The 72,089-nt window shown below is 33.9% G+C and overlaps 1 protein-coding gene across 1 annotated transcript; it reads left to right on the top strand.

Moving 5' to 3' along the window:
• Positions 1-1,933: 1,933 nt before the first annotated feature.
• On the top strand, positions 1,934-57,975 carry ACTR3 (actin related protein 3). The gene is made up of 12 exons (XM_016156298.2): positions 1,934-2,292; positions 24,285-24,340; positions 25,567-25,691; positions 30,693-30,803; positions 36,562-36,657; positions 38,070-38,177; positions 42,482-42,625; positions 44,219-44,392; positions 52,020-52,112; positions 52,307-52,432; positions 55,579-55,662; positions 56,756-57,975. Exons 1-12 carry the CDS (start codon positions 2,249-2,251, stop codon positions 56,849-56,851), a joined length of 1,257 nt encoding a protein of 418 aa, XP_016011784.1. The 5' UTR covers positions 1,934-2,248; the 3' UTR covers positions 56,852-57,975.
• The last annotated feature ends 14,114 nt before the right edge of the window (positions 57,976-72,089 follow it).

The raw sequence follows: 72,089 nt of genomic DNA on the forward strand, positions 1-72,089 counted from the left end.
GAAAAAAAACACAAACATTCATCTGAAAAAAAGAACCACTTCTGTTTGACTTCTTGGAAGATAATCTCTGAGGAAAGCCACCCACCAGGATTATTTATTTGCTTATTTATTTATTTTCTGTGAGTAGATGTGGGTGTGCTGGGTACTAATTGATGATGATGATTCCCTTAAGTGAATCTCCTCTGCACATAGCCGATCCCGTTTGGATGCTTCTCCTCACATATTTCTATACCTGAACTACAGCATATAATTTAAGCAGAAGATGCACTTCACTCTACTTTAGGAGATCCATTCCCTACAAAGCAGCAACAATGTTTCTTTGCTTAAATCTTTTCAATGGCTTCCAAGTTGCTTTTAGGCCAAACTTTAAGATGGTTAGACAAGTTTACAAATCCTTGTATTGTTTACTTCTTTCTTCTGACTTCACCTTCCTTTACATCTCTCCTGGCTCATTTCACTTTGACCTCTTGTGGAAGAAGCCAAGCTCTTTCCCATCTCAGGGACTTGATGTTCGCTGTTCCCCCTTTCCAGAGAGCTCCCCTTTTTCCTTATCCTTTCTTTATCCTTCCAGCCTTCAGCTTTTAAATGTCATTTTGTGGGAGAAGCCTTCCAAATCTCTCACTTTCCTGCCATTCTCTCACCCATCATACCCATTTCTCATCCCCTGCTCTCTAATATTTTTAACAGTTTGTACGTTTCTCCACTAAACTGTGAACTCTGTGAGAGACCTTACCATTTTGTGCAAACTGAATACTCAGGGTCAGCATAGTCTCATCCATGAAAGTAGATGAGCAATACTTCTTTATCAAATGAATGGAAACCCACATTCCAGCCCCAGGCCAGTCTAATACCACACTATGTGTGTGATCTTCTGGAGTGAATTAGACATCCCTTTTTAGGGGAAAAAAAAATTAATTTCAGTCTCACATAAGCAAATTCACGGTTTATCAATTTAAGATAAGCCTAGTGGAGAGGAAAGCTATTAACCTAGTTTCCTAAGGTGGGGGGGTCCCAGACTATCACTTGGGAACGTGGTAAAAATGCACGTTACCAGGCCCTGAGCAGAGAACTCTGGTGGTGTGGCCCCACAATCTGTGTTTTAACAAGCCTTCCAGTTAATTCTGATAAATGTTTGAAAAACTCCGTTCTAGCTTTCCAGTTTTTAACCCTTTAAAAAAATTCTGGGGGGTCCTAAATCTTTGGTATAACCCTGCTAGTAGAATAGCATAATCTTAAACTATTCCAGAGGGACATCTTTGCCATCCGAAAGCTTTGAATAAAGGCCTATTTGTGTAGAGCATATTATGTAGAATATGTTCGCATCTTCCCGGAAGGTTTGCTTTCCTTGTGGGTGCAGGCCCGCTCTCGGGGAGGGCGGGGGAGGAAGGGGGACGCTACAATTTAAACGTTATAACTACTATAATGTGAAATGTGGTTACAATGCACAAGAGTAGATGATTAAAACCTCGGCACAAAGGCAAAAGAGTAATGGTGCAAACCTTTGTTCATCCGACCCCCGACTGCTCACCACCGGTCTGATATCGCTTTCTACCCAGAAAAGCAGCCGCTCAAGTTATAAGAATGGTTGTGTGTGCTGCTGACGTTTTCAATTGGGCCATTTTGCCCCGGGCACGGGAGAAGACATTCCTGGCTGCGGGATGCGGTTCCACCTTTCCTTAACCTAGCCTAGAAGTAATTGAAACTAAAAGCCCCCTTCAGTTTCAGAGGAATTGGAGGCTCGGGCTGATGACTTCTCCGCCCCTACGGTCTAGGAAAACCCGAACTGGATTCCCTTAACGTTGGGACGGGAGCGGCCGCCGGCGACCGCATCTTATTGCGCATGCCTCCTCGCCCCTCCCACTCGGAGCCGGAAGGGGGAGCGCTCGCCGCCGGGGCCCGGCCTGGCCAGGGCGTCGGCACTGGCGGCCATCTTGACTTCCCCGGGAAAGGCGGTGTGAGGGGAAGAAGTTGTAGGGTGGGGGCAGGAGCGAGGAGGAGGGGAGAAAGAGGGGGAGGAGGCCGCGGCGGGGCAGGGCGGGGACTGCCTGCCCGCCTGGGTTGCGGAAGTGGTAGTCGCTGACCGAGCCTACTGCTTTCTCGCTACTGCTTCGGCTTCCCGGCTCCCCCCCGGACGGAGAGGGCGGCTCGGCTGTGGATGGTCAGATAGTTCCTATCCCCTGCCGCCAATCCCTGGCCACGACCAGTACGGAGCAGACGGCGGCAGCGGCAGGAGCAGGCAAGGAGGAAGATGGCGGGACGGCTGCCGGCCTGTGTGGTGGACTGTGGCACCGGGTAAGGGGGCTGACGGGCGGGGGTGGGGAAACTGAGGCTGAGGTAGGAAAATGGCGGGGGAGGGAGGAGGTTGGGAGATGAATGGTGCGGCAAGGTGCTGCCGGCAGCAGTGTCATTCTAGCCCCTCTAGGTTGCGAGGGGTGGGGCCCGGAGAGGCAGGCCCTCCCTTGTACCCTGGTTTCACCCTCTGGGACCCAGGCGGAGGCCCGGGACCGAGAAGCCGCCGTGGAGTGGGTTTCTCCGTGCTACTCCTCGCGGCCCTTCCCCCACCGCTGTGGGCAGCGCCGCCCAAGGAGATGCGGGGACGGTGGGGGTGGTCGCCGAGCCCTGGGCACCGGGCTCTCCTTTCCCTCCGCACTCCTTCCTGCCGGTGGGTTTGAGAATCGAGCGCGGGCACTCGCCCGGCAGAAGAGCGAGAAAAGAGAAGCGCCCCGTGTAGGTTTTGCAAGATTGGTGTGACAACACTGCCCGGGGTGTGGGTGGGGGAATGGGAAGACTCGGACTCTGAAAATGGGAACCTAAATCGGGGCTTTCATTTAACCACCCACCTCCTCTTCCTTTTTTAACTCCCGGTTTTTTCCATCTACCACTGCGTTTTTAAACCGGTGAACCAAGTCACATTTTAATTTGAGAGAGAAAGATGTCATGTGTTACTTCTCTTGCCTCAAAAAAGTCCCCCAGTGAGCAAGCGCGCTGCAACTTCCTTAGTTTTGTCAAAGCCGCTTCCTGCTTTCAGCCTTTTATACCCTTATAAGGTAGTTTTTCGTTTCCAACCTGAACACATCTTATTAGAACTTTCAAAATTAAGCCCATTTCAAATAGACTGAGTTACTGGTGCTAGGTATCGGTTTATGTGAACTTAAAAATATATATTTGTGTTCTACGGGGAGGGAAGGAAAGGAAGCACCTGGGAAAATAATTTGTAAATTGTACGCATTCATTCTGTGATGGTATCTTAAAGTGAGACGGAAGGTATACAGTTATAAAGGGATGTGCTTGCTTTTCAAGCAGTTATTTATTATAGATCTGTAGTGTAGTCATTAAAATCGGATGGCGTTAAAGTGGTATCTCCTTTTGTATTAGACATTTTAGTTATACTACACTTTGTACTTTAGGGTCCCCAACTCAGCACAGCCCTCATTCACAGTATGGGATTGAACATATAAAATGTGAAGAATACTCTGGAACGATGCATTAATTAAAAGTCGGGCACGTTTTCCCTTTAAGAAAAGTACTGCAGATTAGGAAGTGGCTTAGTGGGCAATAATCGTAGAGGAAATACTGTCTATATTTTAATGTAGAATGACTGCTTTATGGTACAGTATTGGAAGTGTTTTTTATGGATGTGTTCTGAACTTATTTGTTATTACATCTCTTAATTCTCAAAATACTCTTAATTTTATCTGTGTGTGTGTGTGGGGTGGGGGGAGATTGTGAGGGGTGGGTTGCCAGCCTTCTTTATCCCGGTTTTATTATAAAGCAAACTATTCTTCCTGAAAGGATAGTGTATTCCACACTTACTTACGCCTTGTAAAATTTCTCTCAACTTTATGCTAGTGTGCATTTTCTAAAATCCTAGTCATGCCTAGGGTAACAGCCGATTTATTAATATTTTCCCTTGGGAAGCTTTAACCTAGTTTAGCCTTGGAACCTCTATTTAATTTTTTGGTGACCATCTTATCAAAGTAATTTTTTTCTTAATCCATTCTCACTTCCCTGAACCAGTATTTTTTTTTCTCTTAGTCTAATTGGTGAGTAGTTTTATGTTTAGAGTCAGTTTTAAAATTAGATTTGGCCTGATTGAGAAAGAATTTTCAAGTGTGTTTTAAAGTGAAAAATACTGCTACATAATTAATCTTTTATACTTTAGAAATGATTGAGTTGTCAGTAAAATTAATGTAGGTAATTGTCACCCTAACAAATAACAGGATAACATCTTTAGTAGAATGTCACTATTTCTTCTTTTTTCCCTTTGGAAATACAGTTTTGGTTATTTTCGAATTAATATACTAGGTATTTCATTGAAGTTAACTGTCCTTAAGTGACCTTCTGATAGGGCAGCCTAAATTTAAGACACCTGCTGAATGACCAGGAAGCTTGGGAAGAGGGGTTCAATATATAGGATATTTTTGTTTTAATATTTCAGTTACTGCATTTTACATTATTACATTAGTTTTACCTCCCAAGGAGAGGTTGTTAACTGGACACTCATCGCGAATTGAACGGAACTGATTGGGATTCCTCATTGCCCATCACTTTCTTTCACCATCCAGTACAATCTGAAATTCCATCTTTAGAGATCATTTATTTCGGTCTTCAGAAGACTTTTTGGTCTTTCAGTTGCTTATTAATGCTGCTCCTGGAATGTTACACCTTTACCTTTATTAGCACATACAGGATAGCTCATTGAGTTTGGGCCTGGGATAAGCATTTTTAAGTAAGGCCTTAGTGTAGGGAATTTTATGTTCCAGAATACTGTGGTCCCCAGATGCAAATTGTGCACCTATGATTTGTGTGTTCTTTGTGCTTTAGAGAATGCATTCATGTATTTGGTCTCTAAATGCAATTACCACTTAACGTTAAGTGAAAAATTACCTTAATCAGGCTGCTCATTCTGTCTATATAAGTTAGGCAAAAGATGACTGAAAAAATTACCGCCATCTGTGAAACTTTGGTGGTCTTAGATAAGAGATTTGTGAGAGTTAGGAACATGAAGCTTAATCCCGGAATTTAAAAATCTTCCAGCAGAGATCTTTTATCTCAACATAAGATGAAGAACTGCCTAAGCTCAGAGCATAGAAGAAAATAGCATCTTTTAAAAAGAATTTAGAGTGTTTTCATCAATACCCTGTCTATATACTTTTTTGGTCTGTATTACAAAACTGTGGAATAAAATTTGGCCTCAGATTCTCATCGATAGAGCTGGTTGTTTAAGAACTAAATTACAGAACTCAAATCTGCTAGTGGTGAGGAAAACTTTTTAGAAAAAGCATTTTTAAATACACTGTAACACTTGCAAAGTTAAGATTATCTTGTTATTTTTTGCATGTTTTCACTCAAATTTCTTCAACATTCAAACCAAATAGAGGAATTTCTTATGTACTTTATTATGTTGTAGCGTGGCTGCAGAACTTTGCATTATAAAATTTCTTTTTCCTCTTTATGGCTTTATTTTTTTCCTGATAAAATGGTAAACTATTTCCACTGAAATAGTTTAGCAGAGGTTAATATATTCTTATTGTAGTACTCTTGGATATATTGAGATAAAGAATATGTCTAATTTAAACTTCTTAGCTATCTAAAATGTAAGCATAAATATTTTGTTGGTGTCAGTGGATGAGGAACTTATTTTATTCATCCTGTGGCTGCGTTTTAGCAATAAATGTAGATAGGATGATCTTGTTTGAGAGGAGGGACTGAGTGTGTGGGTGAAAACATAGTAGGTGGAAAGTTCATGCTTTTCTCATGAGTTCTATACGTAATATTTAATAGTACTATTTCTCCAGCCATCTCCAAGAGCAGAAATACAATATCGTTACCAAAATAAAATTTCATTAAAATTCTTATTCCTTCATGGGTTATGTTTTGCATGATGTTTTAAGTAAATGTAAGACATGTTCCTGCGGAGAAGTTACAGCCTTAGTTAGACTTTCTAAATCTCTTTCTCCCTTCCTTTTCTGCCTGACACTTTTGTGTTGAAACACTGATTTTTAATTGCATATGTTTCTAATGAACTTTCCAGCTTTATTGTAAAACACAATTCAGAAATCTTATTTTTAAGCATAGAGAAAGATCCAGCAGTGGAGGACCTGCTAGCCAGATATTTTTATTTACCTTATCTTATTCAATCTTGTGACAGCTATTTTTACTTCATTTTACAAGTGAGAAAACAGGATTAGAAAATTTGGATTACTTTTTTAATGTTATGTAGTTAGCAGGTAGTGAGAGTTGCTGTTTGGACTTAATTTTTTCTATATTTAAGCCCTGTGTTCTTTATTGTACACCATGGGGACTCCTGAGCCCCTTTTCAGAACTATGTACTTTGTTTTATTTTTCTTAGTAAGGTTAACTCTATTTATTTTTGTTTAAAATAATCTTATTACGAAACCCCAGCCTTGTGCATTTGATTTAATTAGAAAAAACATTTCAGTTCAGGTCTTTTCTGAATTAGATTTTCTTTCTGGATTTGTGAATTTATTGACTTATTTCCTTCTAGTTTTGCTTAAATTTTAATCTCTAGAAAAAATTTGCTTTCATATAAAAGAGAGAAAAACATTTAAAGGTTTTGTTTATCAGGAAATGCTAACAGCTAACATATATCAAGAATTATGTGTCAAGCCCTGTGGTAAGTAATTTACCTCATTTACTTTTCACAGCAACCAGAGAAGTATTATCTCTTTATAGACAGGAAAATTTAGGTTTAGATAAATTACTTGCCCAAGATATTGTAGCAAATAAGTGTGATAGAGCCATTACACTAGATTAATAGTCTCCTTACATAGAGGATGAGCCTTTGACAATTTCGAATCATTTAGATATTCTTGAGAGAACTCATATGTGATGTTATAAAGGTAGAAAGCAGTGTTAATTACTTAACGAGTACTTGCACAGGTGGAAAAGTGGTATTGTCAAATCAAGGCTTATTGTATAATTAGCAGTAGGCCAGGCACTCTTGGAATTATAATGAAAATATATAATACAGTCTGTCCTCAAGAATCTTAATGAGACAAGAGCTATAAATTATTTAACAAATTACGGTATGGTGGAGGACTGCATTAAATTAAATGTCAAGATATGTACTTTTCTGACAGTCTTAGCTATTCTGTAGGTTGTAAGGAAAGAAATATTGTCGTCATGAAGAGTCAAGGAATGTTTATTGGAGGTAGGATATGAGCTCTCCTTTTAAGGATTTAGAAGGATGCAGAGGGAAGGAAAAGCATATAGCATAAAGCAGAAAGGGAAGAGTAGCTGCTTCTTGTCTTTAGCCCTCTTAGCATATGTTACACCAGTCCCTTACTTTATGAATTGAGTACATAATATAATTCATAGCAGATTATGTAATGTGAAAAGGTACTACTAACATTGAGCACTTAACTGTGTACTAGTTGTTCATTATACACCAGCAAAGCTGTGATTCAAAATAATTTTACTTTATAGGGAATAAAAATCTAGTAGAGGAGTGAAATGTTGACAATAGGGCTTTTAGAATATTTGCAGGGTAGAACGCTGGAGGATCAGATGTAAAAGAAGTATTTGGGAAGCAGTTATGGGAGTTGGCCCAGAGTAGGAACTCAGTTCTTTGTTGAATGAACGATTGAATGAACAAACAAGAATTAGGGGTATGGTTTAAAAAAAAATGCATCAGAAACACCCATACCCAGTAACTTGGGATCTTAAGGATTGGACCTAGGGATATTTACTTAAATGGTCTTCCTAGTTGTTTTTTTATTATTACAAATTAAGTTTATTAGAGTAACATTGGTTAATAAATTATATAATTTTTAGGTGAACATTATAATTTGATATCTGTATATTCTACCTAAAGTCCAGTTTCCTTCAGCTACTATATATTTGATTGCCTTTACCCACTTCACCCTCCCCATACCCCCTTATATTTAAGCAGCCTTCTGTCAGCACTAGCCTCTGGAGCAGAGGAGAGAAATAATGGGAAAGGTTGCATCTTTCGTTGATACCTTTCCTCTGGCAAGTATATTGCTTGGTATTGTTTATAGTTAGGGGCTTTGTAGTCATAGCTGTTTTTTGAGTTTAAGCTCTACTATTTACTAGCTGTTTGACCTGAAGCAATGCACTTCAAATTCTGCAGGTCTTATTTTTAAAGTCTGTTATTTGGAGATTATAGTATCTATTTTTTTTTTTTTTAAACATAAGAGTGGTTTATCATGTTTGGCACATAGTAGGAGCTCAACATTGTTATTATTACAATTATCAGTTAGCTCCTTTTTTTTTTTTAATTGAATTGATTTTAAGGAAAGGAACACAATGTCATGTTTGTTTTCTTACCTCCTGCAGTGCTTTGCCTACTACAGTTCTTTGCACAGTCAAAACAAAATGTTTTTGCTTATTTGAGAGATGAAGATATAACTAGGACTTGGCAGTTGATTCTAGTGGATTATATAAATAGGCATCAGTGAAGATTACAAGATTGAGTTTGGGTGGGACAATAAGGGAGTTGGTTTTAAGAAGCTGAGTGAAATTGGAATTTGTTACTGAAGTTGAAATGATGATTCATAATTGGAAATGTTCTAGAGGAAGTTAAAAATACAGGAACTTAAGGAATGAAGTGCAGATTTTAGCATTTATAATTATAATTTATACATTGAAGCTAATAAAGTTACATTTTAAAGAGAAAAAGATTGAGTATTAATGTTTCTTCTTTAAAAAATCTTGGATATGTGATTTGGCTTCTTGATTATCACAAAGAGAAGAATGAGCACATGTAGCTTGGAGTGGTGAGTGATCAGTCAGTCTCCTACCTCATCCCATTTTTTTTCCTCCTTAAAATGAGAGTTTGCCCAAAATAGAGCTAAATTTCCCTTCTTGGTGTTCCTCCTTGTCCAGTATGCTTCCCCTCCTCCTACGTGTAGAAACAGATAAATGCTTGGATTAGGGGCAGAAGTGTTGTAATGGTTAAATGTAGCTCCAAGCAGTGTTTTCCGAAACAAAATTCCTCTATAAAAAGGCATTCGAATGCTCACCTGTAATTCTATTGGAACCTGTAGCCTCTTTTATGACATTACTGATCTGTTATAGCCACTGGCATAAAGAGGCAAGAGCAGAGCAGTTAAGTAATAACACTACATTAACATGCTTTATAGCTTACCAAAGCACTTATAAATACATGCATTATTAAGTAACAGTGCAAGATAAGGTGATCATAGTGGATTAATGTTTTAAGTTTGGTTCTTCAGAGTAGGATGGTGATTAACATAACTCGGTGTATTGTTTGTTTTACATCTTTATGTGGGCCTTTATATCAAAATATATAAAAGGTATCTACATAGTTGATTAATACCAGAGCTAAAAGACAAATGTGATATCCTAATTTTTCCAAAGGACCATTTCGTAGAATTTTAATAATTTTCTTTCAACATTTTTTTTCAGAACCTTTCCAAACTATGGATTTAAACTCAAGTCATTTTTACCATACCCCTTGTAACCAGGAAAGGAATAACCTTGAATTTGTGTAGTCAGATAATATTCTTTTCCCTTCTATTCCTTCTCCCTAACACATACTTCAAAATAATATTTTATTCATTTCCTGTTGCTGAACATTCCATTTCATCTTTAAAAATTCTCTCCTTTAAAAGCTTCTTGCCCTTTGTGGAGGGTGTCTTTAAGACGTTTTCAGTTGCAGTATTTAGTGTGAATGAGAGTTGCCATAAGGAAGATAACATCTTACAAGGGGAATTGGGGTGCAAAAATACAGTTTAGGGTTGGTTTTTGAAATGGTGTACAAATACATAGTATTGGTTTATGATAAAACACGTGTGCTTAAAGTTTCAGAGCTTAGTCTAGTTACATTGTTCTGCTATATAAGCATTTTTAAAATGCAGTTATTTGAGGCTACAAAAATAGCATTTAACATGTATTTGTGACACTTTCACGAATTAAGGGAAGTGTCTAATGACTCACATAGACTTAGGGAACTGAAAAAGACTTTGAGAAATAATTTAAACCACTCTTTACAAATGAGACAGAGGTCCAGAGTTGATGAATGTCTTTCAGAAGTGTTCCTAATTTATTAATTGATAGTATTATTGAATTCTCTTAAAATTTTTTCAGAGTTCCCATCTAGTTGAAATTTCTTGTTAGAAGTTGAAATAACATAATGTATGTTATATATAGTTGAGGTAGTTTTAGTTGAGACCTGGTGCAACACATGTGTTTTAGTGTTTTTGTTGCAATACAAATTATCTGACAAATAAAAAACTAATTTTATGTTCAACAGCATTTTAAACCAAGCTTTAAAATAATTTTATTTTTAAATTATTTTAGGCATATAAATCTTAGATATATTTATTTTAGTTTTTGGATTTTGGATTTCAGTTATTTATAGACATTACATGGAATGTGTACAAATGAGACATTTCAAGAACCTTTAAAAATTTTGTTTTTGAGAGAATTGTTTTTAAGCTTTTCAGAAACCCTATGAAGTAAGTACTTTTATATAATTGCCATTTTAAAGATGAGAACTAAGGTATAGAGAGCTTAAGTAACTTGCTAAAGTAAATAGTGGATACAATTAAGTACTCTATCAAGAATTTGAGCCCTGAGGCAGTCTGATTCCAGAGCCCACTGCTATATCGCCCCTAGGTGGGATATGTTCAACAAGTGTGATTAAAATGTTAACCCAGTTTTTGAAGAGTGTTTACATTTAAACACACACATAAAATATCTCCTTTTTTTTAGAACTGCTAATTTTTAGTACAAATATGAAAAATATAGAGAGATCTTAGTGACTAATTTATTGATTTGATTAACCTGAAACACTTGCAAATTAAATGATAGACTTATTAGCTTTGAATATTGCAAGGATATATATCATATCTAACATGATAAAACTGACAATTGCTGGTTAATTCAGAATAGTTCAATTAATGAAATGTTTAATTACAAATAACTTTAAAAATTAAAGTATGCATATAGCTGCAATTTGAAAATGAATAATTGATACATGTAAAAAGTCATTCCTTTCTCATTAATGACTGCATAAAACAGAAATGAAATAGTTAAGCTTTAAGAATAAGAACTTAATATAGAACTGTAAAAAAATTTTTTTGTTAAGCTCAGAAGACTTAGTATTTGACATTTGACTCTGAAAATAATGACTATATACACTAAAGGAAGCACATGGGTTGCCAGGATTCTATTTTTTTTTCTTAAAATAGAATTAAAAAGATTATTATTTCTACAGTAAAAGATGAATTTAGATGTATTTCATATACAAAGCACACAATTTTAGTAGAAGATTGTATGTTTTCTGTTTGAAAGTATTTATTTTAAAATTTTGCTGTAAATAAGATAGTGGTAACAGCAAAGGAGAAACATCTTTTTTTTTTTCTGCTTTTTGGTTAACTTGTTACTTGCATAAAAGATAAATTGAGAATTTTATTGCTTCTAAAGTGCCTTTCAAAGGGACCTGTCTTGCTTGCTTCACATCGCAGAAAGTTATTTTAAAAACAAAACAAAACTTTGATTTTTTTTTTAATGAACAGGATTTAAAATTGTTACAAAGACTCAGAAGTAGAAGAGAAAGGTAACTTGTGTCTATATGAGAAACATTGGATGTAACAACAAAAAAGCTCTAGCCGATGCAAACAAACAAACAAAGAATTAGTTGAAAGGGTATGGTGTAGATCACAAAACCAATGGGAAGACTGGGGATATCAGGTTCAGAAAAGCAGAGTAAAAGAGAATCCAGCTAACAACAACCTTCCACCAAAGTCATGCTGTGGGAGGACTGCAGGATGCTACAACTGGACACTAACGATATGAATTCTAAACCATCTTTTCATCTTGTAGTATATTCAATCGAGATTCAAAATTTTGACCTTAAGCTCAGATTGGCAAGACATAGATCATTTGATATATAGATCAGCATTGGGATGGGTCAATATTAGTTCCCTCCTTCTGTAATGGATGTGGAGTTTTGCCTCCTGCTAAGACCTAATCATTGATGAGTCCCTTAGAATAGGAATGGGTATTTGATTCTGGCTGGAAAAAATGAGTGTCTATTGTAGGAAAAGATGAGGATAGGGAAATATGTTGCCAGTTTTTCTTTGTTGTCTTAATTTCCTTAATTTTATTTTAATAACTACTCGATCCAGTACTAACTAGCGATTTGAATTAACACATTCTTTTCCAAAAGTGCAAAATTGTGAATTTCAGTGTTCAATCTAAATAATATGAAAGAGCAGTTTTTTAAAACAGAATAGTTGATGGTGTAAATAATATGGGATTTTTTTTTTTTCATTAGGACAGAGGTATAACAGTCTAGTAATTTTTCGATTATGGAATATTTGGAAAGGAGCACCTACTTGGTAATATGAGAGGCTATGTGTTTTTTAATAGTGAACCAGAATTATAATTTAAAAAATTTGAACCAAACATTTTTTTCCCAGAAGATAATAGGGTATGCGTATTAGAAAGGGAGGAAATAGCTTATGCATCTGGTTTGTAGTTGGAAAACTTGGTTTCAGTAATAAGCATCATCTATGCAAATAGATACTTTTGCAATACTTTTGTTGTGGAGACTATATAGTTAAACAGAAAATGGTGCCTGTCCTTAGGAAGCCCAGATGTGTACAGATAATTATGACAATGTGATAAATGTTTTGGCAGGTATTAATGAAACTTTTTAGAATTGAAGGTGAAGGAAAATTTATATTTTCTAAGGAAGATGAAAAAAGGCTATCTGGTAGATGTAATAACTGAAGTAGGCCTTTAAGATGAGTGAAGTATTGATTGGCAGATATAAGATTAGTGTTACCTGGTGAGAGAACAGTGGGAGGAAATAAAGTGATGTGGGAAAAGTAAAGGTTGAATTTTGGATATGTTAGGTTTGATATGGTACAGGAAAGATGTGAAAGAGTCTGATATATGGTAGATGCTCAATAAGTGTTTCCGGAGTTGAATTAAATTGAAAAAGATATGTTGGAGCTGCATTATGGAAGTCTGGGAGTTCTTGAATTCTCACTTCGGTTATTATTATGTGGGTAGTATGAAGCCATAATGTATCATAAACCAGGTTTATGAGAGTAGGAAGTATATTTGATGACTTTATTATGGTGAATTATGATAAAAATAATAGCCAACAGTTATATATTGCATACTGTGTGCTGGGACTGTTCCGATTGCTTTGCATATATTAATTCATTTGATACCTAACCCTATAAGTTAGATACTAAAACTTTTTTTACAGACGAAACTGTGACAGTATAGATAACTTGCCAAGGTGACTTAGCTAGTGTGATAAACTGTATTGTTAGTTCTTCCTCTGGTTGTGTTTTGGTTGTAACTACTCATACTTAAAGGATTCAATACAAAAGAGCACTGACTTTGGTGGCTTTTTTGAGCTGCAGTTTCTCAATGTGTAAACAGAGATAAAACATTTATTCTACAGATTTATGATAAAGATTAGAGATAATATAAAGTGCATAGCAAAATAGTTGACATATAAGGTAGCTATAGTTATAAGTATTATATACAGGTATTGAAAGTAATTACTTATTTCACTATTAAAATGTTCTCAGTTCTGTGCTGAATACTGATATATGCAGGAAGCTATAGTATGCTTTTTTACTTGAGGTTACAGTTTAGTTCCAAAGATGAAACTAAAGTATGTGAAATAATTAAGGATGGTATATTAGTCTTTAATTGTTTGAGATTAATAAGGGCTGTAGTAGTTGGAAGATGATTTATAGAGGAGCTGAACTTGACCAAATCCTTGGAAAAGTATAAAAAGGGTATGATATATAGAAGGGAAGGAAGACTTTGTCATTGTGAAATATGTAAGCTGAATTGAAAACTCTGTGATGGCAGCATGTCTCTTTTGTTCACTCTCTTCAAGTTCACTCACACTCATCATGCATGGTATTTAATTATTCCTAGTAAATATTTAATTGATGAAGGAAAGTCAGGAAGGAATTTCATAATATTTGAAGGAGGGGGCAATTAGAAGATTGCCATTCCTGGAAATGAAGTATTCCTATTGGAAGCTGTGGGACAGCAAGTAGTTTATCTTATTTCTTTATATTCTCCCTTATTTTAGAAAGATTTAAGATGAGGCGCTATGGTTTGGAATTGATTTGATAGGGAGTAGATTGTGTGGATTATGAAGCAGAAGATTGGTAGTATTTTATTCTATTTTAAACAGTTCTGTTGACATGATTCACATAGCGTAACATGTACCCTTTAAAAGTGTATATGGAGTGATTTTTAGTACATTACAAGGTTGTGCAACCATTTTCACAATCAATTTTAGAACATTTCATCACCCCCAAAAGAAACCTCACACCCATTAGCCATCAACTGTCCATTCTCCCTGCCCTCAGCCCTTGGCAACCACTAATTTACTTCCTGTCTTTAGATGGATTTACTATTCTGGTATGTCGCCATTTATGACTGGCCTCTTTCATGAAACAGATATAGATAGTTATTACAAATTATTGACTATATTCTCTATTTTTAAATTTATATCCCCATGACTTTTGTAACAACCAATTTGTACTTCTTAATCCCTTCACCTTTTTACCTAGGACCCAAACCCACCCCTCCCATCTGGTAATCAGTTTGTTCTTTACTATATTCCCTTCTTTAAGCAGTTTTCAAGTCCTTTCCCCCCTTGCTAGCCAAAATCAGCTTTGTAGATTTTTTTGATTGCTGCTATAATCCAGGGAGATTTTCTGTATAATTTAACTTGCTTTCCTGGACCACAAAGAGTCCAGTTTTAGTTTTTCAAACTATTATATTGACCTGGGTTTCATAAACTTAGGTTAGGGTAGCTTTGCTTTTTTCATGTTATGGTCTCTTTTTAAAAATCCATTTAGAAAACGACACTTCTTTAAGTATAGGAAAATATAAAGAAGTAAAGTGGATTCGTAATTTGACTGCTCAGATAACCTAATGACTTGTTTTAAGTTAAGGTAGTGTGTGTGTGTTTGTGTGTGTGTGTGTATTATGTGTATAGTGTGTGTAGTGTATATACACACTTACACGCGTCTGCATGAGTTATCTCTGGGGCCAGACCATAGCATGGTCTTTAAACCAGTGAAATTTGTTGAGTTGTTCTAAAAGGCAGAGGCTTGATTTTTCTATTGTTAAACCAAATTTGTATTACTGGGTTAAGCTCTACCTAGTTATGGTGTATTATCTTTTTTGCATATTGTATTTGTTTGTTAAGGATTTTTTTTGCTTCACAGTTGACACTTGAACAGTATGGGCATGAACTGTGCGGGTCCAGTTATATTTGGATTTTTTTTTTTTTCCAGTACTGTAAATGCATTTTCCTTATGATTTTCTTAATAACATTTTCTTTAATCTAGCTGACTTTATTGTAGGAATACAGTATATAACATATAAAATATGTGTTAATTGACTATGTTATCAGCAAGGCTCCTGGTCAACAGTAGGTTATTAGAAGTTAAGTTTTTAGGGAGTAGGAAGTTATATGTAGATTTTTGTTCAGGGGGATTGGCATCCCTAATCCCCACCACATTCATGGGTCAACAGTAATTTCATGGATATTGGTCTGTCATTTTCTTTATTTGGAATGTTTTTATCTGTTTTTGATATTAGAATTATGCTGTCCTCATTAAAGGATTTTCTTCTCTGTTTTCTAAAAGTGCTTATATAAGTGTTATTTCTTTCTTAAATGTGAGATAGAATTTACCAGTGAAAGCATCTGGACCTGGAATTTGCTTTTTGGAAAGGTTACTGATTATTAATAGCTGTGGGATTATTCAAATAGATTTTGTTTCATTTTATGTTGATTTTGGTAACTTACTAAATTATGTTTTTAAAGGAATTTGTCCATTACATTTGAGTGTTTAATGGTATGGTCGTTTTGTAAGATTCTTATCCATTTGATGTATGATCAATAGTGTTAACCATTTTTTCATTTTTCATGTTGGCTATTTCTGTACTACTTTTCTTGATCAACCTAGCTGATCTTTTCAAGGAACCAACTTTAAAGCTTGTTAATTTTCTCTATTTATTTTCTATTAACTTGATTTCTGCTCTTCCGTTTACTATTTACTTTTTCCCATTCACTTTGGATTTGCTTTGCTTTCCTTTTTATAACTTTTTAAGGCGGAATGGGAATCTTAGGTCATTGATTTTAGACCTTTATATTTTTTCTAACCTATGCACTTCAAGTTGTAAATTTCCCTTGAAGCATTGCTTTAAGCTGCATCCCACAAATGTTGATATTTTTATTTTCACTATTAATACTGTGAAATATTTTCTAATTTCCTTTGCGATATCTTCTTTGATTCATTGATCGTGGTTAAAAGTGGGTTTAATTTCCAAATCATTGGGAGTTTCCTAGATATTGCTATTTCTAATTTAATTCCTTTATAGTCAGAGAACATTAGTATTTATAATTTAAATCTTTTACATTTATTGAGACTTGTTTTATGATTTCACATATGGTCTATGTCAGGGATTGGCACACTTTTTTCTGTAGAGGATCAGATAGTAAATATTTTAGGCTTCGTGAGTCATTTATGGACTCTCTCTGCTGCTTCTTTCTTCCCTCCCCAACTCTCCATTCTACCTCCCTTTTCCTTCAGAAATGTAAATACCATTTTAAACTCACCAGTGACACCAAAATAGAGCACAGATCGGATTTGGCTTTTGCGCCATACTTTGCTGATCTGTGGTCCACATCAGTATACCACGTGTACTTAGCAAGAATTCATGTTCTGTAGTTTTTGAGTATATGTTCTCTAAATATCGGTTAGATCAAAATAGTTATTAGCGTTCATCTTCTCTGTCTTTACTGATTTTTTTTGGGGGGGGGGTGGGGAACTGATTACTAAGAGACTAGATGACAAAATTTCCTCCTGTGTTGAATTATTGCAGCACTTAATTCAGACACATTTCAAGTATGTTGAAACTGTTAATAGGCACATACACATTTAAGACTGTTAGGTCTTTTTGATGAATTTACCCTTTTATTATTATTATAAATTTTCTCTTTATCTCTGGTGTTAACTCATTTTCTAAGGAGTTTTATTTGATATCGGTATAGCCACTTCAGCCTTCTTATTCTTACTATTTGCTTTCCATCCATCTTTTCTTCTCTATTTTTAAAGTGCATAGCATGCAGGCAAGATACAATTGGGGTTTGCCTTTTTTAAAAAAATACATCTATCTCTTTTAATTGGAGAGTTTAGTCTGTAAATTTAATGTCATAATGGACATGGTTGGATTATATATAATTTATTTTTAAAATTTTGTTCTCTCTGTTCTCTTATTTCTTGCTTTCTTTTGCATCATTTGAATATTTTTTAGAATTCCATTTTAAGTTACCTTTTGGCTTTTTAACTATATCTCTGCATTTTTTAAAAAAATTATTGCTATCTAGATAACAATAGACATTTTTAAGAAAAGTTACTACTTACCATTTACTTAGAGTTAACACTTTAAAGCAAGAATAGAAACCTTGCATCTCTGTAGGTCTGTTAACTCTTTCCCATTCCCCACCCCACTATTCTTTTATGCTATAGTAGGCATAGGTATTATGTCTATGCATATTATGATGCATAATATTATAGTATCATATTATAACATGATACTATCATTTCTGCTTTGAATAGTTTTAAGCATGTTAAAAAATAATGTTTTGAGGGGGATAGTCTTTTATATTTACTTAGCTGTTTACTGCTTCTGATGTTACTCGTTCATTAACACTTCAGTTTTTCTCTAATGTCATTTCTTCTTAGTCTGAAGAACTTTCTTTAACAGCACAAGTTTAATGGCAATGGGTTTTCTTTTATCTGAAAAATGTTTTTATTTCACTTTCATTGTCGAAGGATATTTTTGCTTCTATACATTTCGTGGTTGACTGTTTACACCACCCACTTCAGACTTAAAAAATATTATTCCACTGTCTTCTAGTCTTTCAGAAGAAGGTGGTAGTGATTTGCATTTTTGTTTTCTGTTAATGGGCCATTTTTCTTTGGCTGCTTTCAAGATTTATTTTCTCTCTTTGATATGTAGTAGTTTGATTATGCTATTTCCTAGGTATGGTTTTCTTTGTATGCATTTCGCTTGGGTTTCCTTGAGCCTTTTAAATCCGTATTTTTATGTCTTTCACTAAATTGAGAATTTTCAGCCATTATTCCTTCATAAAAGGTTTTACTACCCTCTCTTCTCCTTTAGGACTTCAGTATGTCACCTTTTTCCTATTGTCCTCCAAGTTTCTGAATCTTTATTCTTTTCTCTGTGTCTTTTTTAGGCTTTTTTTTTTCTTTTTCCAGATTAGAAAATTTCTACTCAGCTGTATTCAAGTTCACTGATTATTTTGTCATTTCTATTCTGTTTAGTTCATACAGTGACAGTTTAAAATCTGATTCAGCATTTTTTCAGTCCTAGAATTTCCATTTGTTCTCTTTATAGTTTGAGTTTCTGGTGATATTTACTATGTGATTAGTTAGTACACTGTGTTTTTCTTTACTTCATTGTGATAACCATAATCGCTTTCAAGTCATTATCCAATAATTCTAATATTTGGGTCATTTTATCTTCTGTGGAGTAATTTTGGTTTGTATGACTATACCACTCCTGTTTATTCTCGTCAGTGAACCATATGTTTTTCTTCTAGTTTTGGGCCATTATGAATAAAGCTGTTGTGAACACATGTGGACATGTTTTAATTTTTCTTGGTTTATGTACTTAGTAGAATTAGTGGGCTATATGGTAAGTGAATGCTTCAGTAGTTTTTAAAGTGGCTGTATCATTTATCATTCCAGCTAGGAAAGATAATTCCCTCAGTGTACTTTTAATGTGTACTTTTTTACCACATGGAGTTGAACATCTTTTCATTTATAGACATTCTATTTATTTTTCTCTAAATGAGTAATATCTTTTGCTTTTCCTTTCTTTTTTTCCTTTCTTATTTCCCTCCCTTGTCATTACCTTCTAGGTTGGGATCCTTTATATATTAAGGAAATTAAATCTTTGTCTCTGAGTATAGATAATTTTTCTTGGTCACTTTTGGCATATTTTTGTGATGTTTTTAATTTTTAATATATAGGAGGGTTTTTTTCTGGACCGTATTCTTTTCTTTCCATTACTCTGTATTTGTCACTGCCATTCTGTTTTGGTTATTGTAGCTTTGTGGTAAGTTTTTAAATCAAAAAGTCTGAGACCTCCAACTTTGTTCTTTTTCAGGATTATTTTGGCATGGTCACTTAAGATTCCATATGAATTTTAGGATAGATTTTTCTCTTTTGGCAAAAAAAAAATTGTTGGGGATTTTGATAAGGACTGCATGAGTCTATATAGAGTGATTTGAGTAAATTGCTTGCAAATGTGAAAGTTTGTCCCAAGCCTGAATCCTACACTAAGGGAGGTTATTTTGTTGGCAAATTTAAGAAAAATCCAGGCTACTTAATCTCATGTTTAAAACAATAGGAGACTGTGTTATCAAAGTGCAGCTAGCTTTCTGAAGGAAGAATTTTTTTTCAAATAATTTTTTTTGTTTCTCAGTTATAGTTGACATCCAATATTATATTAGTTTCAGATGCCAAAGGAACAGTTTTTGCTGAAGGCAACTTTGGAAGATTTTGGTGTGTGTGTGAATGCTTTTTTGTGGAGGCATTGTATAATTTTGTTAGCATTGTCTTCTGAAGTTGTGTAATGATATAACTGACGTTTTTTGAACACACAAAGAATTATAAGGGCTGTGGAAAAATAAAGTACACTGTTAGAATTTATGAATTCAAAGCAAAACTCACTTTGGAAAAGTAAGATTAAAATAAAATGGTTCACTATGATGTTTGGTCAGTATTATTTTTAATTTTAAAGAACATTGTTATAGTTAGGATAACATATTTGTATGCTTAGATAAATTCTTAATGAAAATGCTTGATTTGAAATCTATTTGCATTATTACAAAAAATTTGAACTTTGTATGGGTCAATGAAAACAAGAGCTTTTAGTTTAAATAATCACATGCTTAAGTTATAATTTAAAGAGTTCAGGTTATCAGATGCTAATTGTGAGAAAGGAGTTTCTTTTAGTCAGAAAAAGTGAGAGAAACTTCTGTCTACTTGCATAGTTTCTTTTCTGTGGTGTCTATCAAGAATTTTGAGAGTTTACTGTGCAGATGTCTTAATCAAATTAGCCATTTCAAGTATAAAAACTGATAGAATTAGGTTTGGTTAATGGAAACTTACATTTGAAAAGCTTTTATTTGACATTTGTAAATGTAGTGTTTCATATCTTTCCTAATAACTATATAATAAGAAAATTTAAAGTTTTAAAGCAAATCTCTTACAGCTATATCCAAATCCCATTTTTGAATATACTCTTCAAATAAAACCATATCTTGTATGCATTTACGTAAAGAGTTGGAAATTTACTTTTTCAGCTGATCATTGTAGACTTGGCTTTTAGTCTCAGTTCCTTTAAATCTTCCTTGGCTCTTTCATCTCTCCTCTTTTCCCTACTTTAGTGCTTCTATTCTCTGGTCATATGTGAGCACTAAAATGATCTGAGCATTGAAATATCTTTTTCAAGTCAGAGTTCTGTTAGACCTATTCTGACTATTTTTTAACTTGTGACATATTTTCTAAATGCTTTCTGAACTTTTGTGAATTTTTTTGAGTATTTTCAAAGCTCAGCTTTTAAAGTTAAGTGAACTAGGACATTTCCCCTTATATTTCTTAATAATTGGTGAAAATATTATCCTCCATAATAATCATTAAATTCTATAACTTAGTGATTTATACCCAGTGTATCCAGAATTTACATGATTTTGTTATTTTGGAATATTTTTCAAATTTTAAATTAAAGGCAATAGAACATTAGTAAACACATTTTGCTCTTGGCCCCCCAAATTTAGAAAATTATTTTGCTATGGTGTTTTAAATAGAGTAGAAATGATTAGATGTTTTGGTATATCCGTACAGTTGATATACTATATGTAGTTTTTTTTGTGTTTTTGGAGAAGAGCATACCTATTTTGATTATGCATTGACTGTTTTCTTTAGTAAGTTCATTGAATTCTTCTTTTGGTGTTTGTTTTGAAGGTAATTTATTGCTCAATGTGCTCAATTTATGGAGTTTGATTTTGACCAGGAATGGAGTATTGATTAATCTGGTGAATTTGTTAAATGGAGGTTTCATAGAGAGTTTCTAATGTAATATGGTTTCTACCTAAAATACCTTAATATCATATTTGGTAGATGGTATTTTATACAGATAAAAATAAAGTCAGTGGTCGAGACAGTTTATTGAAGGAAAGGATGCCTCATAGTTAAAATGGTTAAGAGTCCTAAGTTTTGGTGAGAACTTTTTGAGACGGTGCATTGTAAGCACATAATATGTGAAGGGATGTGTGCAAGTCACGTAGGGGGAAATGAGTGTGCTATGAACTGGGTTTATGGAAACAACTTATGAGAGACTTTATACAGTTAAATTGGGACTTATGGAGAACCTTAATGTTTATCTGAAGGAATCAGAATCATGTAATTTTTTATCTGAAAGAGACTTTAGGAACTGTTTATAATTAATCATTTTTTAGAAATGTGAACGAAGTTTGTACTTAATCTTGTAGGTAGTAGATCCTCATTTGAAGATAATTTTGAGTTAGACAGTGATTTTTGGAGGGCAATGGTTCTGTTCTCTCTGCAGGTGTCATAGAATTGGAAGCAAGACATTCTGTTTTGTCTGTTAGTGTATCGTGTATAATGACTTAAACTGCTGTGGTGACAAGTGGAGGGATTAGTCAAAGGAATGATTGGGTTATTAATCCTTCCATTAAGTGTTGGTCGGACAGTCTAGTGTTTTAGGGTGTTATGGTTCAGTTTTAGGCTCTCCTGTTTTATAAAGAAGTCTTTATTTTGATAAGGCTCAGTTCTGTTTGTGTACTGGAGGGGCTAACTATACTTTTGGCCCTCCTCTCGGGCACCACTGTAGCCTCCACTTTTTCAGGTACTGTATTAACTAATTCTGCACTCTTATTTCAGCTTGGTTACAGTTGGTTTTCAGTGAATTCAGTGGGAACAGATTATTCATATCAGTCGATGCTGGTTTTGTTCATTTGAGTACTTCTAATTTTTCTGTCCCTAGACCAGGGGAGCGTGAGTTGTTCAATTATGCTGATATCCATCTATTACAGGAATTCTGTTCTACACTCACAGATCTTACATTAATGAGAGACTGATTTGGAAGAAGAATAAAAAAGTTTGGCAGTAGAAGGGTGGGTAAAAATATATCAGATATGAACTATAATCTGAAAATCTACAGACTGACTTTAGTTTATGAATAAAGGGATAATTTGTATTATAACTATAAGCATTTAAAAGTTCAGGTATCTGCATGGCCTTTATCTGATTATTGGAGGAATGGAAACTTTAGAGAGAATGGATAAAAAGAGTAATTACATCTGTAGCCATGCCATCTTGCACAAGCCCGATCCCGTCTGATCTCGGAAGCTAAGCAGGGTCAGGCCTGGTTAGTACTTGGATGAGAGACCACTGATGGAGAACAGGTGCTGTAGGCATAAAAAATAAAAGATAGGGGATTATAAACTGACAAGGTCTTTACAATCTGCGAGGTCAACCAAGGATTGCCTCACCTTAAAAACAAAAAAAGAGTAATTACAATTAGAGTTGACATGTATTGAATGTATACTCTGTGCTTGGTGCTGTGCTTAATGTTTTTTCTCTTTCTCTTATTTAGTACTCTGAACAATCTCGAGTTATTTCTTATTTTATAGTTGAGAGAATCTGTACTTAGGAATTATTAAATAATACTTATACTCACAAAGGTAGCAGTAATCAGCTCTGGGAAGTTATTAAAGTTTTCACGTAGAGGCAGAGATACTTAAGCTGAATTTTGAAGGATGAGTAAGAGCAGACATTGCAATCAGCGTTGAAAGGAGCTCATCTGTAGTTAGAGCAGTGTTAATGGTGGCTCTGTGGCATGAAATGAGTTGGTCTGCTCTGAAACTGTCAGCAGTTTTTTGGGTAGGAAGTCTGGTGTGGTGACAAGGCTGCTGGAAGAGGTGGTTAGAAGCCAGATTAAAGGGGCTTTGGTATGCTTTGTAAAGAAATTTTGTTTATTTATTATTTAAAACACACTGAAAAGTGGAGAATCTTTGAAGCAGTTTAGTGAGCAAAATCACATTTGAACAGTTTATGTTTTCTCCTTATTTTTAATGATTTAGTTTATTTGATACCAGGTTTCTTTAATGTAGTTTTGGGGATAAAATACCCGCAAAAGAGAGATTTCCCCCTTTATGTCAGAAAAAATTTCCTATAGCTAGTAGAATACAAGAATGTCATAGCAATTTACCTGCCTACTATTTAATTAGGTTTGGATATGGACTCATAATAATCAAATATTGTCACTTTCTCTGTAAAGGCTGCTCATAGTTAATAGGTTTTCCTATATAGCCCAGAAGTGTCCAGCTATCTCCTAAGAAGCCTCTCCGCCCTGCCCCATGTGCTGCTAATCAAATCTCAGCTTTTATAATTTCTTATCATCTTTGTTGTATGAATATAGGCTGAATCCACTAGGGCAGAACATTTAAAAAATTATAGTTAATTTTGAATAGTAATGCATGCAAATGGTATGAAACAACACGCAGTAAAAATCTTCTTATCTCCCCTGTCCATCGCCTACCCAGTTCCATTTCCTAAAATTTCTGATTTTTTTAATACTCTTCCAGGGGTATTCTATGCCTACACAGTCAACTATATTTTATATCTTCTTACCCCATCTGTTGACTTAAAACATTGTGCTGTACCTTGCTTTGTTTAGTTAACAATATATTGGAGTTTGTTCCATATCAGGACATTAAAGAGCTTTAATTTCTTTTTAATAGTTACCTATATTTCATAGTATAAATTTAACTTATTTAACAACTTTCTCATTTCATAATTATTTAGGTTATTTCCAGTCTTTTGCTGTTTGTTATAAGCAAGATTGTAGAAAAAGAAAATACAGTATTTACATCTATATACATGTTTATGTAGAATAACATTGCCTTGTTATATGATATTTCACACGTGTGAATATCTCTGCAGGCTCAGTTTCTAGAAGTGGAATTTTAGGTTAAAAGCTATGGATATAATAATTTTGAAACTAGAGATGTTTAAATGAATTGAAGCTATGGAATTTTATGTATTATTTACCCACAGTGTAATCGCACTTCATAATAAATGAAAACCTAAGAGTTAAATTTAAAATTGCTAAGATATTAGTGATATCCTTATAAAATTCTTTTTGTTTTGCAGATATACAAAACTAGGATATGCTGGAAATACAGAACCACAGTTTATTATACCTTCCTGTAAGTATTTTAAGCCACAAACTGATTTAAAGAACTTTTTCTTAATAATTAAAGTAAAAGGGAAACATTTCTGAGCACTGTAATATTTAATAATTTAAAAAACATGGTTTGCCAAGATTTAAGTGTAGCCTCATTTCTGCACCTCTGACCATTCATTTCACTTCTTTGTTGCAGATCTCTGTTGAGTTCTTCATTTACCAAGTCTCCCAAATTTCTCTTTTTAAAGACAAAAATGAATGGATTAAAAAAATCTTTTATATATTTTTTCACTCTTTGAAAACAAAACTATTTGACTTTGCGTTTCTGTTATACTTCTGATATACTTTTAGGAGATTTTATTATATACGAAATTAAACTACTACCTAAGTCTAATTCTTTAATACTTAGAACCGATTTTCAATGCCACTGATGAAATAGCTCAGAATTTCTTTCCTTCAGTATTTTCTATTCACTTTATTAAAGATAAATTGTTATTAAATGAAAATGTAACAGTTGAATGTCATATCATTTAAATGTATGTAGATAATTCTTATATATTTATATTGTAGATAGATATATATAGACATAGGTAATTATTATAATGAAGGACTGACTGCTTAACTTGAATTCAGAAATTTATGACTTAATTAAGAAATGTGTAACAAGTTTTAGGTCTGGAAGTGTATGCTGAATTTCTGAACTTAAAGAGATTTTTGTGGGTTTTACCTAAAAGGTTTGAAATTTCCTTTTGTACATGTGATTAAAGTTTGAGAGAGCCATATGTCAGTGCTAGATTTAAATAATCCAAAATAAATGGGATAGAAATATGAAGAAAGCTTATTTTTTAAAATATTTTTCTTGCAATTTTTCTATTTTCATTTGTTAGTATTTTTCAGTTTTTAATTTCTGATTGTGTCTCAAGCATATTTTGACTTAGGTTATAATTTTACTTAAATCAAAATAGATTTTAGCATGGTATTTAAAAATACAGCCGAAACATCCTACAGCAGCACTTCTTTTTTGACTTTTTACAGTTGAGGCCTTATCTCTGGGTGGAAGTTGAGATTTCATTGTGTTAAGTGAATTTTTTCATTGGTTTCTTATGACCTTTGTGCTTTAGTTTGACAATTTAAATATACTAGGGCATGTTTTGTTTAATAACACTATAATGGAAAAGGTATAAATTACAAAGTTATTTCACTTGAAAATAATAAAATTTTGACATGTAAATAACTTTTATTTTAAAGGTATTGCTATTAAGGAGTCAGCAAAAGTGGGTGATCAAGCTCAGAGGAGGGTAATGAAAGGTGTTGATGACCTAGATTTCTTCATTGGTGATGAAGCAATAGAAAAACCTACATATGCAACAAAGGTATATTTTTATGATTTGTAAAAATAAATAAATACATTTGTAAAAGAAAATAAAGAAAATAAATTCTTTCAAAAACTAGTTTATTCAGTGATTGTACCATTTGAAATTTCACTCAATTATAGGTCTAATACTCTCAACTTCTTTATAATAGAAATTTCTTCTTCCCTTTGGCCCATCCCAACTTCACTTTAACTTTATTTTTTCTTTCCCTAAGAGGAAAATTTTAGCCTGTTCAAGTAAACAGTAGTTACTTTTCCATACTCTGTAGATCTCAGAACCATCAGTGTGATCGACTTTCTCTTCCCCACATTGCAACATTTCCCTCTCGTTGATATTCAGACCCATACGATTTCTTTCCTTTTTGAAGTGTATGCCATCTGGAAGTGCCAGTCCCTTCCTTTTCTCGTTCCCTGTCCGTCCCTTTCCTTTTTTTATTGAGATATAATTTATATATAGTAAAATATGTAAGTCTTAATTATACAGTTAAAAATTATTTACGACTAATCAAAGTTCAGGATATAGTGTAAATCTAGTAATCCAGATGCTTTTCTTGTACCTTCTTCCCCAATTACCACCCCTACTCCCATCAAAAGGTAAATACTGCCCTGATCTTTATTATCTTATTTTTGGATATTAGCTTTCCCTAATTTCAAATTTCCTCCTTTGTATCTAATTTCTTCTGTTCTCATTATTTATTAAAGAACAACTACCATGTGTAGAAAGCTTGGGTAAGTGCTGAAAATACAGTGGTAAATAAGAAAATAGCTTCCCTAATGTCAAGGCTATTTAATGTAGGAAAATGTTGAAGAAATAATACCAAGCGGCGAGGCTGTTAGAAAAAGGAAAGTATGGGATGCTCTTGGAGTATATATCAGGAGTAGCTTACCTAGTTTGTGGACTCAGAAAAGTCTGTGAGGAGTAAATCTTTTTAAGTTGAGGCTTGAAGAATAAGTTAGCTGGGTGAATTGTGTAGGCAAGGTGGTTCTAGGCAGAGACTCCAGTATTTAGGAAGAATAAATTATGAAGGACCTGGAACCATGAATGACCAATGTGCCTGAAACATAGAGAATGAGGTAGAAATAAGTAAGGAGGTTGGATAGGTAGGCCAGGATAAAATTGTTGAAAGTGTTGCGAGGCCATGTTAAAGAATTAAATTGTCCTTTGGGCCACATTAATGCATTTAAGTAGAGGAATAGTGTTATTGATTAAAAGCACAAATATTGAAGTATGTCTGCTTGGACCAGAATTCTGGGTGTGCTACTTAACTAGCTGTGTGATATCATTCACTAATATAACCTTGCTGAATTCCCGTTTCTTCCTCTGTAAAATGGAGATATTAGTAGTTTAGGATTGTTGGGAGGTTTAATGAGATAATGATATAAAACAGTTGTTATGGTGCTTTGAACATTATGAATACTCAATATATATTGGCTGTTTTTATTATTTGGAGACCCAGCATCATTTTGGGAAGACCAGACTATTGTTATAGCTAAGGCAAGGAATATTAGTAACTTAGATTGCAATGATGGCAGTGGGAGTAGAAAGAATAAGAAATTGTGTGTGCACACAAACATTTAACTTTTATCATGGAAAACTTGATATATGAAAGTAGAGAAAAGAATATCATGAACCTCCAGATACTCATCTCAGAGCTTTGGTAGTTAATCAACCTATGGCCAACCTTTTTTTTTTATCTGTACCCCTCCCCCCAGTAGCTTATTTTAAAGTAAATTCTAGATATTATTTTACCTACAAATACTTACCTCTTAAAGATAAGGGCTTTTTAAAATAATAAATATCACACCTAAATGCAGCGTGCAGTTTTTTAATATTTAAAAGCTAGTCAGTGCTCAAATTATCCTGATTATTGATTAAAAGTTCTACGAATTGAATTTGGTTGATAAGTTTATAGGTTCTGTGTATGTGTGTCTGCGCATGCACGTGTGCATGCTTTCCTTTATGGAAAAAAATAGATATTTGTCTTGTTAAATGTCTCATTCTGAATTCTGATGATTATATCCTTCTTGTGTCATTTAATATGATCCTCTACTTTCTATGTATTTTTGTCGTAAAATGATAGTTTAGAAGTCTAATAAGATGTGCATAAAAATTTAAAAATTTTTGGCTAAGAATAAAAAAAAAATGGGTATTTAAGGAGTAACAGGGAATGATTTACTAGATATTGGTGGTAATCTGTACATAGTAATGGATGATAATTCCCAGCTCCTGAATAGTTTCCCTGCCTCTTATTTCTTGAAACTGAGAATACTTGCTGAACACTTTGGTCTGTGGCATAGGGAGGAAAGGACAAGTTTAGTTTTTAACAAGTTATGTTTCAGGTATCTGGGAGACATCTGATATATTGTTAGACAAATATTTGGCTTTTGGAGCTCAAATAAGACAGAGCTGGAGATATATATTTGGAAAGTATCAGTTATTTTAGAAGGGATGAGATTACCTAGGGGAGTATATATTGGAGAAAAGGCCCAGGAAAGAGCCTGCTCAATTGCAGCATTTAGGTTTGGATAGAGGGGGGAAAACTTACAAAGGAGACTGAAAAGGCATGGTTGAGAGAAGGGGTAAATAGGAAAGAGGAATAAAGAGCATGGAATGCTGCTAAGATAGCAAATCAGCTAGATCCCATACATTATTTGCTGTCTCTAGCACAAGGATGTCATTTCCAACTTTAATAAGAATAGTTTTAAAATAGTGAGGCCGACTACAGTAGGTTGGATTGTGAATGGTAGGCCAGGAAACAATGATGATAGTATTCCATGAGGTCTGGCTGTGATTGGGAGGGAGTTAATAGATGAAGAGACAAGTTATGGAGTTAAGACAGAAGAGATGTTTAAATGCTACTGTGAAAGAGCTATTAGATAAAAAAGATTAAAGTAACAATGATAAGAGTATAGTTTACCTCTCTGAGAAAGCTTAGAAGGGACAAGATCCAGAGCACAGATGATCTAATTAATATGTGGAACATCTCATATTATAAAAAAGTGAAAGAGAAAAAGGAGTAAGTATAGAATCAGTTTTACAGATTTGGTGAAAGGATTTCTGAATGCTGGTTTAGGCTTTCTCTGTGAAATACATGGTAACATCATCTGTACTTCCCAGGGAATAGTAAAGATTGTGAAATTTGGTCGGGAAAATATTTAAATCATCATTGTGGAGAGTAAAGATCAACAGAGTAGAGAAACAAAGGCTTGCCATACAAAGTTAGGTCCCTTTATCCCAATCAAGTGTTTGTATATTATTCAATGTTTGCCTTTGAATATATCTTTCTCTGTTCTCTGGCTACATGTTTTTCCTTCCCCCTCCAAGAAAATAAAATTGACAAGGTTGCTTCTTTAAGACCCAGCTTAGAGATGACCTCTGAACCTTCCTATATTCCCTCAGAAACCTAGTTTATCATCTTGTTCTATATTTGTCATCTCGCCCTTTCTTTTAAAACTTAAAATATTATGTTTCTATCCATTTCTTTCATTAGACTGAGTTTCTTGTGGGCAGGATGTTCATGTCCTTAGCGTTTATGTCAATGGTTCACAGTAGGTACACAGGAAAATAACACTTAGCACATCGAAATATATGTAAACTTCCCGTTATGTTCCAAAATGAATGATGTGGTAAAAGTACATTTTTTCCTTACATAAACTGAGGAGTAGAAATCATAGTATAATGCCTTAAAGTATGGAGAAGGGTAGGTTGACTTGTATATATAAGGGAATAAGAAATAGATAAGAGGTTTAATGATTGAGTAAAGGAGTAAAGGATGTTTACTTTTTCTTTCAGCCTTAGGTATTGAGTATGTACAATTTGCATGGAACTATATTTTTTTGTTTCCTTTTATGTTATATATATTTTAAAGTTTTTTGCCTACACTTTAAATTAGCTTATTTAAGGAATTCTTGATATACTTGGAATACTAATCTTTTGTTAGTTGTATGTGTTGTGGAACTGTATTTTATTGCAGATTTATAAACCTCGTCAGTGCCTTTAGTGTATCAGTAAGATTTTGTACTGTGCCATCTAGACCAAAAGAAATATCTAACAGTTCTGCTTATTAAGTAGCTAGGTTTAAAAAACTTAGTAGCCATTTGAAAAAAATGACACTTATTTGAAAGGAAGATATTTTTATTTAATTGTTAAATAGTCACGGTTACTATTTAGGATGCACATCAAAACTCTGTTAGACACTTCACAGCTCTTCATACCTAGAATCATATTGCACATTGCCACCCTCATTTCTTTTTTTACATGAGTTTTTTGGGTGGAGGTACTTGGTTTTTATATAGCAATTGCTGGGAACCTGGCTTCCTCAAAAAGTGATATTACTGAAAGGAACATACTATGACCTAATGTTGAAACTAAACTACCTTGAACTAGTAGTTATGCAGTGTTGAACTAATTTTGAGTATCACTATATTTCTCTGGAAATTTAAAGTATTTTGTATTGTTTTTGTGAATTTGCTGTAGTACCCTGGGACTCAGATTTGGAAACTTGGTTCTATACAAATATTTATATAACTTTTCTTATAAAATTTTACATGCTTGATTTATGATTATTCTTGGTATATACTTAACAGTTGTGTTTCATTTATTAGGCACAAAACAAATATCTGTGAAAGAGCTAATAAATTAAAAATTAAGAAATTGTAATAAATTATAATTTTCACAGGTTTAATTTTAATAAGTTAAGTTCATTATTACAAAATTTTTGGAAATCTAGAAAGACCCGTACCTTTCATCTAAATTTATAATTTTTAACATTTTTACATTGAACCATCTAAAAATATGTTGTAGAAATAATTTTATTTATCTCTCGATAATTACGTATGCATCTCCTAAAGAATGATCTACAGTATGGTTATCACACTGAAGAAATGCTGTATTCATCTAGTATCCACTAATAATCTAGTATTCCCTGAGTTTTAATTTTTTTGATAGTTTTATTTATCGTTGATGTAAGATTTAATTTATATATTTTTTTTGTTTTAATAGTGGCCTATCCGCCATGGTATAGTCGAAGATTGGGATTTGATGGAAAGGTTTATGGAACAAGTGATCTTTAAATATTTAAGGGCAGAACCCGAAGACCATTATTTTCTTTTGGTAAGTACAGATAATTTCATGGAGGAATCTTGAAGAAACTTAATGAGAATATTTTAATCACATCTGTACTCACTAGAGCATACTTTATTGTGTATTAAATTGTCATGTCTAAAAGACTTTCTTAGAAAATTCTGTCATTTTTAAGACTGTCCATATCCGGGTTCCAATAGAGTAGTAACATGTTGAAGCACCAAAGTTTAGGTGCTAAAGTTTTTTTGATAATATGTAACCTTTATGGTAAGCATAGTAAGTGAGGTTCAGAAAAAAGTTGGAAACAGCACTTTCCTTTGTTAATAACTAGTCTGATTACTTTATTTGTAATTTTTGATAACAGTAAATGTAATATAACTTAATTTTTAAACTTTTTTCTTTGTATCAAAGCAGTACATGTTCATAGCATAAAAGAAATCAGCTACTGTAAGATTTAAAACAAAAAAATAGCACTATTCTTTCTTACCTCTCCCAACCCTTTATTCATATTTCCCAGGGGCAAACATTTTAAATTTTTTCTGAATAGTATTTTATAGATTTAAACAGTGTTTCTTTTATTTCTTACTTGTTTTTTAAATATTATACACTTTCTACTACATAGTAGGAACGATAAGGGCTTTATTCTTTTTCTTTTATTTTCCTTTTTGTAATACAGAATCTATATCTTCTCCCCCTTCCTGCAATATAGCTACATCATAGTTTTTGGTTAACTCAATAGTTTATCTTTTATCATAATAAAATTTGCAAATACAGGTATACCCTAGAGATATTGAAGGTTCAATTCCAGACCACTATAATGAAGCAAATTGTAATCTTTTTGCTGGTTGAGAATCTTGCTGTATTTGTAAAAAAAAAAAAAAAAAAAATTTGGGAGGCACGATAAGATACAATTCACCTGTATTCTTTATGGCTGGACCATAAACATAAATTTGAAAGAACATTACAATCAACACTCATATACCCACAGCCTAGACTCAACAATAATTGTATTATGACATCTATTAGGTTATTCATCCATCAGTCCATCTTATTTTTTAAATCACTTCAAAGTGAGTCATTTCACCCTTAAATATTTTGGCATGCACATCAACTAGAATTTACTATTTGTTTACAATTTTTTTTATATATAAAAAGTATATGCTATAAAAATGCATAATTTTATTTTTTTATGGCAACGTTGGTTAATGAAATATTTCAGTAAGTTTTAGGTGTACAATTCAACAGTGAGGCATATATATATACATCGCAGTGTGTGTTCACCACCCATAGTTAGATTTCTTTCTGTCACCACATATTTGACCCCTTTTATTCCATTCACTTGTCCCTTCCTGTGCCCTCCCTACCTTCTGGTAACCACTAGTCCATTATCCATGTCCATGAGTCTCTGCTTATTTGTCCTGTTCATTTGTTGCTTTTGGGTTTATATACCACATAAAAGTGACGTCATGTGGTTTCCATTTTTCCATTTGGCTTATTTTGCTTAGCATGATTATCTCAAGGTCCATCCATGCTGTCCCAAATGGCAGTATTTCATCTCTTCTTATGACTGAGTAATATTCCATTATATATATGTACCACATCTTCTTTATCCAGTCATCTGTTGTAGGACACTTTGGTTGTTTCCAGGTTCTGGCCACCGTGAATCATGCTGCTACAAACATCGGTGTGCAAATATCTTTTCAGATATGGGTTTTCAAGCCTTTGGGGTAAATACCCAGTAGAGGGATTTCAGGATAATATGGTAGATCAATTCTTAGTTTTTTTTTGAGGAACCTCCATACTGTTTTCCATAGCGGCTGTACCAATTTGCAGTCCCACCAGCGGTGTATGAGGGTTCCTTTTTCTCTGCATCCTCTCCAACACTCGTTATTACTTGTTCTGTTGATAAGGTATTCTAAAGGTGTGAGATGGTATCTCATTGTGGTTTTTATTTGCATTTCTTTAATAGCTAGTGATATGGAGCATCTTTTCATAGGTTTGTTGGCCATTTGTATGTCTTCTTGGGAGAAGTGTCTATTCAGGTCCCCTGCCCATTTTTTAACTGAATCTTTTTTTTTTTTTTTATTGTTATTGAGTTGTATGACTTCTTTGTATATTTTGAATATTAGGCTCTTATTGGAGGTGTTGCTTGCAAATATATTTTCCCATTCAGATGGTCGTCTCTTTACCTCGTTGATGGTTTCTTTTCCTGTGCAGAAGCTTTTAAGCTTTATGTAGCCTCATTGATTTATTTTAGCTATTACTTCCCTTGCCTTTGAGGTCAAATTCATAAAATCCTCTTTAAGTCCAAGGTCCTTGAGTTTAGTTCTTATGTTTTCTACCATGCAATTTGTTTCAAGTCATATATTCAGATCCTTAATGCATATTAAGTTTATTTTGGTGTGTAGTGATAGACAACAGTCTAGTTTCATTCTTTTGCAAGTGGCCTTCCAGTTTTCCCAGCACCATTTATTAAAGAGGCTTTCCTTTCTCCATTGTATGTTTTTGGATCTTTTGTCGAAAATTATTTGCCCATATAAACATGGGTTTACTTCTGGGCTCTCAATTCTGTTTCAGTGGTCCACGTGTCTGTTTTACTGCCAGTACCATGTCGTTTTGATTACTGTCGCTTCATAGTATAATTTGAAGTCAGAGTGATGCCTCCAGCTTTTTTTTTTTTTTTTCAGCATGGCTTTGGTGATTTAGGGTTTTGTGTTCCATATAAATCTGATGATTTTTTGTTCTAGTTCTTTAAAAAATGCCAATGGGATTTTGATGAGGATTGCATTAAACCTGTATAATGCTTTAGATAATAGGTCATTTTAACTATGTTCATTCTTCCAGTCCAGGAACCTGGAATATCTTTCGATTTCTTTGTATCTTCTTTGATTTCTTTTAATAGGGTCTTATAGTTTTCATTATATATGTCCTTCACATGTTTTGTTAAATTTATTCCTAGGTATTTTATTCTTTTTTGTTGCAATTGCAAAAGGGATTCTTTTTCCACTTCTTTTTCTGACAATTCTTTATTAGAGTATTGGAATGCTATGGATTTTTTAATATTGCTTTTATATCCAGAAGCTTTACTGTATTTACTTATTGTTTCTAGCAATGTTCCTGTGGAGTCTTTAGGGTTTTCTATAGAGAGTGACAGTTTGACTTCTTCGTTTCATATTTGAATGCCTTTTATATCTTTCTCTTGCCTGATTGCACTCGCTAGGACCTCCAGTGTTATATTCAATAACAGTGGCAATAGTGGACAGGTTCGTTTTGTTCCTGATCTTAGAGGAAAGGTTTTTAGCTTTTCACCATTAAGTATAATGTTGCCTGAGGGTTTATTGTATATGGCCTTTATTATGTTAAGGTACTTTTCCTTCTATATCGATTTCGTTAAGTGTTTTGATCATAAATAGATGCTGTATCTTGTTGAAGACGTTTTCTGCATCTATTGATATAATAATGTGATTCTTATTTTTTAATTTGTTTATGTGGGATATCACATTAATCAATTTGTTTATGTTGAACGTTATCCATGTGCCCCTGGGATGAAGCCCACTTGATTGTGGTGTATAATCTATTTTATATGTTACTGTATTTGGTTTGCTGATATCTTATTTAGGATTTTTGCATCTGTGTTCATGAGAGATACTGGTCTGTAGTTTTCTTTTTTTTGTTATCTTTACCAGGTTTTGGTATCAGGGTGGTATTGGCCTCATAAAATGAGTCGGGAAATACTGCCTCCTCTTCAATTTTTTGGAAGCGTTTGATGAGGAAAAGTATTAAATCTGTTATGAATGGTTGGTAGAATTCACTGGTGAAACCACCTGATAGCATATACTTTTGGGTTTGTAGGCCATATGGTGTATGTTGCAGCTACTCAGCTCTGCCGTTGTAGCAGAAAAGTAGCCATAGATAATACTTAAATGAATAGATATGGCTGTGTTCCAATAAAATTGTATTTACATAAAACAGGTGGTAGGCTGGATGTGGCCTACAGGATGCATGATGTAGTTTGTTCATCCCTGATTTTGACAGATGTGTATACTATGTGTCGTAAACCCTTACCAAGATACAGATTGAATCTGCCTGGAAAGTTTTCTCAGGACCTTTTCTAGTTAATCCCTGCCCCTATGCCCTAGAGGCAACTACTGGTCTGATGTTTTCCAGCACAGATAAAATGGAATCATACAAGATATGTTCTCTAATAAGATTTTACTCAGTATGATATTGAGATTCATCCATGTTGTTGCATGTACCAGTAATGTGCTGCTTTGTGTTGCTGGATTGTATTCCATTGTATGAATGCACCTCACTATCCCATTTTCCTGTTGATGATCACCCAGGGGCTGTTTGCAGTCTTTCACTAGTAAGAATATTTTGGCTATTATGAACATTCTTAGGTTATTTCATGGACATGTTTTTATTTCTCTTTCGTAAATACCTAGATATGAAATTGCTGTGTTGTAAGATAGGTACATGATTGAAAACTTTCAGACACTTTCAGAACTTTTTCTAAGAGGTTGTATCTTTTTGCACACGCATCCACAATATATTAGTGATTTGTTTGCTCTACATTCTATCCAATATTTAGTGTGTTGGTCTTTTTAATTTTAACCATTCTGGTGGATAAGATCCCTCATTTTGGTTTTAATTTGCATTTTCCTGATGACTAATGATGTTGAGCACTTGTAAGTTTTCTTTGTGAAGTCCTCTGAATTTAATGTTTGTTTTGAAGTTTATAGTTTTACTGCCTAGTTTTTTTAGTTTGCTTAATTTTTTATGTACCTATTATTAAAATCTCCATAGTTTTCAGTATAATTCCAAAACCCTTCTAAATAATAAGCACATCAGACAATTTTACGTATTGAAAAAGACTTCTGGTTAGTTTTTAACTTACTTTATAGTGCCTTTTAAAATTAAAAAATAATTTAAATTGTAGTAAATTTAAGTTTTAGTGTTCTTTCCCTTTGCAGTTTTGCTCTCTAAATTTAAGGAATCATGACTTACCTCAGATCAAAAAGATAATTCTATATTTCTTAAGTTTAAAAGTTTTGCCTTTCGAGTATAAATGAGATAATAAAAAAGATTGGATTGTCAAACCAGACTCATAAGAATCAGAGGTCTTACCCAATTTCAATCTTTAATAATTAAATGATTTAAATAATCATGAGGCATAGGTGAAACATGAACTCCTGGATCGCCAGTGCTGTTCCCTAGGACCTTTGTTGCCACAGACTTACCCCACAGTCATCTAAGTGATGTATGCTGCAGCTACATAAATTGAAGAGAACTGTGCAAACATCTTCATTTTATCCTTTTAACAGTTACATAACATTTTCAGGAAGCCGTGCCCTAAACTTGTAGAATCTTGGCTTATTTACTATAATTATAGACAGACCAAGTACATCCTGCTATAAACATTGCATAGATGAAAGTTCTTTCTCTAGCAAATACCACTGATATGTTTGCCTGGAGGTCTTTTACCATCTTTACAAGGTGATTCTACTAGGTCTTCTTCCTGTCTTCTCCCCCCTTTCCTATCTCAATGTTTAACCCTTAAGAGTGGTATGACAGGAGTCGTTTCTTTTTTTATGTGAATAACCATATTGTTTTCTTAACATGTATAGATCTGTTTAAATTCGCTGTAGTTTTCCCTTGTTCTATGTGTTTGTCTTTACCTTTAAGTTCAGTGACTTTTAAAATTGTGTTTAAAATAATTTCTCATTTAAAATTATAAGGTTATTAAAGTAATGATACTGTTTATTTAAACTGTTACTTAATTTAATAGACTGAACCTCCACTGAATACTCCAGAAAACAGGGAATATACTGCTGAAATAATGTTTGAATCCTTCAATGTTCCAGGCTTGTACATTGCTGTGCAGGTAAGCAAGTTCATAAATCAAGATAAGCATCACTCTTAAATTTTAATCTGGTTTAATTTGATTTTTACACACACACACACGCGCACACACACGCACACGCACACACACACACTTATTTCACAATCTCAAAGCATGTCATAGTTCTCTCCTGAATTGATAATTTAGAAATCATATAGGAAACGGAGTTACTTAGTCAGCAAAAGAAATATTAAAGATAAATGGTTTTTGGATAATTTAAGGCCTTTCATAGGACAGAAATAAAAGGAACTAATATGTGAGTATTTATTCCATGTCAAGACTTTTATATATATATCCATTTATCCTTGTGATATTTTCATTGTGTCCTTTTTTTATAGTATGTTTTGACTGGTTTACTGCTTGATATATTTGACCTCCTTCTCCTTTGTGATTCTGTATCCCATGTCAAAAATCCCTGTAATATTTTATTGCACTTAATTTGTGTATATATTTGTATGGAACAGCTTCTGTCCCACCCCTCAGGATCAGAACTCACTTCTTATTTTTTAACCCCATAGTAAATGTGATACCTGGCATACTACAAATGCTTATTTAGTGTATAAACTACTGTACGGTTCTGTTAGTTCACAATGATATGGTGTGATCCTGTGTTAAAATTGGAGGTTGACCTAGATATCTTTATGGGTGCCTTTCAGCTATTATGTTGCAAGTAGATAAAATAAAGCCAGTTTAGCTCTATTTTTAATTATTAGTCACATATCTTGTTAGAGGCTTGGATAATAGGAAATTTAAATTAAAAAAATGAACTAGCTGTGCTGATTTCTTAATTCACAGACTTTATTAAAAAAGAATTATACTTTATTGCTGATGTCAAGATTTTTCATAGAGAAATGTTTTCAACCTAGTTTCCTAATTAAATCATAGTATTTGGAAGTGTGCAATGGCTTTTTCTGTGGATAAGTAACTTGTTCCATATTCCTAAATGCATATTACACTTAGGCAATTCGTAGCTAACCTTATAAGACTTACTTGTTTATAACCATCTGTGTGTTGAATAACTGATGATTGGGTTGTTGGTTGTGTGCTTCTCTACCTACTTTGTAGCAGGCTGTCCCATATAAACGTAGTTTAAATCTTGGTAATCTTAATAGTACACAATTTTATGTTTGTCTTCCACATTTTTTTTTTTTAGGAGAAAAATGGCCTTCACTAAAATATGGAAATTTTGTAAATATACCTCTAAAAGCAAATACAAGCCTTAATAAAATGTAGGATGTGAACAGTTTGCGTATTATAAATTAATTTTGTGTATTTTATTCCTAGAAATAACTAGATTTAAAATTAAATAAAGCACTCCATTAAAATGACTTTTTCTATTAACTTTTCCTCTTCGTTTTTATTTTTTTCACCTGTTTTATTTCTTTTTGTTCAAGGCTGTTCTTGCCTTAGCTGCATCCTGGACCTCACGACAAGTAGGAGAACGGACATTGACTGGTACGGTAATAGACAGTGGAGATGGTGTCACTCATGTCATTCCTGTGGTAAGGAAATTTTCAGATTACTAGACCGGACATCAAATAATACATCTGACAAAGTTAAATTATATGAATTAATACCATGTTTTAAAAACTTTAAATACTATACTTTAAAAACTTTTAATTTGGCTATTTGTTCAGCTATAGCTATATTTTAGTCAAATTTTAAAATTTTATAAACAAATTCCAAAATGTTTGTTTCTTTTGCTGTAGGTTTGTACTGTCATTAGAAAATTATTAGAAATATATGCTGTTTCTAATTTCTAATTAGGACATGATAAATTGGCATATCTGGAATGGAAATATATATGGCTTTCTTTTCTTAAACATGGAATTCTGTTTTCCAGTTTGGATGTGTCTGTGTGTGTTAGCCAGCTGATAGTCTTATCCGTAATTCACAGATTTCAGACTGGTGGCATTAACTAGCTGTTAGTTGCAAGCACATGACCATTATTGACTTGAAGAGAATTAATTTTTTGAATGAAAAGCTCAAGATAAGATTGCGTGTTATGGTTTGAATTTAGTAAAGCATATTAAGAGAAATGCATTAGATTGGATTATTTGTCTGAGGAAGCATTTTCTGCGAGACTTTGTGCAATCTTAATGACCAATTAGGTTTTTTATTGTGCCTCAGTTGCAAAATGACTAAAATTTATAGTCTTTATTTTCTCTCTTTTGAATTAATGGATTATTTTTTAATAATTATTTTAATTGACTTATTAGCTATCCTATACTTTTTCTCTAATTGTTTGCTTATTTTTGGTGGTTGTCGCTCTATGGTTTGTAAGTAAACATCTTTAACTTATCACACTCTAACTACAAATAATATTCTACTGTTTCATAAGTCTGATGACATGATAACCGTACAAGTCTGTCTCTTCTAGTCTGTGCTGTCATTGTCATTCATTTTACTTATACATGTTATAACTCAATAGTGCATTATTAATTTTTTTCATTGCAGGTAATATATTCATTTTGCTAGGTTTCTATAACAGAGTACCACAGACCGAGTGGCTTAAACAACAGGAAATTAATTTTTTCACAGATAGGGTGGTTAGGTGTCGATAGGGTTGATTACTTTTGAGCCCCCTCTCCTCTTTCTTTGGCTCATAGATGGCCTGATATTCCTTTTGTCTTCACATGGTCTTTCTTCTCTGTGTGGCAATCTTCTAAGAACATTAGTCTTGCTGGATTAGGGCCCACTCCAATCAACTTCATTTTAACTTATTACCTCTTTAAAGACCCTATTTCTGAATGCAGTCACATTCTTGGGTATTGGGGGTTAGCACTTCAAAATAAGAATTTTCAGAGGGGCAGAACACAAGTCAGCTCATAGCAAACAGACATGTTTTAAAAAGATTTCGAAAAACATAAAATTATTTCATATTTAATCACATATCATTTTCACTGCTTTTTATTCCTTTGTGAAGGATCAGATTTCCATTTAGCATCATTTCATTCAGCCTGAATGATGACCATTAATATTTTTTATAGTGCTGATCTACTGGCTATGCATTCTTTCAACTTAGGTATATCCTTTTAAAAATTTTTTATTTTTGCATTCATTTTTCGACAGTGTTCCTTGGCATAGAATTTTAGGTTGACAGTTTTTTTCCTTTCAGTATTTTAAAGATGTAACTCTCTTGTTTTCTGGCTTGCTTTGTTTCTGAAAATAAATCTGCCGTCATTCCAATGTCTGTGGCTTTGAATGTAATGCTTCTTATTTGACTACCTTCGAGATTTTCTCCTTATATATTCCTGGCTTACTAGATTTCAGCAATTTGATTGTGGTTTACCTAAAAGTGATTTTCTTTGTATCTTTTCCATGGAGTTCATTGAGCTGCTTGCATCTATGAATTTTGTAGTTTTTTTTTCTTCCAACATTAATGTACCTAAATAAGTTACAATCATGATAAATCTAGCACCCATCTGACAGCATACAATGCTATCACAATATTAATGACTATAGTCCCTATGCTGTACACCACATCTCCACAGCTTAGTTGTTTTAAACTTGGAAATTTGAAGCTCTTATTCTCCTTTACCTCCCTTATTTTTTAAAATTTTCAATTACAGTTAACATTCACTGTTGTTTTATATTAGTTTCAGGTGTATAGCATAGTGGTTAGACATTTATATAATTTACAGAGTGATCCCCCTGGCTAGTCTAGTACCCACATGATACTATACAGTTATTACCTTGTTATTGACTATATTTTCTATACTTTTCATCCCCATGACTATTTCATAACTACCAATTTGTAATTCTTAATCTTTTTTCACCTTTTTTACCCCACCCCTCAATCCCTCTCTCATCTAGCAGCTGTCAGCTTATTCCCTGCATCTATGAGTTTGTTTCTGTTTTGTTTATTTTGTTCTTTAGATTCCACATATAAGTGAGATCATATGGGATTTGTCTTCCTTTGTGTGACTTATTTCACGTAACATAATACCTTCCATGTTAATTATGGATTTGTGATTTTCATCATATCTGAAAAGTTTTTGTCTGTTATTTCTTCATGTAACCTTTCTATCTCTCCCTTAACCGTCTATCTTTGGGAACTCCAATTACGTGTATCTTAGGCTGCTTTAGGTTGTCTCATAGTTTACTGATGCTCTGTTCATTTTTTTCCTAATTATTTTTCCTCTCATTTTGGATAGTTCTTATTTCTGTGTTTTCAAATTTGCTGTTTTTTATTTATTGTATGTAATGTATTTTTAATTTCAGATTTTTTTTCTCCTTAGAAGTTTTCTTTGGGTCTTTGTATATTTTCCATTTCTCCTTCTTGTTTCCATTGGTCTTCTTGATCATGTGGACTATATTAGCTCCTAATGTCTTTGCCTACTAATTATATATCTTTGACATTTCTGCTTTTTATTGATTGAATTTTCTCCTGTTTGGGGGTTCTATTTTCCTGGTTCCTTGGTTATAATTTTCAATTGAGTATTATATATTTACATTGTTTTGTCCTGGATTTTTAGAGCCCTAGGGTTTTTAGAGCCCTAGGAGTTCAAAATATTCTTAAATATTTTAACGGTTTTTTCTTTGGGACATAGTTAAGTTATTAGGAAGTCAGTTTGAACCTTTCAGGGACTCTTTTAAAACATTAAGCAAGTCCAGAACAACCTTTTGTCTAGGCTAACTTTCTTCCAGTATTGAGGCAATACTCTTTAGAGAGCTCTACTCCATGTTCTGTGTTCGAAGTCTTTAAACTCTGGCTAGTGGGAACATAGACTATTCCCAGTTATGTATGAGCTTTGGGAATTGTTTTGCCCACTCCTTTTGAGAGATTCTTTTCTCTGGCCTTAATGGTTTCCTCACATGCATCTGATAATTACTAATCTGCTAAAATGATAACTCTTTTCATATCTCTAGCACTCACTAGCCACGCAGCTTTTTCCACTTTAGTAATCTGACTTGCAAACTGTAGCTATCTTGACTTCTCTGAAATCTAAATTCTGTATCCTCAACTTAATGAGAACACCAAACTCTGTTAGGGTTCTCCCTCCCATTATTTCTGCCTGAGAACTCTCCATAAGGAGTGAGATGGGATGTGTTTGTAGCACTTACCTTGTTTGTTTTCCCTTCTCTTAGGGATCACTGCCCTACTCTGCCTGTTCTCCAATATCCTAAAACCTTTATTTCATGTAATTTGTCCTGTTTTATCTTTAAGGTGAGAGGATGAATCTGATCCCTAATATTTTGTCATGGGCAGATGAAGACATTCATGATGTTTTTTGTTAATGAAATTTAATTTTTCTAAATTATTTCTTGCACTTCTGACTTGTATCAGTAAATTTATGAACTCATTCTGCAGAATTTAATTATTTGGCATTACGATGGTGCATGGAATGTCTCAGTCATGAGAAATTGGTACCTACTTCATTAGGAAAAATGATAGGCACTTGTGAGATAATAATCAAATTTCCTACAATGCAATTTTTTATTGAAATTATAGATTAAAAAATCATATCATCTGAAGTCTGCTATCTAAAATATTTAATACTTCTGAAAATCATTCTTTCTGTGTTGTTTGGCCATTTCAGTCATAGTTTAAACTCTTCCCAGTGGGAGAATATGTCTAAGTTGGTGGCCATTTTTGTTCAGAATATCTGTACAGTATTATAAATTTTATAAGTAAACTGAGAGGAATATAGTTGAGGAATGAATACTAGAATTTTCCTGGAGTAAAAGCAGTACTTGAGAATAGAAATACCCTAAGCTGAGATACAGGTCTTTAATGTCTAATTATTTTGGTGGTATTAATTTTGAAAGTATTGACAGTAAATTTGACACTTTTTTTTTCTAGGCTGAAGGGTATGTGATTGGCAGCTGTATTAAGCACATTCCCATCGCAGGACGAGATATAACATATTTTATTCAGCAATTGCTGAGAGATCGAGAAGTAGGAATCCCTCCAGAGCAATCCTTGGAAACTGCTAAGGCAGTAAAGGTAAAAAATAATGATGAGAGTGTAATTCAGTTGGAAATTAATATCGGATTTGTAAGATTAACATGAAAAATTCTTTAGAACAGTACCTTTAAAAAAAACCTTGTTAGCCAGTTACTATTCATTGCCCTTAATTATATATATGTTTTCTCTGTATTTCTTATAAGGAAATTTTGGGGGGATTATCAACTCTTTTCCTGTCCTTTCCACATTTCACCTTTGAGAGACCATGTATACATCTTGATTTGAACATGTCCTTTCGTGATAATTCTTTTTCATAAAAATAAATTAGTTCACTTAAGAGTCCTCACATCTCAATTTCTTCACTGAATTCCTTATTTTAATCCTAACAGTTTTCTGTTACAAATTTTTTTTGGTGTAACTGATTGATTCGGTTATAGAATGCATAGTTAGCTCAAGTGATAGGGTAAATGGAAGAAAAATGTGAAGGCTATTTAAGGTATTTAAATAATTTGTATGCTGTGTAAGTCTTATATTAGTGCTGCATAAAAACTATCAAAAAACATTGCTTTTTAAAATTTATCATTTGTTAGCATACCTAAAAAATTTCAGTGTATCTCTCACATATGTTTTGAATGTGTAAAAGCAAAATTGCTCTGGCAAAAACAACTTCATTAATTTGCCTGTCTTTGCATGATTGTAGGGTTTTCCTTGCACTTCAGAGATTAGGAATGGAAATGAATTTACTGCTTCCTAGGTAGTAAGAGAATTACTAAATGGCTGCCAAAAACCACCCCAAGTTGGTGGCATCAATATTAAGTATGCAGAATATTAATATGAACACTGCTGTTTCGGTATCTTTGAGAAATCTCTGGAGTTTAACGCAATCATATTCTTTATTTTCTAACTTTCCTTTTATTTCTTTTGATATCAATAATAATGTTATCTGTTTTGGATAGTATCCTCGCTGTATAAAAACATATGAAATATATATTCTTATTTAAAAAGAAATAGAAGTCTGGCAATCAGGAGTCCATAGATTGTTATAACTTATAACATTTTTGAATTTCGTTTTAGATGAAAACTTTTACTTAGGACATATAACCAAATATATAAGATAAGAATTCAGCATGGCTGGTAATATAATGAAAAAGAATAGTTTACATTCAGCCTTTTTTACTTACTTAGACCACATAATCAGTTTTGTTCCCGGGAAGTATTAAGGGTTCTATATTAATTTGTAAGGATACATCAGTTAATAGTTATTATTCAGTTCTGTGTTTATGTTATGCTTTCTCCTCTTCCAAATATAGACTTTATTAACTGAAATGGTATAAAGTATTAGAGGACATTGATGAACATTTTCATAAAATGATATTGAAATAGCAGAACTTGACTCTTTTTTTATTTGTCAAATCATATTCTATTCATATATGAAGCCAGGAATTATGTGTAGGAACGAGGTGTTTATTCATACTGCACATATAATAATATCTTAATACAAAATTTTCTTCTGTTTTATTTTCTAATTTTTTGTCTGAAGATTTTTAAAAATTCTAGTTGACTGAAAATATGCCATTCTTTTTTAAGTTTTTCTAAAACAACAGGAAAAATTTTTTTTTGTTGTTTTTCTAGGAGCGCTATAGTTATGTCTGCCCAGATTTAGTAAAAGAATTTAACAAATATGACACAGATGGATCAAAGTGGATTAAACAGTATACTGGAATCAATGCTATCTCAAAGAAAGAATTTTCCATCGACGTTGGTTATGAGAGATTCTTGGGACCTGAAATCTTTTTTCATCCAGAGGTAATTTTTTTTAGCTGTAGTTTTTAAAAAATATTCAGCAGAAAATATCGATCAACTATAAGATTCAGAAAGAGTTAATATCAGGAACTTTCTTTTGTATACTAAAATATTAAAGTGAATCTTATTGTTTAAGAAAAAAATTACTTATGTTAAAATAGGCTAAACAGTTAATATTTTTCATATATTTAGAAAAATGTAACTTTTGTCTCTAATTGTGGCTTATGTGAGGTCATGAAAAGGGGGTCCTTAAAATTTACGATCGTTTGAAGTATTTTGGGAGGGTTCTGGAACCTCCTCAACTCTCCTCATATAAAATCACCATTGTACAAAGAACCTTCAGTTGTTCATCATGAGAAAATATGCAACTATGAGCAAAATAGTTTTCTGTCTGAAATGTTAGTAACATGCAGGCTATATTAAATTAATAAAAAAAATGTGCTTTTAATAGAGAAAAGTTCTTCTAGTACCTTAGTTAAGAAACTTTAGTAATAGAATTACTAACTTTAAATGCTTACTCTTGTTACTATTTACTCAGCAAATAGTAAGTGAATATAATTCTCATGGTCTCAGTTAAAGCATTGAGTACTCAGAAATTAATTTGTCTTGCTCTTATCAAGCTTAAAGAATAAGAGAGATGAATATTTGAAAAGGTATGGTTGCTGATGAATGCATATATCTAGTGAGTGCATAGGAACATAGAGCATTTAAGTTTACTTGGGAGAACCAGAGAAACTTAAAGAAGTTAACATTTGAACTGGGATTTAAAAGATGAATGGGTGTTTGTCAGGCAGGAATGCTAGGGCGATATATTTCTAGCAGAGGAGATAAGCTGGATAGAGGTTTGGGATATGAGAGAGTTAGATGATCAAAGTATAAGGGAAAGACTGGTAGGAGATAGGTCCAGATGGGGTGTTCATGAGGGACTAATATGCTATGCGAAGGAATTACTGGATTCTTTAGTCATGCGGAAAACTTCAGCATGGAAATGACACAGATTTTCATATGGTATTAGAAGGCTCACTAAGTTGTGGGTTGGATAGATTGGAACAGAGGTGTGAATTGTGTTGGAAACGTGAGTTTATTGCAGTTTTTCAGACATTGCAAGACACTGTCAGTATGTCAATAAGAATGACAAAAGAGGTGAGAGAAAATGAATAGAACCAACATGACTTAACCGATTTCCTAGATGTGAAGAGAGTAAGAATATGAAGAATCCATGATCATTCCTCAGTTTGTAACTTCAGCAACTAGATGTCATGCCATCCACTGGTATTAGAAACAGTGAAAGGGAAGAATAGGTGAGATGGAAACATGAGATGAGTTTATAATTCATCTTTAAAAAGTTCCAAAAGAAACACTTGCATTCTAAAGGGTTTTGAACTGGTGTGTGGTCTTCTAGTGAGGATAGATATGAAGTCATCACCACATATGAAGCAAAGGAAGAAATTTTGATCAGGGAGAAGTTGTGGAGTGGGAACAAGGGGGAGAATGGGACCTTGGTGAACATCAACACTTTATGGACAGAGTAAGAGGAGCTTGCAAAGAATACTGAAGAATACAGAAAAAGAGAAGCGAAGTTAAGGGATTGTGGTGCTAACATTAGAGAAGTGAATGTTTGAAGGAGGGAGATTAATTAGTTCTAGTTGCTACAATGAGGTAATAGAGGAAACTTGAGAAGTACTCATGGATTTTTAGCATTCAGATTATTGGTGATTTTAGGAGAGCAGTTTCAGTGGAATGGTGTGATAGAGAGGCATCTTGTTGCATCATTGAGAGGTAAAAGATTGGGAATTGACAGTCTGGACATCCTGGGAGGTGGCTCTGAAACAAAAGCATAATGACCACTGCAGACTGGTAAGAAGTCAATTGCAAGAGCCTTGCAATAAAATAAGGCTGAAGTTAGTTTTAGTTTTGAGAGGGGTTATTCCAGTGACAGAGGTAAGGATTTAAGTATGGGAACTGGAAAATGTGGACCTGGGAAGAGTAGAGGAGCAGGCAGGTAGCTGAGGAAGTTCATCCTGGTTCATAGGTTCAGTTATTTTTCATGAAATGGGATCAAGCTGTTTGGTTGGAAGAGGGATTGGACTTAGGTTGAGGGCTGGGAGAAAATAGTGACTTTTATAAACACTGTTGAGGAGACTTGAGATGGTAACGATATTGATAACAGTGAGGAACCACTGAAGTTAGATATCCAAAACTTTTAATCATAAAATAGTGTCCTGTGTCCTCCCTCTTTCCGCCCTTTTACCCTACTCCCACAGGCATTGTGGGAAAGGCAGTCAGTTTTCACAAGACAAAGGTTAGATTGTTGCAGCATGGAGAAGAGGGAATCAGGAATTACTTAAGAGATAGTGAGAGATGTAGGCCAGGATGGAGATCATGATCAATTGGCATGTAGTTGTAAATTATGAGTAAAGGAGTCAGCACCTGAAGGATAAGACATTGTCGTCAGACAGGTATACAGGAGTTCTGAGGTTTTAGTACATTTTCTTTGCAGCTTTTAAATAAATTAAAATGATACATGCACACAGTAAAGTCAACACTGACAGGCTTTTAAAACAAACAAAAAAGGCAGCTCTTCACTCCCACCCCCATTTTCACTCCCACCCCCATTTTCCCCACCTGTTTTGTGTTCTGCAGAGCAGCTACTGGCTCTTATCCATTACTTTTGGTGATTACATTCTCATTTCCAAATACTATGCTTGTACTGCTGGTTTTTTTTTTTTTTTTTTAGATAAATCAGTGTAAATAGTTTATCTACTAAACCTTATTTTCAGTTAGTTGATATTTTTCCAAGACCCTCTTTTCCCTAAACCTTGTCCATACGTTATGTTGTAGTTATTGGCTAAATCAATAATATTATACTGTTTACATACTATTTATAGAATGTTCACTTTAGAGGCCGTAGTGTAATGTGTTTTTTTCCCTCAAAATTTATTCATTTGTGTCATTTTCTATTTATTTATTCTTTCTTTTATTAATTCAACAAGTTTATAATTAACTACAAGCTGTGGGAGGGAACCTGGTGTTTCCCTATTTCATATGGAGAATTTTAACAAATTTTTTTGAGGCCTCATTTCTTTGCGTGGTTTCTTATACCTTCAATCTCTGGACCTTTTGAAGGTTCTACAGGGTGAATTGGTTCACTTCTTAGCAATATGCCCCTTTGGAAGCACTTAGGATATTACATTCCTTTTTTGTATTCCAAACACAGTTTAAATATTTTATGGTTTCTTTGCCTCCTTTTTTCTTCCTTGAGCATTCACCTTTCCTTTTAATTTCTTTCTGTCACTTTAGTGAGAATTCAAGAGGATGGAGATAAAAATGTGTAGCTAGCTGGAAGTCAGGGCAAATTTTCCCATGGGGCCATGTATATGTGAGTGGCTGAAGTGTAGGGGTGGATTAAAGGTCACCTGAGTTAAAGAACATCAGTTGTTTTGAAGTTGAAAATATTGAAGAGAAATATTAAAACCCTAACTTGAGAATAGGAAGTAGAGTATTGTAGAAGATCCTGAACCAAAGTCCTACATGAATAGGATCAGTATCATAAGATAGATAATAGCATGGAAGAAAAGAGATATATTGGATTTCAAAGGAGACAGCATTTGAGTGGAATACTCTTTACAGACATCCTTAGTTAATGTCTTGAGTGTTTTAAAAACCTTGAAACATTAGATATGTAAATAAAAGGAGTTTTGGCTGTATCATCAGTTAGGAAAGGGAAAGTTGTCTGGGTGAAAATTCATCTTGCTGCTAATGTTTCATATAGTTTTTTTTCCAATTATTAATTTAAGTAATCTTTATTGTTTGATATACTAAGTATACTTTGTTAAGTTTTTAAAATTTTTGAAATACTTTTACGCTCCATAGCTTTATTTTTCTTGTCTGTTTTAATTTCTTCTATGAGAAATTGATTTTCCTTTCTCTTTTAAGTTGTTTGTAAATATCGGTTACATATATGCACATAATTCAAAAATTAAAGTTATTTAAATTCTAATAAAAACCGGGAGTGCCCTCCAAGCTTCTCCCTATTTTTTTTTTTTTTTTTTCCTAGAGGTAATCAGTTCAAACTTTTTTTCACTGATTCTTTTGGTATTGCCTCCATAGCTGCACATTGCTTTGGTTATATTGCAACTTCAAGTTTTTTCAGTTTTAGGCATTTTCTGTCAACTTCCATCTGTGGAAGACGATTTGCCTTTCTCTCCTTTTTTTCCCATTGCAAACTACCTTTTCATACCCTTTCGTCCGAATAGTTATTACATTATAGTTTCAGTTAGGTAAAAATTTAGTGCTTATGTTTTTGTGAACACAAATTTTATTCAGATTTGAGCCATGTAGTTCAACATGAAATATTTTCCTATATTTGGTTTTTCATGGGGTCGTAAGTTGTTTGCTTAGTTTTAAAATAATTATCATTAACTCACCTGTAAACTCTCTTTACCAGTTTTATGACTGTCTTCTCAGGATATTCAGATACATAAGGTTTTCCATCAGTTTTTAGTACATCCGATATGTCCCAATCTGAACCTGTTTTCTTCCGCATCTTGTATAGAGTTGTCATAATCCTTCGCTGTCATTCTGTGGATTCCCTTTGCCTCTCTCTTGGGTTAGATCCCATTTTTCTCTATTCCATATGTTTTTCTTTTTTAATGTTGACTTTCTTATTTTGGTAGTGATCATTTGCTAATAGGATTTCTGATAAAAAAGAGGGTACTTGGGAGATAAGTTTAAGTCTTTGCATGTCTGAAAATGCATTCATTTTATCTTTACACTTGTTTGATAGTTATGTATAGTTTGGAAATCATTGTCCTTCAGCATTTCGAAGCCAGTGTTCCACTGCTTTCCCTTATAACTTGAAGTAGAAAAAGGTATGATTTCTAAACCTTGTATAGCAGCAGTCCCCAACCTTTTTGGCACTAGAGACTGGTACTTCTATGAGAATCTAATGATCTGAGGTGGAGTTGAGGCAGTGATGCTAGCGCTGATGATCTGAGGTGGAGTTGAGGCAGTGATGCTAGCACTGGGAGGGGCTGCAAATACAGATGAATCTTCGCTTGCTCTCCCACTACTCACCACCTACTCTGCAGCCTGGTTTCTAACAGGCCACAAATAGGTACTGGTCTGCGGTCCCGGGTTTGGGGACCCCTGTGTATAGGACCTGTTTTTTTCTCTTTGGTTCTTATAGATCTTCCTTTGTCTCATAGCATTTTGGTGTGGTACTTTGTCTTCTAGTTGCTCTTGTCTTTTTGTTTTAATATCTAGGTGATATCTTTGATTTTTACCTCTGATTCTTCTGTCAAATTTTTTATTTTTGGTAACATTTAATTTTCAAGAGCTTCTTCTACTTCTGCTTTTGAATGTTCCTTTTTTTATGATAACCTGTCCTGTTTCATGGTTGCCTATCTATTTTCTGATTTCTGAGGATATTACTGATAGATTTTTTTTGACGTTAAATTCATTACTGCATAGTTTCTTTCTTCCAAGTTGCCTTTCCCTTTGTTTTGATTCCTGCTTTTTTTTTTTTTTTTTTTTAGCTAGAGACTTTTGGAGCATCATTCATTTAAGAAGGAGACACTAAAAAGCTGATTGGAAATCTGAGCTTTGTGGATAGGGCTTGTTGACTATGGCTTTTTCTTTGGAGAAATGCTCTTACTGTGTGTTTCTTTAGGTCATTTGAGCAATCCATTTCCAAGGGAAGATTCCTACCTGGAAGGTAAAGATAGGCAGCCAAATCGAAGAGGGTTGATTGACATTTGTGTGTCTGCACTAGGCTGCATACCTTTACTTAAAGCCCCCTTTTCATTTTCATTCTTTTTAGCTGTGTATGAGAGTCCTGGGACTCTAATTTATTCCCTTTAGAGAATAGATTAACTAGTTTTCTCCTTGAATGAGGAGGAGGGATTTCATAGACTTCTTTGGAGTCGATCTGGGGCTTAAACTGCTGTTTAGAGAGACCATCTACCAGTCTGTCTTCTTGCCCTCTTTCCACCTCAATTTCAGTGATAACGGGTACAGCCAGTTTCCTGTGGGATTTGTGTGATACAGAAGAGCTTGGTTCTTGGCCTTCCCTACTGTTGACTTAACTGTTTTGGAGGGAATGCATGGTCTTGTTTATCTGCTTTCCGGATTCTAGTTTACCAGATTTTGTTGCTTTCCTATTCTTTCCATACCTTTGGGATTATGCTGTTTTGCAAAATTCTTTTTAATGGTGCTTTTAGGAGAGAGAGAGAACAAGATTATATATGTATGTTCAGTTTACCCTGTTTTCTGAGAACAGAACTTTTTTTTGTATTATATAAACTCTGTCACTTCCCAAGTAAATTTTAATATTCTTTCTCCTATAGTTTTAGAAATATTTCTGTCATAGTTCCTTGGTCAGGATTCACTCTTTTTTTTTTTTTTTTAATTAAAGTATAAAGTATAGACATCTGAACTTGAACACTGAAGATAAAATGTATGAAAGAATGGGGATATTTATTTTTGAACTGCTAAATTTTACATCATAAATAACTAGAAAGTACTGTTTTTAGAAGGAATGGTTTGGCACTTTTTTTTTTTAAGGAAATTAAAATTTTTTGGTAAAGCTTTTTAGCTTAATGTGTTTCTTTGGATGTATCCTCCATAAATTTTTCAGAAGAGAGAAAGAGTGATCCTACCTCAGTAGTCACTTGCAGTAATATGAAGACCACACCTGATCAGGGAACGCTGCTATATAGAGGCAGGACTAATCTTTTTACTAAAAGTGAAAGAAAAGGCTTAAAAGTAGCCTTATTGGATTGAGCCTGTTAGTATTAAAGTATTGAATAACTTCCAGGTATTTATTGTTAATTTGTTTATTGTTAACTCTTCTTTTCCTTCATTTATTTACTAAATAAATATTCATCGCTTGCTGCCTTATTTCATATTTTTTTTGTTGTCACCTGGGGTTCTACAGCACTATAGTCCGAGCTTTTTCAAAAATTTTTCAAATCAGACTTCATTTCTTTCTATATCAGAATTTCTGTGGGTGGATCCAGGTTACGTGATTATTTAAAGGTTCTGTAAATTTTTCATTTTTTGTATGTTCTTGATTGAAAACAATTATGAGAAGGGTGCAGAGATATAGCACAAAAATGAATGACCCTATCTTTGCCTTATACTTGCTCATAGTATAGCACATAAACTCTTTTAAGGGTAGAGAAAATATGAGAAGGTTAATCGTGTGTGTGTGTGTATATGTTTTAGATAAATACTGAAGAGTACAGCTAACAAAGGACAATGTAGAGAATTTGCAAGTTGTATATTAACAAGTTGGTAACACCTTTAAATGAATGCTATGGAATATATCTTCTGTCAAATTGTTAATATTTTAAGTCCTGGTTTTGAGGATTAAATCTTTTTAAAGCTTTCGACAGATTCTATGGTTGTAGAGTTTATTTGGGATGGTAGGTAAAAGTGTATTATACAACATACTCTACAGATTATTTTTAACAGACTTGTTAGGGAGGGAGATTTGAGAAGGAATGTTGCTTTGACAGTGTAAGTCATTATGGAAATGAAATGAGCTTAAAAATAATTTTAATTTTTAATTGTGATATTTAAGTCAGTAGTGATCTAATCTCTATCATATATCCAACTTATTTTTCAGTTTGCTAATCCAGACTTTACTCAACCTATCTCAGAAGTTGTAGATGAAGTAATTCAGAATTGCCCTATTGATGTCAGACGTCCTCTTTACAAGGTCAGTATTTAATAGCTAAATTGTTATTCAAGATCATACCTTTACAAAACTTTCTTTCCATTGTTGACTATTAAATTTAGAAACACCTTACATCAAAAGAATATAATAGAATTTTAATGCCATTTCTTGTATCTTTAAAATTTTTATTTCTTTTTAAATATGTCATATTTACTTATTTTTCTCCATAAATATAGAATATTGTCCTCTCCGGAGGGTCAACCATGTTCAGGGACTTCGGACGTCGCTTGCAACGAGATTTGAAAAGAACTGTAGATGCCAGGCTGAAATTAAGTGAGGAATTGAGTGGCGGTAGATTGAAGGTTGGTTTTTTCAATTGCTGGGGAGATGATTATTATAATGGAGATGGGAAACGTGTGCCAGCTTTTGCTTTTATTTAGGCAAGTGAGAGGAATTTGTCAGGTATTCTGTTGGAAAGCGGTTAATTTTATAGATTCATGTCCATAATATTCTTGGTCATTTGATTTCTCTAGGATATTATCTACATTTCTGTAAAATATTCTTAGTTGTAGCTGTGAGAGTTTTTTAAATCTCTCTCGCAGATGATTTATACATGTGTGTGTTAGCAGTAGTAGTGGATTCCTTGTATATTCCAGGGATAATATTCTTTATGGTTCCACAAAATTTAAAATAACTTCTATCGCAGGATGGTAAAGCAGAGATGAGAGAAGCTGATGTTGAGAGGTCAAGCCTACTTTTCACAAACTGACTGTAGCCTCCCCCATAGCAGCATTATAGTATGAAATCAAAATGTGGTTCAACAAAATAACCTTTCAATTATATGTCCTGGACTTTTGGACTTGCTGTCAAAAAATCAAAATTAATTTTAAATTTTCAGATGTCTGCTTTCTATATGAGACAAATTTTCAGTAAATTTTGTTTTATCCATGTTAAATGTAGAATATTGAAACAAAACTTGATTCATAGGATACATTGCTAAATAAAACACATTTTATTCAGTTTAGAAAATTACCAAGAATGAGGGCTCTATCTGAGACTACCATAGTCATTCAAAATTACTTAAAAGTAAAATACAACACTCTAGGGTTTCTTGCTTGTTGAGAAATTGAATGATAGCTGCTTTCACCTTCTAAATTTTGATTATCTTAACCCTTTCATTTCATGGAGTTGTAATTATTCATTACAACTCCATGAAATGAAAAAAATGCTGTTTTTGCATATAATATGTCAATAAAGTAAAAATGTTTAAACATTTTTAAGTTTTTGATACATTTCTAAATAAGAAATTTCCAGTTATGTCAGCTGTTGACATATATAGTGATAGTGAAAACCCTGTATGCTAAGAATTTTGCCTCCTTCCATTTTGCTTTATTCATTAGTCATTTTATAGATCTTCATAATGTCTTTATATATCTGTATCTAAATCTGGCTTTATTCCCTTTCACTCTGTAATTTTTAATGGCAACCACATAGCTTTTTAAAAAAACAACCACAAACATAAGCCATATCTTTTTATGACTTGTTTTAAAACTTTTTATTTTGAAATGATTTCATACTTAACAGAAAAGTTGTAAAACTTAGTAGAAGGAATTCTTACATATATATAGTTGACCTAGATTCCCCAAATGTTAGCATTTTATATTAACTTTGTTTTTTTCTCTATTTATATGTATACAAACATACACATATACCTACACATGCAAAAATTTTTCTGAATTGTTTTGAGAATTAGTTGCATATGTGATGGCCCATTATCCCTGATATTTTAGTCTGTATTTCTTAAAAACAGGATGTTACAATTCAAAATATCAGGAAATTCAGTCTTGGTACAATATATTATCTAGTTATAGACCTGATTCAAAGTTCACCAATTCTCCATTATTGTTTTTTTCATAGCAAAAGGAGAAAAAGTATGCATTTTTTCTGGTCTAGGATCCAATCTAGGATTACATGTTTAGATTGGTTACCATGTCCCTTCAATCTGGAATAATTAGTCTTTTTTGTCTTTTATCACCATAACATTTTTAAAGATTACAGGTCATTTGTTTTGCAGAATATTTCTTAGTTTGGGATTGTCTGATGTTTCCTCATGATCAAATTCAGAGTATGCACTTTTGGCAATAATACCACATATGATGTTGTGTCCTTTTTATTGCATTATATCAGTAGACAAATAATATGATTTGTCCCATATGTTAATTTAGATAAGTTGATTAAGTTGTGTCTCACAGGTTTTCTTACATAAAGTTGTTATTTTTTTCATTTATATTTAATAAGACTCTTGTTTGGAAATACTTTCAAACTGTGTGACCATCGTGATTCTCATCAGACTTTCAACCACTGGTTTTACCACCCATTTTTCTTTCCTAAAATAGTTATTACTGTTGTAGTTGCCATATGGTATTTTGCAAATTCCATCATCCCTTCTATGTTTTACTTACAGAAGAGTTTTCCTTCCTTCTTCCTTCCCTCTCTCTCATCTGTATGAACTTCTAATTTGTCATATTATTCTGTAGGCTATATCATTGATATTGTGATTTAATACCAACATATTAATACTATTAGTATCAATACTTTTGATGCTTAGATTTTTCTCAGATTTGGCCAGTGGGAGCATTTTCAGGTGGCTTTTGTTATTGTTTTGTTTTGTTAAGGTCCCAGTCTTGTTTAAGCACTTTCTCAGTTTCTGGAACAGCAAGCTATTCCAGGCTCATCTTGTACATTCTCTTCTCCAGTCTAGGAATCAGCATTTTTTTTTTTTTTTTGCCCCAGCTCAACCTTGTTCATTTTAGTGGAGAATGCTATTAAGAAACCAAGTTTTGGACACTAGGTATATTCGTTGCTGATGTAGGTCACTGCTTCTAGGCCTTCTTGGTGGTCAGAGCGAGGGTGTGTGTGGGTGCATGCACGCACACACACACATACACACACACACCTCTGTCTAGTTTTCGATATAAGTTAAAAACAATGAATTATGCTGATATCGCTAGTTCCAGAATACCAGAGGTTTATTCCAGTGTCTACCTTTCCATATTTGTAATGCCCTTCTCTGATCATGAGAAACCAAGCTTCCATTATGTACAATATACTTATATCTTTGCTCAGTCCTGGAATACGTGTATACAGTAGTTTCAGAATTTTTGATCCATACCACTGTGAGAAATAGGCCTACTAACTAGGGTTCATTATTGCTCAGTTTTTATCTTAAACCTGCGGGCATAGTCATAATACTGTGTTCCCAAGTTACTTGGATTAGTACCTTCCCCAACTTCACTGTGGTTATGTTTTTTAAAAAAATAAAATTTGCTTAATATTTTTCAGCTCTATTCTGTTTTGCTGTATGTGCCTTCTGCATCTTTTAAAGTTTTATTTTGAGTTTGTGAAACATCATGTTTTTTGTGTGTATGTATTTTACATTTAAGGTTAAATGGTACCAAAACTGTTATTTTAATTTACTATTGAACTGATATTATTATGTCTTTTTTAGCCAAAACCTATTGATGTACAAGTCATTACACACCACATGCAGAGGTATGCAGTTTGGTTTGGAGGATCGATGCTGGCTTCCACGGTAAATGAGATAAAGCTTACTTTTATAATTTGATTTTTTTATTTTAAAAAAAAAACAATTTAGAAGAACAAGGAAAATTTCTGTATATTTTTTAAAGTTTTAAAATTGTATACATATGTACATGGTATTTTTAAAAATGTAAGTCATTTGGAGTTAATGTTTATATTTTTCTTTGATTGCTGGACATTACTAGACATAGAGTATTTAGAGTTTTTGAATTTACCTGTAGGGAAATTTTATTAACTCTGTCATAATACAGATATCAAAAGATCATTGTTTTTTCTGTGCAAATATATAAAAACAGTAAGATAAGAGTAATGTTTCATTGCACAGGAAGTACAGTGTTCTAAACTAAGTAGAAGGAATTGGTCTAAGAGCCCTCTCCTCAAACAGAAACATCTTAACGCCACTTCAGAAAATATTTTGATATTAGCTGAGTAAATATTGGTGCTCTATTTTATAGTGCACAGAATATTGAGTAAAATGAAGAACCTTTTATTTTGAATTATTTGAAAATTAATGCAACCTTGAATTTAAAATCATTTAAAAATGAGAGATAAAAGTTAATTTTCTTCCTTAATTTTAGTCATCTTCAGTTGTGCCACATAACTTACTGGGGTTTGTAGCTTTGCCATTTGAGAGATGAGAGACATTGAATAGTTTGTCTATACCAGCCCATGAGTGAGGAAAGCAAATTGATCTACAAGTTTTTGTAGGATGACTAAGAGTGGTTTATCTGTACTTCAGATTAAGTGCTGCGGCTTCAGATTATTGATTCAATGTACAGTTTGGGAAAGCCTCAGTAGAATTTTCTGGGTATTCGAGTATCCTCCTTCTTCATTCCTCAAAATTTCTAAATTCCAGGACAAACAGGTATTGAGGAAGAAGTGGAAGGATATGAGTTAAATGCTCCCTTTTAATTCTGAGTTAGAATTAGAGGTGATTTTTAAGTCATCATTGCTAGAATTTTGAAGCTTTATTCAAGTACTTGATAGACTAATGATAAACATTTTAGATTTAACAAATCTATTTTAAAGCATATTGAAAAGTAATAGATTTTTGCCCTTTATAAAAATATATGTTTTATTTTCAGCCTGAGTTCTACCAAGTATGCCACACCAAAAAGGATTATGAAGAAATTGGACCTAGCATTTGTCGTCACAATCCAGTGTTTGGAGTCATGTCGTAAAATTGACTGCCTAGTTATTGGGGTTAGGGAGGTGGGGAAGAAATAATCTTTCTGATTACCTGTTTTGTCTGGATGGCTGGTTTTGAGGTTTGAAACCTGACTTGAAATAATAAGACCAAACATTAATTATACAGGATATTTTAATAAGTATATCAACATGCGAATGTAGAGGAGAGCCAAAATGATTGTTTTTCTTTAGATCGAATATTTGAATCTTATGTGTAATGAGAAAAAGTGGGTTTTAGTTCTCTCTGTGCCCTGATATTTTGTATATTATTGAATTATCCAAGATTTGATGGGATTTATCGGTATGTAGATAGCTCTATAATGCTTGAATTGTACACTTCTAAGTGTGCAGTGCAAGAGCTTGTTTATATTTCATACTTTTTATACTTTGAGGAAAAAAGTCAAAGAAAAACTAGTATTTGAGTACAAAAAAGTGACCAAGTAAAGGATAAATTGAAAAAATAGCCTCATGAGACTTAGAGTACACACACACTCATGGGATTCCAGTTATTATGAATTGCTTCTATACCCCTGTGCTACCCCAATGGTTTTCTTTGCAAATGCTTTGGAACTAAGAAGCTAGTATCTTGGATTAACTGATGCCTGCTAGTGCTTTCTGATTACTCGCATTCTGTTTGTCGCTTTAAAGGAAAAGTAAAGACAAGACTGTTGGACAAGTATTGCAGGTCTGTAGTGTCACTTCTTATAAAAAATGAATAATTTGATTACCAAAATTGGTATATTTAAAGCCTAATGCCATTCTAATAAAGGCACAAATTTCTTTTTAATACTTGTTTCAAGCTCTTTAATCTCTTTATAAGTTAACTAATAAATCTATTTTCTTCAGATCTCTGCAATAGTTCTTTAAAATTACAGCAGTTGGTTAGCAAGCCAACTTTTTTATGTGCTCTACACAAATAATTGTGAACTTTTAATATGTTGAATGCTTTCATTTTGATAACTGGATCTCCATTTGATATTTTCATTTGTATAACTCATTTGCAGTCTGGAAATTTTTTTAGTGCCAGTCCCTGACATATCATGGAAAGTTAATTTTCTTTGCATTTTAAAATATCTGGATCATGAAGAAAAAGTGATGAAAATAAATTAAAACTGAATTACCTTTTCTAATGTTTTTTTTTTTTTTAGAAGCAATGTCATTCTTTGTGTTTATTGTATCTTTATATGATTTCTGTTTCTTTTGGACTAGTGGGATTCATTGAAATCTTTATAATGTATATGGTAGAAAATTTCTTGCTAACTTGAAATTTTACCAGTTATTTATAGAAGACTAAAATGGCAAACGTTTTACAGGCTTTTTATTTACTTAAGCAGTAATACCAGTGAACACTTGAACTTCAATACCCATGAAAGTAACACACAGGATTAGTATACCTCTATCCAAAAGTCGAAGGACAAAATGTTTTTGATGTTTTTCTTGGAAAGATAGAATTGGGGAGTAAAGTTTATATTTAAATTGAATCTGGATATTTAAAATTATATTATTTATGTGAATCTTAATTATTTGAATATGGCAGTAAAGAATAAACTATATGTCTTATAGTAGTAGTAGTAGTATAGTAGCAGTAGTAGTAGTAGTAGTAATAGTAGTAGTAGTAGTGGTAATGGTAGTAGTAGTGGTGGTAGTATCAGTAGCAAAGATCTTGTTTTACTTGAAAAATTATTTTATAAACTATTAAAACTATTCAAACAGTTCTGAAAAATAGTTAAAGTAGGTTTCTTTTCCATCCTAGCCTGTCTTATTTTCTCATCATTACACTGTTAGAAACGTCTTATGTGTCCTTATAATTCTCTGCAAATATTGAAATGAATATAGCTCCCTTATTTTACACAAATAAGAGCTTACTGTATATACTGTTCTGCACTTTACCTTTGCAAATATCTTTTGAAACAACTAAATTGATAAGCATTAATGATTTCATGCTCCTGGCTCAATAAAGTGTCATTAGCATTGTCATAAGTATGTCTTTTCCACCTAGAATGGTTGAATAGTAAATGAATAAGCTTGAAAAACATGTTTACAAAGCTGCAGATTACAGTCTCATGCATGCTTAAATAAAGACGTTGTTAAAAGTGTTTGATATGAAAATGTGAAGGTCAGAAATTTTCTTTTAAGCTTATGTTTATTTGGGAAAAAAAGAACACTAACCTTTCCTTTATGTTTCCTGATATCCCTTTTGCCCTGCTTTTATAGAAGTGAGCGCTCTTATTTCTTTACCTTTCTCCCATCATTGTATTTCTTCAGTTTTAGCACTTTTAGTTGTATATGTGTAGAGATTGGCCAAGATGAGTTCAAATCTATAACACTGATTTATTGTCAGGCTTTGTGAGCATGGTATATTGGAAAAACTGAGGCTAGTCATTGGAATTTTTATTCTGGTTGTACAAGTTGATGATACAACTCCTTCAACTTTGATTTTTTTTTTTTTTATTGTTGTTAAAACTTGGGAAATATGTTTGTATAATCTTGGACAAATTATTTGAACTTTCCGGACCTTAATTCAATTTTTATATAAGGTAGCGGTGTTATCTGGATCATTAGTGCAATATTTATGAACTCAGAATATAACCCAGCTTTCTCCTTTTTAATAGGGCTTTGATCAGTAGGAAATATTAATGGACAGAAATAAAATAGATGATGATTATCTAACTTGATACCTACTCTTTAGTAAACAAGTTTTCACAACCTTAAACATTAGTAAATGGCACATAATTCAAGTAATCATCCTCTTTTGATATATGTTCCTTTCTGATTAAAGATAAGGCAGTTATCCAGGTCACTCAAAAATTTTTCTGGTTTTCTTTTAAATTTTATTTTTCAATTATAGTTGATATACAATATTATATTAGTTTCAGATGTACAACATAGTGATCAGACATTTATATAACTTGTGATCACCTTGATAAATGTATCCATTTGACACCATACAGTTATTACAATACCATTGACTATATTCCCTATGCTATGCTTTACATCCCCATGAGTGTTTTATAACTACCAATTTGTACTTCTTAAGTCTTTCTACCCTTTCACTCATTACCACCACCATCCCTCACACTCCAAATCTGACAACCATGAAAATCTTCTCTGTCTATAAGTTTGTTTCTGTTTTGTTTGTTTGTTTATTTTGAGTTTTTATGGACTCCACATATAAATGAAACCATATGATATTTTTCTCTAACTTATTTCACTCACTACAGTACCTTCTAGGCTCATCTATGTTGTTGCAGATGGCAGGATTTTTTTGTTTGTTTTTAATGCCTGAATAACATTCCATTGTTTATATGTGCCACTTCTTTATCCATTCATCTAGTGATGAATACTTAGGTTGTTTCCATATCTTGGCAAGTATAAATAATGTTGCACTAAACCTATAGATGGATGTGTCTTTTTGAATTGGTGTTTTAGATTTCTTCAGACAAATACCCAGCAGTGGAATTACTGGATCCTTCTTTGTCTCTTGTTATAGCTTTTGTTTTAAAGTCTGTTTTATCTGGTATTAGTATTGCTACCCAAGATTTTTTTTTTCATTTCTGTTTTCATGAAATATCTTTTTAAATCTATTTTCAGTCTGTGTGTGTCTTTTGATCTGAAGTGAGGCAGCATATGTAAGGGTCTTATTTTCTTATCTATTCAGCCACCCTGTGCCTTTTGATTGGAGTGTTTAATCCTTTGTCATTGAAAGTAATTGTTGATAAGTAAGTAGTTTTTGCTGTTATGCATATTTTTGATCTTTTTTCTTTTTAAAGAAATATAACATTTTTTGTAATACCAGTTTGATGGTGATGAACTCCAGTATCTTCTTGTCTGGGATTTTTTGGTTTATTTTCAAGGCTACTTTAACAGATTGAAATAACTATCTTTAGAAGTAATAATATGAACTATAGGGATAACAGGCTATTATGTTCTTTATTCTTAGTTTCTACAGAGAAGTCCTAGAGAATATTTATAAATAGAAGCTTACTTTCAGATAACCCTAAAGATGGTACCTGAATACTTACTTAAAGGAATTGTAAAAACTTATTTGTAAAGAATTATACCTCTAAATACTGGACTGATCTGACAGTAATAAAGTCTAGTGTATTTCTGCTTTTGGTACCAGCCCAGCCTTGACTTCTGTGATCCCTAACTCCCTGATCTTTTTAGTTCATAATCACGAGGCATAAGTACCTCAGACAGCCCTCTTTAACTGTTAGCACCCAGATTCCCAACTTGTTAATGGACACTAAATATATTAGCTAAAATACACACAGTACAAAATATGTGCAGACTCGGGGAGTAAAACATTCTCCCACTCAGGTTGGAATCCTGTGTCTTAGAACATACTTCAATGTAATTGCATTTGGTTTGGCTAAGGTCAGAGTTGTTACTGAGAAGTTAAGGAACTTTCACAGCAAATCCTGGATAAAAGCACTTTGTTTTTCTAATTAGGTACATAACCACATCCAAGTTGACCTTAAGCAAGAATTTTAGATCTGCTGGAGGGTCTGGAAAGATTTTAGACTTCAGTGAAAAGGGATTAATGCTACTTGTTATTGATAACTCCACAGTACTGTGTAAATGTTCATCCCTCTTCCACATAATTTGTTTTTCAGCATACCATATTTTTCATTACAACCTACTTGGCCTTGATAGAATCTTAAAAATGAATTAAAATTTGAGGTTTTTGGTATTCTTCATGCCATAACCCAGTTTAACAAAATTCTTTTGGAACTTAGGAGCTGAAATTAAATTTGAATTTAGAATTGTATTTGAATTTGAATTTAGAATTGTATTAACATTGTTCCAGTTGTCATAGGAGCAGTAAGAATAACTAAAAAAGAAACAAAAGACTTAGAAAAAATTACAACAACAAAAAAATGCTGCAAGCAAAATAATTAAAAATTAGAAGAAAACTGTTGTTCTGGTACTTTGATTTAGCAAATGATTATTCTTTACTGTTTTCCAGTGTTCCATCACTTTTGGTGACTTTGATACATTACAATGAAATTAAGATCCTGAATCAAAATATTTTCACTTTTATTCAAACACGCCAACTCATTTATTGGGTCTCTGGTCCCAGAGGCATTTCTTGACTATGTTCTGTGTTCAATCACTGTGTACAAAAACAAATCAAGCATACTGCCCTGCACTTAGCAGCTAGTGTAATAGTAAAGACACACTCAGAGAACTGAGGAATATTTTGCCAGGAGATTTGAGAGATTTTACTAAGTTTAGTTCTTCATTAAGATGGATGTTGTGGTGGTGGTAGTTTTGAGGAAGGAAAAAAAAAAACATAAGGTGAAAGTTAAAGTATGTTTGTGGTTTAAAATGACTGTATATGCCTGAAGTTCTAAAACTATAAATGTTACAACAATTGGAAGTAATTCCACAGTAGGATTCGTCTTACTCATTGGTATTTCTAGTAGCTAACATTTTTCCTGACACATAATAGTGGTTTAATGAATGTTTTTGATAGAATAATGAATGTGAATAAAATCATTTTTCATTTTGAAATTAAAACTGAATTACTTGAACATACAACTTTTGCTTCTTTATAAATATCCACATTGATCAAGAAACTAAGACTGGATTATTACATTTTTCTATTATTTTTTTTGCCTTAAAAATAAAAGTGACAATCTGTAGAAAACAGTAGGTAATTATTAAGTCATCATAAGTTTTCTGAAATAGATCTTCAGTAGTTGTTTAATTAGATCTTTGATCATTTTGAAATCTCTGTAGTATAAATGCTTATGTGCTATAAATCATCATTGTACAATGCTAATTGAAATGCCCTGAAATGTTTTATAACATCAACAGTAGAAATACTAGTAATTTCTAGCTCTAGATTTTTTGAACAGTTTTGATTCTCATCTAAATCCCATTTCGAACCAATTAATTTAGAAATGATAACTTAGAATATTCTCATTTTTAATGAATGAGTCAGTGATACAGTAGATTGTTAATCTTACTTGGAGGTGTATTCAAAAGTTGATACTGGACTTGGAACCAAATATCCTTTCTCTTATTCTCCTAAACATATTATCCATGATCTTTCCCAAGCAAATTCTTAATCTTTTCAGAGGATTGGGCAGTAAGAAAATCTGAGACTTGTTTTTTGGTGTCATAATGCTTAGTTGGAATATCATGTACATTCATGAGTGGACTAAAGTACTTTGTAGGGCGATTTCTGCTGGGAACTGATCTCTCTCAAGACCTTGAAAGGTGAATAAGATTTGGTGGCTGGAGAGGAGAGTAGGTAGGGGAGATGTTTTAGGGGTGAAAGAAACAGCCTGTATAACAGTAATTGCAAGGAGGAGTGAACATTATGTTGTTATAGGCAAGTTAGGAGGGGATAAGATTAGAAGATAAATGCCACTCAAAACATCAACAAGAAAACTAAAGAATTGATGCAGTTAATGTTGAAATCACATGTGCATACACTTGACATTAACTGCAGAATTTTCAGAATTTGGCCTAGTCCAACTCACATTTTTACAGGTGAGGGAGCACTCATTTTGAGAGACTTGGTAAAGACTACATAAAGTAGTGGTAATGATTCTTTTTATTTTTGTACTAAATAGTGTATGATTGGTTTATTAAATATTTTTTTCCAAAATTTGTTGGGCAACATTGCTATACTCTCTGAACCCATTAAGTTGGGACAGGTGACGTCAACCTGATTGTGCTAGATGCTACCGATGGGAGAGGGTTATGAAATGTCCTAAATCTGTCTACCGAATCGTGCATGATACCCATACTTAACATGCTGAAGTGCCAAGCTAATAACAAGAGCCTGAAACTCAGCAAGCCTATTTGAGACTGAACCGGAAAAGAATACTATACAGAACAACCATTGGAACTTTATCCTGACATAGGTCAAGCGGCATATATGAGCTCTTTCACATTTGAGCCATGTATCTCCAAATCGGTGCTAAATTTGTGAACCTTATTTCAAATCTCACTGAAATTGAAAGTTAATTAACCAGTGACATAATGGACTTTTGTGAAAGTACCTTAGCTTGTTTTAAGACCGGGAAAGCATTTTTAGGCTACAAATAAAAATGAAATTTGTGATAATGTTATAGAGTACAATTCTTGGCATGTGGCAACATTTGTTGAATAAAGTTACCTAGATCAAAAAGGACTTGTGGACATGGTATTTCTGATGTTATCACTGTTTTGATCCAGTAATTAAAGAGGATACTTAGGATACAGGCAGGGTAATGTCCATTTTTAAAATGTCACATATTTGGCACATTAAAATTCTGTTTACACATCCATTTATAACTGTCTTAAAAATTCAGCCCTTTCAGGATGTTCTGTTGAAAAAGTGGTTCAGCCCTTATATGTACATACATTTTGATAAGCTCAAGATCAAGGATCTGCTAATCTCACGTTTGGGTTACATTTGAGTTGTATATCCGGATTCACTGCCACTAATATAGCTTAAAGAAGGAGTATGGTTATTTGATCTCAGCAGTGCTGTCTTTTCCTGTTTTTCTTCACCTTTATAAAATAGGAAGTTACAGCTGTACGGTGTGTGTATATATACATTCATACATATATATATATATATATATATGTATATATACACACCTTAGGGCACTGGAAGCAGGAATGAAATGGTTTTAAATACTCTCTACCCAAGGGGAAAGAAATAACTTTAAGCCCCAAGTAGAAGACTTGTTTAGTCGTTAGCATTCTAGTCCTGAAATTGAAATAACTACTTGCTTTCGACCTATTTCACAAAAAAGATGACTTTTTCAGACATTTAGCGAGAGATGGAGTAGCAGATGTGGGTTTTGAATTTAGTATTTAAATCCATCCACTAGGTGTCTCTCTTTCCCCTCATCCATAAATGAATACATTTTAATTAGATTTGATACTATCAAGAGCAAATTGGACCTGGGTTATGAAAATAACACATTTCATTTCCCATTTAAAGGGTGCCATTTTCAGCAATATGCTCATGACTAGTAAAGATGTTTCTTAGGCTGCAACAGTAATTTACAGTGGGATTTATTCAGCAGTATAGATTTGGAACAATCTACATGTTGAACACTTCAGGGTGCTAGGGGTATAATAGCAAAACAGGCATGGTTTTTGCCTCTTGGAACTTTAAAAGGATGTCTAAACAGCAAAATATATTAAAATTTCAATAACAACTGAGATTATTTATAGTCTTGCTTTAAGGAAAACCAGAAAAGTTAAGGATTTGGGTTATAGTCAAAGCTTTTTTTCATTCTTAAAGTTCAATTTTTAGCAGTACATGCTAGTGTTCTTTATGTTTCATTAAAGTTAGAACTTGTACAAGTTCTTTTTAGTGATAAAGATCGTTGAAAAGATGCAGTCAACAAATGTTAAGACTGATTTTATTCCCTTAATATTAAGTTATACGGACACAATAGTTGTCTTTAATTCGTTGTACAGATTGAGGCAACCATCAACATGTCCTACATTTTTATATTCTTAATACATACGGTGTATGAAAGTTTCTCTATGGTGTTCTGTGACCCGAGCATTGTGTGCTCTGGGTCACCTACTTTCTTGGCTAGATTGTTTCCCAGTTCCAAGCAGCTTTCCTATTTGGGCACATTATAATTTCAGAAATGAGCAACAATAGAAGGAAGTGATTAAAGTTCCATAAGTGGACATGGGCCGTTTTAGCCTAAGTGAAGAAATGGACTGAAGTTGTATATTTTGTCAAATGAAATCATTCTATGTACTCTTATATGGAACATCCCCATAAAACTTGCAAAATGGACAGAACACAAGCCTGGAGCTAATGCAGTTTATCTCTCCTATCCCTTAAGGCTATTGTGATTTGAGGGATAGCACTTCAGATTAAGATCAAGGCTGCCTGAGGTTAAGTAAAGATGTTTTGAAAGATGGAATACATGTCCATGTATTTATTGTTTTTACAGCTCTTAAGTATTTGAGGTAACCTCCAGATACTTTGGAGTGAGGGAGCTTCTGGCTATAAGACCTAGCTGTAGTAATACATGTATCATGCCACTCTTGTTCTTAAGAGGGGGCTCCATAAATGGGATGAAAACAAAGCAATCCTTTATCCAGGGGATCTGTTGACATTTGTCATCACTGTTGCTTCTGAACATGTATCTTATGTGTCCACCCTGAGATGAGGGCCAGTAACCCCAAATGTGGTTGATAACAGGACTTGGTGGCATACTCGGTAAGGAATGTTCTTCAAGAATGGTTTTCATTTAGTAATCTAAACTTAGTTTTCATTTAGTATTCTACATGTTGACTGATGAACTCTTGCTAGCAATTTGGTGCAAAGCAGAACTGCTTTATCAGATGAGATGTGTTCACCGATCCCAGTAAGTTTACCCTAGAATTATTAAATGCATGGAGAGATTCTAGTGTCATGTCCTAAGGTCTTCTGAACAACAGTTTTCTGTACTTTATGTTCTCTAGTTTATACCCACCAGACTGATTTACAAACAGCTCTTTGCAGTGTGTTAACATTTCCTGATGAGATGGAGTGGGAAGTGTGCCTATGGCACAAAAGCCCTTTGCTTAAGGGGTTCTGCGGGGTTAAGAACACTTTCCACTCCAAATGGTTTCATTATGTTCTCTATAATGGGTGTTATTGTTTAATGATGGCATATTTGAGCTGAGATGATTGAACATACATTATTTGAGCAGTAAAAAACTTGACAGGCTCTGCCTTTTAAAGCAATTAATGTATGCCTAGGGTAGGATAAAACAAAAGGCTGATTGCTGTCATCATTCATAAAAAGTAAAATCTGAAAGATTTGAAAATACACCGTTCGTAAGCAGGATTTACACAGAAGGCTAACTCGGGTGTGTAGCTGCCTATTTGAAAGTTCCCTTTGGAGGCGCAACTTTACTGAATGGATTCCTATTGAAATCCTGTTAAAATAATTGTCTTCGAGCTGAGAAATAATGTCTTGCTTTCAGTTTTGCTAAAGGGGAGGTCTTTTTGTTGTAGAAGAGCTTCCTAAGCTGCCACTTGACCTTATCTTTGTTTTACTTGCCTGGTGTGCTATCTTTAATGAACATGAAATGTTGTTATTTCTTAGTAATCATATTCAGTCCAAGAAATATTTTTGATCATCCACTATATAGGAGACACTGCCAGACCTTGGTAGGGATACACAGCCCTTTGTATTTATAGCCTAGCATTAAGATAGCACTAATCATTACTAACCAAAACTCAGGGTGGTTTGTGTTTTGGGTTGTAATGGAGGTGAGAATGTAAAAGTTTTCTCAGACTGAGAAAAATAGAAATCTGCCTTGACCTTCATCAGACACAGATAAAGCCAGCTGCAGAGTTAACAGGAAACAATATTTCTCCCAAGGTCATGCTACAGCTGTAACGTGTCATAACAACTCTCTTTGAGTGACTACTGGTTTCTTGCTGAGAAATTTTGCTCTCTAAAATTATAGACTATCAGAAATTTGCTGTTTGAAATGATATTAGTAAGAATGAAATATAATGTACATTGACATAGAGAAATTGACTTGATTCTCAAAAGAAATGCAGATCTTTAGAAAAGAGGTTCTGGGACCCAACATTCCACATCTAAACTTTGTAATTTTTAAGAATACAGATCCCCAGGTGCAATTTGTAGTCCAGACCTGAGGTTTGGCCTTTTACGCACAACCATATTTGCTTTGAACCTAACACAATGCTGATTTATTTAAATTTCTCCCTGCCCCCTCTGAATCAAAATTAATTTTAGACTGTAATAAAGAATGAAAAACATTTATTTGCGCAAAAAAGGAACTGCAGCCTGGGAGAGATTCAGGTAGCAATTTAAATTGTGTTCCACTGAGATAAAGGGGAGGCCTCCTTTTATAGTAGAAGTCTATCCAGGTTCCCAGTGAGATCTGTTTTATGTAAGATATACAAATTGTGCAGTACTGGTTGGATGGGGCCGGTCTCAGCCCGTTTAGTCAAAAGATGAAACCAGGGTTTCCCTGGCAGTGATTGACTCAGGATGGTGTAAACAAGTTGGACACTGCGGGAAGTCAAGAGTTCAGTCTCAGGTTCTTCCTGGTATAGAGCATTCAAGAAGTCCCTGCCAGCAATGGGCCACGAGGCTCTTATTTCATAAAATGTGGGTCCTCGGTAGACCATGGAAAGTCCATCTCGGTAGATAAATTGCTTTTCAGGGATCACATCAAATGTATCTTCTCAGGATCTACACTCCAAATCTTGTAATTTTTAAGTTTCCTCTGTGTGCAGTCTCCTTCACAGTAATGGGTCAATAAATTTGACTTTTCAGACTATTGGTTTCTTCCTGAAATCTTCAACTCTTGGGCTAGGACAGAAGTACATTTCAAGTGTAAAGTACAAAAGGATGGAGAAACTGATTTTAACTGAGTATCAGGAATACTTCGAGAAGGCAGTTGTATTAATAATTTATTAGATGTCACTTATTAACAGTGTACTTGATATTACAGGTATGAGACCAAGTAAACTGAATTTTTTCCATTTTGACAATTCTCAATTTATCATTACATATATACGTATGCAACATACTTATATAATATGTACATTTCATATATCCCTGTATCCTTTTTTTCACTTTTAATGGTTTATATGCAGATAATTTCCTTTCTCAAAGTAATTATCTCTTTCTGGAGGATGGAGTCTGTACTTAAAATTCCACCTGATTTTTTTTCAACGTCTTGTCCAGCATTGTGCATATAGCAGATGTTCAATAAATACTTTCCACATTGAATCAAAGAAGCTTTATATCTCAGCGATTTCCTTGAGACGGTCCCCAAGTTTGAACCTAACAGATTGTGGTATCCTCTTCATCACAATCTCACTTCTGCCTAATAAAGTACAAATCACCCTTAGGCAATAAAGTGCTGTGCAACTGAAGCTCCTTATAGCCCCCTTTGTCTGCAGTCACCTAAATGTCAATGGATAAATGTGTTTGTCATAATGTGCAATAAGTGTAAATAGGCCCCCTTAGCAGTATCATTAGAGATGAAATAGATACTCAGGAACTCAAAGAAGTGATAAACTCAGATTCCACTCTAAGGAAATACAGATTGTCATTTGCAGTTGAAAATGTGCGGAAGTAAGTGCACAGTTCCTCGCCCCAACTTGGTTTGTTTTTTAAACCTTTGCCTTTTTTCTTGTGTTCACTTCAGTTGAGGCACAGTGAAATAAATCATTACTTTAAAAAGCTCAGGAAAAGCACTGAAAACGTTAATAGATCTGAATATAGCAACATGGAAAAGCAGTCTTATTTTACTAAATTGTCTTCAAGATGGGCCCTGCGCATCATGTAGGGGATTAGTGGAAAAACAGGAATCTCTTGGTTCTCCGTGGCTGGGAGGGGATTTGTGTCATTGATCTACCTGTACTTGAAGTAACACTTTTCTTTACTTGACCCTTAAGTATGCAGGTATTCATAAAACCAGAGGAAGTAGGGAGTGATAAAGCCTTTGGTAACCAGAAAGAATTCGATGCAAGTTCTCATTCTCAATGAGCCCCTGCTCTTTCCTCACAGCGGTGTTCCTCAGTTCATGCTGGCTTGACATGCAGTTCTGAAAGCTCTGTCATCTGGCATTTGGTCCCTAATGAATGTCAGTGTATAAGATTTTGAGCTAGTGACAAGGGACTTACCTGTGTTCCTGTCCCCACATTCCTCTGGGCTCACTAACTGGTTTGAGGAAGCAAGATCACTTCAGTGATGGACATACCTGGAACAGTTTTATTTTCCCCTCAACTAACACATGTGAAGGAACCAGGAGGGGCTGAATCCCAGTCTGGTCTGTTAAATTCATTGTGATCCAGTATTTCATGGTCTAATCAGTTTACTGAAACTGTTGTCTCATGTCATTTCAAAACCCCTGTCCTTTAGTACAAGGGTTCCCAACCCCTGGGCCACAGACTAATACTAGTCCACGGCCTGTTAGGAACTGGGCCGCACAGGAGCTGAGCAGCGGGACAGTGAGCAATTCATCTGTATCTGCAGCCACTCCACAGCGCTAGCATCACCGCCTCAGCTCCACCTCAGATCATCAGGCATTAGATTCACGTAGGAGCACCGGTCCCTGGTGCCAAAAAGGTTGAGTACCACTGCATTAGCACAGCTCAACTTGGGTGAGGCTGCTTCAGCAACTTGGAATTTAGAGGTCCAGGGTCTAACCTTTCTCCTCTTGTTCTCTTTCTCTGTGCCTGCTCCACGAGGCGTGGGAGATGAAGGGTTTGCTTTTTTCTCCATGAGTTGTTGCTGCTAATTTGGTTCCTAATCCTACAGATTCATTTTGCCCAGACAGGAATGGTAGGCCTTGCTGATCACATAGCCAACCTGGACTGTACCCACAGTGGTGAGCCTGCTGTGTCTTCTGCCTAGAGGCATCATGCCCACAGTTCTCTGAGGCTCACTCCTGCTGTGGCAGCATCAACCAGCTATGGACTCCCATCTTAGGGACCTTCGATGTCCCCAACAATGAGGCTGGACGGATACACAATGAAAGGATAAGATGCAGGCATTTCCGTTAGGAAATAATGGTAAATCCTCACTTAAAAAGTCATTAATAGGTTCTTGGAAGCTGTAACTTTAAGCGAAATGAGGTATAAATGAAACTAATTTTGCTATAGGCTAATCGGTAGTGACAAGAGCTGAATTCCCATGGCATATTTCTGGTCACAAAAACATCACCAAACTTCTAAATAAAATACAAAACACTTCTAATATTAAACATTGAAATAACTGTGAGCTATACATACCTTTAAGGAATATGAGTAAAGATAAGTAAATTATTTTCCAACCTGTTTATTCTAGTTCAGGATCACAGTGGCCGGAGCTTATCTTGGCAGCTCAGGGTGCCAGACGGGGCCCACCCTGGACAGGATGCTGTTTCTTTGTGCCCCCTTCCTGTCATTCCTCCTCCAAGGCAGCCACTCTTCTGAGTTCTATCCCACAGATTAGTGTGCCTGTTCTAGAATTTCGTATAAATAGGTTCCTTTAGCTTCTTTCACTCGATATTGTGAGACTCATCCATATTGTGTGTATCAATATTCCTTCTTTTTTTTGTTGCTTGGTATTACTTTTTAGTTGTTAAATAATATTCCAAATTTTATTTTTAAGTCTTTCCCTGTCTCTCTTTTTTTAAGTATCCCCTCTCACCCCTTGTTGACCTCAAAGGCATTGAATGTGCTTTCTCCAATAAAAGCCAGAAAGGCTTTTACTAGAGGCAAGAATGCACGAATGTTTAGCTGTGTTCATAGAATAGAGGAGAGGAAAGCCAACACAAAAACACACAAATCGATATCTCAATAAATTAGCCTGCCACAAAATTATCCGGAGAAGAGATTGAAGCTGGATTAAAGTGGAGCATAGGAGCAAGGGGGAGGGAGAGGTTAAGAGAAAGCTAGTGCATCTGTGGCATTGATGGAATTTAGTATATAATGAGACCTGAACAGAGGTGGACAATGCTGCGTAGTTTAACCTGAGTGCTGACTAAGATGGCTGGGTTGAGGGTAAGAACGGATGTTGGTGCTAATAGCAGAAATAGACGTAGAACAAGTTTAGGATGGAAAATGCTGACTTTAATTTGGTACCTATTGATTTTGAGGGGTGTATGGAAGAAGGTAACAATGGAGATGCCCACTAGGCAGGTTCGAATAGAGATTTTTAGCTCAATAGCACATTCAGAACTGAAGGTAAATATCAAGCATTAACCACCCACGAAGAGGTAAATGCTGAAATCTTGAAATAAGGAAAGTTAAAAGAGAGAAATAAACCAAGGATGGGACTTTGAAGAATGTCATGAAGAGGGTTCAAGGAAGAAGAGGAGTCAAAGGCAGGAGAGGGTAGGCACAGTATTAGGATGAGACTCACAGAGAATGGAACGTCCTGGGAACCAGAAGAGTAAGAGATACTAGGGAAATAGCTGGCAGAAATGCCAAAATGTGCAGAGAGCTGACCAAGATGAAGACCAAATAAAAGGTCATTAAATTTCCCAACTGAAAGATTACTGGTGGCTTTTGAGGGGTCAGCTTCAGAAGAGAAATGGGAACTGAAACAGGTTGCAAGGAGCTGTGGAGTGAGAGAGAGAGATGAGATAGATCCTATTACTGTGAACAACTTTTTCCAAGAAGCGTATACTTATAGGAATAAAAAAGGGCTCTGTGGTAGCAAGAGGATAGAGGGAAGAGATGGAGGACAGATTGCATGGGTTGAGCATGCCTGTGGGCTAGGCGACGGA

This window comes from Rousettus aegyptiacus, unplaced genomic scaffold (assembly GCF_014176215.1).
Source record: "Rousettus aegyptiacus isolate mRouAeg1 unplaced genomic scaffold, mRouAeg1.p scaffold_m13_p_2, whole genome shotgun sequence".
NCBI lineage: Eukaryota > Metazoa > Chordata > Mammalia > Chiroptera > Pteropodidae > Rousettus > Rousettus aegyptiacus.

Coding starts and splice junctions, on each gene's coding strand:
- ACTR3 (XM_016156298.2), top strand. CDS start 2,249: ATGGCGGGACGGCTGCCGGCCTGTGTGGTGGACTGTGGCACCGG. Junction 24,341..25,566: donor ACAGTTTATTATACCTTCCT/GTAAGTATTTTA, acceptor TTTATTTTAAAG/GTATTGCTATTAAGGAGTCA. Junction 42,626..44,218: donor AAACTGCTAAGGCAGTAAAG/GTAAAAAATAAT, acceptor TTGTTTTTCTAG/GAGCGCTATAGTTATGTCTG.